At 41.3% G+C, this 63473-nt stretch overlaps 4 protein-coding genes and 1 long non-coding RNA gene across 8 annotated transcripts; 2 read left to right on the top strand and 3 right to left on the bottom strand.

Annotated features, from left to right (window-relative positions):
- Window positions 1-23664: 23664 nt before the first annotated feature.
- Window positions 23665-32015, top strand: LOC117462859 (uncharacterized). Of its 2 annotated transcripts, none has more exons than XM_034105205.2 (3): window positions 23665-25121; window positions 26308-26946; window positions 30881-32015. In XM_034105205.2, the coding sequence occupies exons 1-2, from the start codon at window positions 24108-24110 to the stop codon at window positions 26839-26841; spliced, it is 1548 nt and encodes a 515-aa protein (XP_033961096.1). In that variant the 5' UTR covers window positions 23665-24107; the 3' UTR covers window positions 26842-26946; window positions 30881-32015. The 2 variants fall into 2 exon arrangements, with proteins under 2 accessions (XP_033961096.1, XP_033961095.1); XM_034105204.2 differs by having other exon boundaries at window positions 30878-32015.
- Window positions 32016-37076: 5061 nt separating this feature from the next.
- On the bottom strand, window positions 37077-41988 carry LOC117462514 (protein-lysine 6-oxidase-like). Its single transcript, XM_034104773.1, has 7 exons — window positions 41049-41988; window positions 40303-40411; window positions 39659-39796; window positions 39410-39566; window positions 38428-38523; window positions 38179-38294; window positions 37077-37991 (listed from the first exon to the last, which is right to left on the bottom strand). Exons 1-7 carry the CDS (start codon window positions 41851-41853, stop codon window positions 37985-37987), a joined length of 1428 nt encoding a protein of 475 aa, XP_033960664.1. The 5' UTR covers window positions 41854-41988; the 3' UTR covers window positions 37077-37984.
- A 1574-nt stretch (window positions 41989-43562) lies between these two features.
- Window positions 43563-57583, top strand: LOC117462386 (uncharacterized). Its single transcript, XR_004553816.2, has 6 exons — window positions 43563-43648; window positions 43910-44108; window positions 55958-56074; window positions 56439-56494; window positions 57207-57354; window positions 57495-57583. It is a non-coding gene; the product is annotated as an uncharacterized lncRNA (long non-coding RNA).
- On the bottom strand, window positions 48215-50822 carry LOC117462385 (nicotinamide riboside kinase 2-like). 2 transcript variants are annotated; one of them, XM_034104596.2, is made up of 8 exons: window positions 50646-50822; window positions 50460-50550; window positions 49591-49639; window positions 49223-49388; window positions 49040-49111; window positions 48847-48953; window positions 48609-48694; window positions 48215-48483 (listed from the first exon to the last, which is right to left on the bottom strand). In XM_034104596.2, the coding sequence occupies exons 1-7, from the start codon at window positions 50669-50671 to the stop codon at window positions 48609-48611; spliced, it is 597 nt and encodes a 198-aa protein (XP_033960487.1). In that variant the 5' UTR covers window positions 50672-50822; the 3' UTR covers window positions 48215-48483. The 2 variants fall into 2 exon arrangements, with proteins under 2 accessions (XP_033960487.1, XP_033960489.1); XM_034104598.2 differs by lacking the exons at window positions 49591-49639; window positions 50646-50822.
- Window positions 52654-62439, bottom strand: LOC117462384 (caytaxin-like). 2 transcript variants are annotated; one of them, XM_034104592.2, is made up of 14 exons: window positions 62161-62439; window positions 61650-61874; window positions 59384-59490; window positions 57800-57843; window positions 57482-57709; window positions 57185-57343; window positions 56874-56976; window positions 56418-56549; window positions 56025-56111; window positions 55676-55774; window positions 55232-55267; window positions 55078-55125; window positions 54699-54745; window positions 52654-53379 (listed from the first exon to the last, which is right to left on the bottom strand). In XM_034104592.2, exons 3-13 carry the CDS (start codon window positions 59458-59460, stop codon window positions 54706-54708), a joined length of 1053 nt encoding a protein of 350 aa, XP_033960483.1. In that variant the 5' UTR covers window positions 59461-59490; window positions 61650-61874; window positions 62161-62439; the 3' UTR covers window positions 52654-53379; window positions 54699-54705. The 2 variants fall into 2 exon arrangements, with proteins under 2 accessions (XP_033960483.1, XP_033960484.1); XM_034104593.2 differs by lacking the exon at window positions 62161-62439 and having other exon boundaries at window positions 61650-62086.
- Window positions 62440-63473: the final 1034 nt, after the last annotated feature.

The following is a 63473-nucleotide window of genomic DNA, read 5'->3' as shown; positions in this document are numbered from 1 at the left end:
ATTCTTTCAACAAATCCCATGTTCAGAATCACATCAACGAGTATTGTCTGTGTAGCCGGATCCCCATGTAGCGTACTTTATTCCTCTGAGCCAAAGAGATTGTTGACAAAGAACTATTAAAAACACATCAAGGAGCCCCACGATGATTACACTGAGTGACATGTTCATTCATTATCATAAGCACTGTGGTTTATTTTAAACCACATCCACAAACACCATCATACTGCCCCGAAATACTAACTGGAAAACCAAATGTGTATTATCTCGCAGCAGAAAGCAGTCTCCAAAAAATGCTCTTTTACTCTTTTTTGAGTGTCTTTTTCTAGATAGATCCACTGTGCTCAGCTGGTTTAGGACACGTTTGTTTGTAATATATTAAACTATATATTTAAGACCAATTGTTAAAGGCTTATCTCTTTATTAGATAGTTGTTTTTTTAGTAAGTACCACTACTGATTATTGATTACTAGGATACATGTTTTAGTGACTTTAAAAAATGCCCAAATGATGTCCAAAGTATATAATTCCTTGTTTCTTGTCTTTGCAAGATCATACATTGCTGCTGCTAGATGAATAAGATAAAGAAAACTAGAGAATGCAATTCCTGAAGAAATTGCTAGTGGGAATGCTATATGCTGAAAAGCTGACGTTAAACTGCTGTGCTGAAATGTAACGTGTAAGAAGAAAGTGAAGAATTTAGATTGAAATGATACATGAACACTGGGGGCTTGAATGTGTGATGAGAGAAGAAAAGAAAGTGAAAAGGCTTGGAAAAGCAGCAGAATATTTGAACTGCAAACTTTAGAACTAACTTGATGGTGAATGATCTGTCGCCATGCCAACGGCATTTGATGACATCCCATAATACGATTCGATGCGTTGATGGCTGCATCGTTACCAAACCTGTGAAGTTTTGGGCCGTTTGGAGCATTTTCACTGAAGTTATGAGAAAACCGTGTTTCATGGTGAGCATTGTGTTGCCATGGCAACGGCAATTGAAGAAATCTGTCCCATAGATGTCTTTACGGCTGGACTGTTAGCACATATGTGAAGTTTGAGCACTTTTTGAACATTTTCATAGGAGTTATAGCGACATCGTCTTTTATGGCGAGGGATAGTAATAGTTCTTTGTCATATGCCGTTTCCATGGACATCTGTCCTCCCACACACTCTAAAATCTGAAGAAAACCTCTATAACAAGGTCTGAACAATGTTTAATATCTCTAAAAGTACGAATCAGGTTTAAAAGTTGTGTTACACGAATAATGTCAGAAAGATGTGTAACATTTTAAAGTTGGAATGAGGTTTCTGAGTGAACGTATGAAGGAGCAGTTGGCAGTTGAAGTTGCATGAAGATTGTTCAAGTCTGAAGAGTTTCTCCATTTTAATTATAATAAATGATTAATTGACTTCCATGCTGTGTCAGCATTCCCACTAAATAAGTTAAGTTAGTTATCAAAATGTACTTAAAACCCCACTTTTTGTCTCCCGTTTTTGTGTAAACACTATCCAGTTGTAACAAAGCAGAGGAAATGGAAAACGTTCACCCTCCATCACACGAGGGCCCTCAAGTCAGTCACCATGTCCGTCTTGCCCTCTCTCCATCAGGGCGATTGTTGTGATTTGATGGCAGCAACCCGATACACAGCGCGTCCCTACATGATGGGTCCATGTCACCGTCCCTCTGCAGAGAGGCAGCGGGGCCGAACAACACAGGGAGGCTGTCTCCAGTTGTTTTCCTCCCTTTGCCTTTTAAGAGCACTCTGCAGCGTGCTCCTCTGGCCCCTAATGCACCCGGTCCATTTAGCAAGCCAGAGCTGTGAAACCCAAGATCACAAGCACGGTCAAAAACAATTTCACCCTCTGATTGAGCCAATGTCCACTTTACATTCGGAGGAGAAACAGGAATCTGATATGTGTTACCACACGCGTACAATATACTGCTTTCTGTAATCTGCTCATTTCAGAGTATTCCCAACACTTGTAACCACAATCTGTTTATCTGTGAAACCTCAGAAATGTTTATTATTGTGCCAGATACCATATATCCTCTCTTAGACCTTTACTTGACCTTTTCAACTTCAGCTACTGAACACACAAACATATTAGTATGAGAGTGAAATCACACATTTCTCAGGAACTGTTTCTCAGAGAACATTGTTTTGCAGTGAGAGTCGCCCCGAGCTGAAAGAGATGAGGCGGCTTCTGTTTGAAACCAGATCCAGCCGGTACTGACGGCAGAGCGTGGCAGGGAGTCCTGGACGCATTAGCCGCGGCTAATGGGCTAACTGGCTCCGAGAGGCCTGGCTGTCCATTACGTGTGGCTACGGCTGGAAGAGTTTGCAGGTTAACTTCTTATGAGCGCTCTGATTGTCCAACAAGCCTTTTAACTCTCATAGTGGTATCTGATACTGATGTTTGATACATGAAATTAGATCATGACATTTTTTCTTCTTCTGCTGGACGTAAACAACTTGTTTATTGGCATTCTGTTGCAGGGAAATTATTATATTACATAAACAATCAACCCTTATTTTTGAATTCCTGTAATGCTGTTGGTGATGAACATGACAGTAAATCCATCACTTTGCTTTGGATTCAAATGAACGGTGATGAAGACGATAATAGATTTTTCATTCAAAATGTCCTCAGAGGGCTTTTAATAATAATAATAATTCATTTATTTTATATAGGCGCCTTTCAAGGCTCTCAAGGTCGCTGTACAAACACATAAAAAACAAGATACACAATACATAACACCAGCATAAGAGACATAAACAAGACAATGCAGTATATAACAAATCAAATAAATAAAACAGATCGCCAAGGTTCATATTTGTTGTTTTAAGTAAAATGTCTTGACAACTATTGTTGTAAATGTGCTACACACATTCATATCCCTCATGGGGAATATTAACTATTTTTTAAAACTTTAATTAATCTAATTAACTTAGTCGTAAACCGAGGACACACGTTCCTACCTCCTCAGAGTTGTGTTAATATAATTATTTTTTAAACATTATCTGATCTAATCCTTAAAAGTCAATAAAAGAAAATGCTTTATTAAACTACTGCTGATTTTCCATGCATTACTATATGTTTGCACTTTAAGCAGTTTATGATAGCAGACACATGTACAGTAGGACATTTGCCTGAAAATATTACATGTGTCGGTCAAATAATCTCAGAGTAAACATTAAAAAAAATATGACAATACGACATCTCTCTCCTCTTCAACTTCATCTACCGCGACCATCAGGTCAAATGTAATTGTCCATGACTCCGACTAATGACTAAACATTTGCACAACTAACAACATTCCCATCAGCTTCATCTTTTTTTTTTGATATTAGCAAATGTTAGCATGCCCACATTATCTCAGAACTGCTAGCAGGGCTGTTGACCTGTAATCATGTAAGGTCTTCAAACTCACATTTTCTTCAACCTTCAGCCATCTATGCATCTGAAATTCGGCAACAGCTAGTTTAGAATAATATGCAGAAAGAAAAGTAAAAAGGACCAGGAAAGTACTACTTTAGTCATATTAATGTGATTTGGCAGGAACAAAAGGGGCTCAGTCAAGGCTTGTGACAGGGAAATTACCCACTCTTTATTTAAATAGGTGGCTTAGTAGTGTTTGATTGAAGGTGGATAATGAGGGACGTTTAATTTCCCTATCCTTGCAGAGAGGTTCAGGACATTTGGCATCAGCTCTAGAGGAAGAGTGTAAGAGTGAATACGACGGCATAGATGGGAAGAGGCCACATGATGAAGAGCTCTTTGTGACGAGAAGTGGATTGATCTGCCTGCTCTCCTGCATGCAAAGCCAACAGGCATATTCGAGGTGGAATAAGTAATTTAATAAAAAGAGAGCGAGAGAGAGAGCACTCAGGCTGTAGGTAATACTGCAGGACTTTAGGAGATGTGCCATAGAGGGTGCTGTTGCATTAATCATATCTTAAGGCAATAAAAGCGTCAATAAGAGTTTGAGCAGCCAAGATAATGAAGGACAGAGATGGGAAGTGTGTTTACTGCAGAAAAGGTTGTTTTATACAGGAGGATTATTCAGAATAACATCTATAAAATATCTGTGCGATATGATTTATATCAAAGATATGTTTAATTTAGGATGCAACAAATATCTTTGCATCATTTAAATGAAAGAATAAAGAAAATGTGCATGTGTAAGTGACTCACTGTTTGCAGAAATAATGATTTTCTGTGAAAACATGACCTTGCAAAACTGTTAAGGATCATGAGTGCCACCTATGGATCAAGAGGAGGATTTTTATATATTTCAGAGACGGCAAAGATCCATTCAATCAATTTCATGCCTGCTTGGTTAAAAAGAAAAAACAGGAATGAGAGGAATTTGAAAATGTTGTACATGCAGGATAATGCAGCATGTGAGCAGCTGCAGAATGTGTAAAACATCCACCCTGAACTCCTGGAGGCTCAGTGGGGTCAGAGGATATCCAGTTGCTAACAGAGAAGGAAAACAGCATCTGTGAAAAAGGCCTGGCGACCTTTGACCCCTGGCTGTGGTTAGTAGAGTCTGGAGCATACCGAGCTGTCTCTGTGGTTCCAGCGGCTTCACATAGGAAAAGCAGACAGCTAATTATATTGAGTTAGAAGTGTTTTAGTTTAAAAGTGTATAAATAATCATCCAGGACTGATCTACTCAGAGGAGCGTATACACTTCGTTTTTTGTACCACTCCTGACTGAAAGTACATTTCCTGTCACACAAATACCCTTATAACGTTGTTTCATAGATTCTATAACGATGATAAGCATAATCACTTATGCTGTCAATCATTCTCTCAATACATCTTTTTATGCCGTGAGCAAAAGTTTGTTTATATGCAAAATGTGGAAACAGGGTAAACTGTGGAAAATGGGAATGCCAATATCTTAGACCAACATTGTATTTTTTTGACTGTCCAACATTCTAAGAATATATCCAGTTTTCTATAATGTTTAGCCGAAGATAGGCCCAACATTTTCCTATTGAAGAAGATGGAACTAATGCTGCTTAAAAACGACTCAAACTATAAAATAATAATCAAATAATTGGCTGTCGATAGATTAATCTGGTAAGTGCCAAAGCTACTAATTTACAACTACACGCTTAATAAATATACATTACATGATTTATACATTTCATTGTAGTATACTGTTCTTGCAGTTAGCATATGATTAGCAACATTTTACCGTTCTTGACGCACAGGTAGTGATGCATTACATTACATGTCACTTGTTAGACGCTTTTATCCAAAGCGACTTACATACTCAATACTGTGGACAATCCCCACAGGAGCAATTTGGGGTGAAATGTCTCAGGGACACAACGACATGCTGTGCTCCCCTGATCCGAACACCAAGGCTCTATCCACTGCGCCACACGCCTCCCCACGCACCATCTAACGGCAATGTCTCTACCCATTTAACTTCACAAAAAAGGTAAAGGGTTTTCCATGTATTTCATTTGTTAGTGTATTTTTGTTTTGTTTTCCTAGATCTGAATCTGTTCTTTCTGACATTTTCTATTTGTTTGAATGTTTTGCAGTTTTGAGTTTTACATCCACTCCTGACCTCCATTTCTCCCATGATTGGTAAAATAGTGCAGCAATAGCAACATTTCTAGTAAGCATCAAAAAGTATACTTAATTGTGTCACAAGACACACAAAATATTCAACAACGAGCAGCTGAATTTCCATCAAGAATGAATCTCATGTTCATCCATCGAAATCTGTTTTATGGAAAGCGTTGTTGTCTCTGACGACAGCAGCCGGTGGACAGAAAGAGACGATTTTATTTATTTCCAGGCAACCTGTTGTGGTGTTGATCGCAGCGATATCAAGCTCTCAGAGGGAACATAGACATGTTGTCAAACCCTGTATACTTCTCTATTTCTATTCTTGGTCTTATATATGCAAGTACTTCTGAACATTTCTTGAAAACAACTTCATTTTTACTTTTGTGTTTTACCAGATAGCAATCTAAATTATACTTCCCAGCACTCCAGACCTTTTCTTTTTTTGAATCCACAGACCTTTTAGGAACTGTTTTCTTTCAACTGAAATAAACTCGTTAACCGTGTCACCGCGCAGAAGAAAGTTTGCAAGGACCATGGCAAGGACTCATTGACAAGAGGCTTGTGCGCATCATTTTGTGGAAATAAAATGATCTAAACTGATACATAGCCATGCAGGTAAGAGGAATGGTTACCTTTGATAAGTAAGTGTCCGTCTAGACTTGATTTGAACATGAGTTTGAGAGTCACCTCATATGGTCTCCACTTCAACAATGATTTACAGAAGAGAAAAAGTCTCCGCTCTCACAGACAATGCTGTATGAGAGCTGCAGCACTAAATAAGACACTGCCACTTTGGAAAATAAGAGAGGTCGCAAAGCTGCAGCCAAGATTGAGCGTTGCGTCAGCAGAGTGTTAAACCACAGTCCCAGGCTCGGCTGTTCCTGGAGCTATTCGCAGGACTGCCCATCTTTCTGTAATGGGTGTTTACGAAGCATAAAAACACCTCCACAGACCACGAGTAGCCCTTCCCACGCTAAGGGTAACATCAGGACATCTTTGCAAATGTTCCCTAAGTAAAGTCACAAGGCCCTTTTAATGATCATTGATCTATGGTGGCACGCTTCTCTCCAGATTAAATGTGAGCCAAGTAATGTTCTCACCAGCAAGAGACAATGGCTAAGAGTCTTCCAGAAGTGGAGGATACTAAAGTATAAAAGTTATCGGTTATAAGTAAAAAAATCCTACTCTCAATATCGTACTGAAGTAAAAGTACAAAAGTATTGGCATTAAAACATAGTTAATGTACCAAAAGTAAAAATACTTGTTAAGTGTTTTGACTCATTTCATATTCATTTATGTTAAATGACTGGATTTATGGGTCCATCGTAGCTGGTTGAGGTGGAGCTAATGTTGTGTACAACACATTTTACGTGATAGGCTAAGGGGCGGGACATCTCTAAGCGGTTGACCAATCACAACAGAGCTGGCCAGCTAACCAATCAGAACAGACTGGGCTCTGGTTTCAGACAGAGGGTGAGAAGAGAAGAGGTGCTGCAGCACAGGCAGTATGAGAAAAATAAATACCTTTTTGAACATTAAAGCATGGAGATATGTCACAGAAGAGGAAAAATATACAAATATGAAACATGAAAGTGAGCATAATATGATATTTTTAAGTGCAAACAGAGTAGATGTACTTGTTACATTACATCACTGGCTTCTCACAGTACATCAAAGTTTTAAATCTGATTTACACTTCCATATCTAAAGAAAGGGAGATATTCTAGAAAGATCCACAAAAGAGCAGCACATATATTTATTCAGAGCAAGTCTCTGGGGGAAGCAGGGAACCATCCAAGCTGTGTACAGTAAGGATGGGACGTTGTTGACCTCAACTGATGGAGTGTTAGGGCGTTGGAAGGAACACTTTGAGGAACTCCTGAACCCGACAACTCCGCCCTCTATGTTATGAGCTGGAGTATGACGGGGGATCAACACCAATCTCCCGGGGGGAGGTCACTGAGGTCGTTAAACAACTCCACAGTGGCAAAGCCCCGGGGGTGGATGAGATCCGCCCGGAAATGCTGAAGGCTCTGGGTGTTGAGGGACTGTCATGGTTGACACGTCTCATCAGCGTTGCGTGGAAGTCGGAAACAGTACCGAAGGAGTGGCAGACCGGGGTGGTGGTTCCCCTTTTTAAACAGGGGGATCAGAGGGTGTGTGCCAAATACAGAGGCATCCCCGGGAAAGTTTACTCGAAGGTACTCGAAAGGAGGGTCAGGCCGATTGTCGAACCTCAGATTGAGGAGGAACAATGCGGATTCCGTCCTGGTCGTGGAACGACGGATCAGCTTTTTACTCTCGCAAGGATCCTGGAGGGGGCTTGGGAGTACGCTTATCCGGTCTACATGTGTTTTGTAGACTTGGAGAAGGCGTATGACCGAGTTCCCAGGGAGTTGCTGTGGGAGGTGCTGCGGGAGTATGGGGTGAGGGGGTCTCTACTCAGGGCCATCCAATCTCTGTACTCCCAAAGCGAGAGCTGCGTCCGGGTCCTCGGCAGTAAGTCGGACCCTTTTCCGGTGAGGGTTGGCCTCCGCCAGGGCTGCGCTTTGTCACCAATCCTGTTTGTAATATACATGGATCGGATTTCGAGGCGCCGTCATGGGGGGGGGGGGGGGGTCTGCAGTTCGGTGGACTAAGGATTGCACCACTGCTTTTTGCAGATGATGTGGTTCTAATGGCTTCATCGGTCTGCGACCTTCAGCACTCACTGGATCGGTTCGCAACTGAGTGTGAAGCAGCTGGGATGAGGATCAGCACCTCCAAATCTGAGGCCATGGTTCTCAGCAGGAAACCGATGGACTGTCCACTCCAAGTAGGGAATGAGTTCTTACCTTAATGGTGTCTCCCTTAGGGATAAGGTGAGAAGTTCGGTCATCCGGGAGGGACTCGGAGTTGAGCCGCTCCTCCTTCGCGTCGAAAGGAGCCAGTTGAGGTGGTTCGGGCACCTAGTTAGGATGCCACCTGGGCGCCTCCCTAGGGAGGTGTTCCAGGCACGTCCAGCTGGGAAGAGACCAAGGGGTAGACCTAGGACCAGGTGGAGGGATTATATCTCTTCGCTGGCCTGGGAGCGCCCTGGGATCCCCCAGTCAGAGCTGGTTGATGTGGCCAGGGAAAAGAAAGTTTGGGGCTCTCTGCTGGAACTGCTACCCCCGCGACCCGACCACGGATAAGCGGGAGAAGATGGATGGATGGAAGTCTCTGTTTGAGGCAGAGACAGAGTTAGGCCCCGTCCACACAGAGACGATATCAGTTGAATCCGCTAACGTTCTCTATCGCATAGACGGTTCGTCCGCAGGAGGCCGAAACGGAGCCGCGGATTCGGAGCCCGAATCCGATACACTTTGATAACGGCTCCCAAAGTGGGTAGGTCTGAGGACGAAACCCTTGCGGCTCCATGTGTACGCCCTATACGATCATTTCCTGAAAACGATGACGCCATAGTCACGCCTCTCCCCATCTCTGCTGCTCACCCCCGCGTCATTGCTGATGCATTTCGCCAACAACAACAACAACAATGGCGGATCACAGGGTTGCGTTCGTGCTCCAGACGCTACTGACCATGATACAGATTTTAGTGCAAAATGTACAGCTCCTCTACCACCACCATCAGCAACAATAATAATATAATATAATAATAATAATCGCCATCGGTCTTATTCGCTGCCTTTGGCGTATTATGTGGCGGAAGTACAGCGCCACTTACAGGCCCGGCATATGTACTACAGGGTGTCCAGCGTTTTCGAGCGTTTTCGTGTGGACGGAAGACTTTTTTGAAAACGACTTCGGTTCGTTTTCGTCTCCGTTTCGTCTCCGTGTGGACGGGGCCTCAAAGTCAGTGTTTGAATCAGATCTGAAGCAGGGGGAAGAAATTGATGATTTGGCGTTAATTGGATAACTTGGAGGGTTTTGCACATAATCATAATGGATGTGAATTTAAACATAATGCTGATGAGCGGCTGTCAGCTTGAGCACGGCTTTGATTCCTCCCTCGGTGCACCGATTTAAGTGCAGCGCTTTTTATCTCAAATGGTGTGATTTGCAGCCTGAAGGCTTCACTGTGTTAACAGGAAGTGAATGATCTAGCTGTTGTTTGTGGGTAAACATGAGAGATTGCTCTGACAAATGGACGGCCGTGAACTAAAAGGTCAAGATAAAATACAAAAGAAGAGAGTGTTTGTATCGTCGCCTGCTCGGCAAGAATTGAAAGGTAGTTTTCTACTTATTATGTATAACAGCAAAGATGTTCGCAGCAAATATATCTTGCCTGCGTCTGAGAATGAGTTCGCCGCTTATTCCCTAAATGATCAGTTTTAAATATCTGAATAGCTTATTATGTTAACATGTTGCCGTCTCACTCCAGTGGTTTCCAACCTTTTACGGCTAAAAACAATAAATATATCTACTTGAAAAACACTATCAGGGGTTAAGGAGCTAAGATGTAAAACAATCAAGCTGTCAGAAACAATACATATAAGTGTGTGTAGCATCAATGTTTTCCAACCAGAATTAAATAGATTTTCAGGCAAATGTTGTAAAAAAAACCAACATTTATGGTTACCAGATAATGAACCCTAATTTCTATTTAGGATTTCTACCCCCGTTTCAGAATCGTTACCTCTTTCTTTATTTTTCCCTTTCTCTAAATAAAATGTTTTTGTAAGCTGATAAGTGTTCTGCGGGTTGCACAGTTCTCTGTCTTCATTGTGCCTTCACAGCTATACTTCTACTTGATATTAATGATGAAAATATCCATTATTTCCCTCCAACTGCCTTTGAAAATGCTTTCAAGTGGGCTTTTTTGTACAACAGTGGAGTCCTTGAACAGTTCTCAGTATGCCCACTCTCCTCTGGTTTATTATTATTATATTTTTTATTTAAAAAATGCATTCATGAAGAACAAAACATTTTTCTCTAAAGGGATGAGCTTTATGCATTTTTCACTCTACATTACTCAAGATACCACTTTTATTTTTCCAATTAAAAAGACAAATATTTGTATTAACCTTTAAAATATGATGCACGGTTATAGATAGACCTTCCAAAACAGTGAACTACAAGCTACAGCAGTTAAACGCTTCTTACACATCAATGCACCAATACATCACAATATAATATATATTAATATTGCACTTACAGGAAAGTAAAGGATATGAATACTTCTTTCTGATACAGTCACTGGACTTGAAGTAATGTAGGATCTCCTGCCCTGCATTAATGACTACAGGCGTTGGCATGGAGCTGCTTAATGACCAACGTGATGGTTGTATCTGGGTCAGAGCATATTTCTGCTGCAGGTCAGATCTGAATGAAAAGAAGTCCGACTGTCTGGTCCTTTTGAAGAGGCAGCGTCCTGGACTCTGAGACGACCCCAGGCCAAGCTTTTTAAGTCCCTGACGGATGTCTTTGTGAAGCCACACTCTTTAGTTCCCAGAAAAAAAACAAAGTTGAGAGCCACACATTTTAAAATGATGTCATTTCGTAGCTCTGGTGGGGTTTTAGTCTTTAAATCAGGACCGGTCGGAAATATCTTTCACTTCATTCGGGTCAGCATTACATTTTTTTTTCACACATACTTTTTATATCCCGCCCATGTTAAATTGTAATAACTTTACTAGGATTTTACAAATATTGCCATCTTCAGGTCATAATTGTAATCCTCCCATATTTTTGGTTTATATCCAAACTTCCCACAAAACAAATGACATTACCTTCAGCTGAACTGTATTTTCTTTCATTGCTAATCGTGCTAACACAATACACATAGCTGATAAACATGGCAAACACTAGAGTTAAGCTGCAACAACTATCAGACTGATTATATGAAACTTTTTTTAATAACGTACCATTCTAAGTATTTTCTGATTTAGGAACTCCTCAACGGCCCCACACATTATTGGTAAAAAAATAAATGAATACTAATACAGATTTATTAAAAAACATAGGAACTGAAAAACACTAACGATTATAACAATAAACTATGGAATGACATGAAGTACGCATTACAGGTGCATTAAACTGCATATTCTGCATGACTACGTTGTTCAATTAACCTGTTCTTTAAAAATCTCATGTGCCCCCATTTTAGAATCACTGATCCATCTAATCAACAGAATTCTTTTTGACTCAACCAAGATTTCAGTATTTTTGTTGGTTTTATTTCATATTTAACATTTGGAAAGAGACTATTCACGCTTCACTCTGCAATGTCTCTCCTCATGGTCACCTCTTCTGCAGCACGTTTGGATCTATTAGAACGCCCGGGTATTTATCTAAAGCTGTCTTAATTACAAAAATCGCCCTTGCATTTTCCGTAAAGTCCTTTTGTGTTGTCAGTGGGGACTCGAGTCTGCGACTCGGACTCGAGTCGCACTTAAGTCGCACACACAGAGACTTGAGACTTGACTTGGACTCTTGACCAAAAGACTTCAGACTCGACTTGGACTCGTGTGTTGGGACTCGTGAACAATCATTGTGTTTTCTATTTTTGGCGTATTAAAGGTGGGGTAGGTACATTTGAGAGAAACCGGCTCGAGATCGCTAGAATTTGAAAATACACAACCGGAGATAATCTGCTAGAGGCTGCTACTTCCTTATAGAGCCCGCCTCCAACACACACGAACGCGCACATGACCAATGAGGGCACGAGATAAGTTTGTGCCCAGGTGGAAGGCTGACAGGCAGGTAGGCCATCCAGTTACTTTAGCCGGGCTCATTACGCAGACGTGCGCGCCTCTGTTACTACCTCATATGCCCCTTTCACACCAGCGCCTTTTCAGCTCCGGCTCGGAGCTAGAGCCTGAAAAGCGCCGGGTTTTCCAGTTCACACCGGAGCTGCGCCGGCTCTTAGCTCCGGAATCCGCTTCATTTCCAGCTCCAAAAAATGGTCGGTCCAGAGGCAAGAGCTTTGGAGCTAAGAGGTGACGTCGCTTACGTCTCTCTTACGTCGAGGCGTGCAGGAAACTAAACCCACCTCCCCTGAACATGGGTCGACTGTTATGCCTGCCTACAAGCAGTAGTGCCTATAAACACACTTTATAAAGTCAGGCAACACTAACCAGGCTTCGTGTGATTCTGTTTATTTGTGCCTTACTTTGACCATCCGTTCGCTGTTATCGATCATTGTGGAGAGAGGCAGACGTGTTGTTTTGTATTATTGCAGCTATCGGATGCAAGTAGTCAGTTTAGCTTCGGTTGATATGCTAACATCACCCGTTTTATACCAGAGAAACTTTCTTAACAGCGTTGTGATACCAAACAGTGTCAATTCAGACTGACACACATTCACTTAGGCTAAGGGAACTGGGGATATGCATCAGCTGCTTGTGTGAGTCGGACAGTGAATACTTTAGAGCGGCCGCTGCAGTGTGAGCTAACCGGGAGCTAACGGGAGAATAAGCTCCCCTGGAAGAGCAGCCAGCACGGCAGCGATCGGTAAATGCTGCAGAAACACATTAATAAACAATGAACCACGACACTCTGGAGCAAAGTATAAGGTTGGAGAAGTCGTTATTCAATTTATTCTGGCTTCGTGTGATTAAAAGCAACACGATCATCGACCCGACGCAGTTGTTGTTGTTGTTGTGAGCTGCCGTAATGGCTGCCGTTGGGGGGCAAATCAGCGATGTAAACGGTGACGTCATGACGCAGCAAGGGCAGCTCTGGGGCGCCAGTGGGCGGTGTGCACAGAGCGGGAGCTGAAAAGGGAAACCGGAGCTGAACCAGAAAAGCTCCTGCTCGGAGCTAGAAACTGAAAAGCGCTGGTGTGAAAGCCGCAAGAGTAACACAATAGCGACCGGCGGCACACCTGCGGCTGTACCGCTTGTAATTAGGTTCAACTACAAAAACTTCGAACAAAACGCCGGCGGCACCAACAAAAGGAGCGCACACTGCAAAGTCTGCAATATCAAAATCAAGGATGCTGGCGCAACAACGTCGGATTTCATCAGGCACTTGAAAACTCACCCGGAGAGGTCAGTCACATTAACGCATATGGACGGTTAGCAAACATGTTTAGCTCAGCATCAGCTACGTAATGTTAACTTAGCTTGCTGCTAGCTTTGTAACTGAATATTTGAAAAGATGAGTGAATGTTTGCTTGTCACACTTGTTTGCGTTGAGTGGCGTTGACATCCAACTCTTGACATGACATAAAAAAGGTCGGTAACGTTAATCATTACGTTCCGCTGCCACCATCTACTGGCTAACGTTAAACGTAGAAAAATACATAGTTACATACATAAATACATCTGTGGGTTTATAGGCAGGTTACAGGTTTATTGTTGACCACGTAGCGTTAATGTTACAGGTTTATCAGGTTACCATGACACTGGCTTTGAGTGAGAGGATCGAGGAATATGTTTATTAATAGTTAAGTAAGTAGACTTAAAAGATGTCATTAGAGACCCAGTGTAATTAAACAATACGGTTGATACAAAGACGTATTTGACGTATTTCTGATTCTGAAGTGTTTTGCTTATAAGTTGTTTGCATTTAGCTAAAGTGTGATGTTTTTCCTCATATTGCATTGCAATAGCCTGTTTAAAGTGATCATATAACAAACAACTAATCAGTACTGATACTGTATGCTAATAGATATAGGAGTGATAATAACACAGTAAATGCTTTGAATTTCTTAGATATAGCCGTGCAGTATTCTTAACAGACTGGATAGCAGCAGACAATAGAAGGCTTATTACAACCAGAAGAGACATGAGACTTTTATTTTTTAGAGACTTGAGACTTGACTTGGACTCGTGACCAAAGACTTGAGACTTGATCAAGTCTCACAACACAAAGACTTGAGACTTGACTTGGACTCGTGACCAAAGACTTGAGACTGGATCAAGTCTCACAACACAAAGACTTGAGACTTGACTTGGACTCGTGACAAAGACTTGAGACTTGATCAAGTCTCACCCCACAAAGACTTGAGACTTGACTTGGACTCGTGACCAAAGACTTGAGACTGGATCAAGTCTCACAACACAAAGACTTGAGACTTGACTTGGACTTGCAAAAAAAGACTTGTGAACATCTCTGGTACAGAGCTGATAAAACGTTCCCTTACCACATGTTCTGTATCTCTGCTTCTTCCCCGTTTCCCCCGTCATACTAACTATGTGCAATATATATATCTATATATATGCCGTTAAAAACTGCAATATATACCTCAGAACGATGACAGGGTGTGTATTTTTGTCAAATGTGTACCTTTTTTTATCTTTACTACTTTTTGTATGCATGTTTCCTAGGTAACATTAAGCTGTCGTTGGCTCTTTTCTGCTGTAACAATGTACATTTCCCCTCTGTGGGACTAATAAAGGTATTCCGATTCATTTAAGGGACACACCAGGTGAACCTAGGCACTTTCTCTTTTGTCCCCATGGCAAGTGCAAACCCATGCCATCAGAATTAAATGAATCATTTGTTCCCATCGACATGGCAACAGCTTTCTGCCAGCCATCTCTGCAGAACTTCTCAAGGCAGCTCTCCCTCTCCCTGTCATTATGCCGTCCATTAGTGCTTTCTGTCATTGTCATTTGGATTTCGGACTTTTTTAACCACCGACTCCTTCGTGGGGGGGCCTTCTTTATTTAGAACAATTAGCTACAGCACCCTGTGTTCTTAAGAACTGTGTGTGCAGATTTTAACAGACCATGTTTGGAATTATCTATATATTCAAGAAAAACACATTATATCTTATGACTCATTTCCCAACCTCGATCAAAGAATGAATAAAAGCAATGACTACCTCTACAGTTTACTTCAGTGTCCTTTAAAGCAAGAACACACTTTGTGTAGGCTTCCCACGTCACTTTAAAACCATTTTGTTCTTTCACTAAACTGAAAGAGCACCTTATCTCATGAATTGCATGACGCAGCAGGTTTTTTTGTGGCACTGATGCAATTGGGTTTCCTGGCTCGGAAATAGGAATTGTTTCATAATCCTCTTTGAAACAACATAACCATTGTGTTCCCTTAAAGCAGGACGTGCACCGACACACTAACTTAAGATATGACCTCACTGGGTGTTAGATCTACATGTTACATGGTCGTCTGTAAAATAGTCTCGACACCGTCACTATTCACTATCTCAAAATGGAGATATCCTTTCTGACTGCAGTTGTTTAGCCATTTCCTCCTGTCTCAGTGAGTCCAGTCTTGCCTCAAAGGTTTTAGACGTTTACACTTGCTGCTGAGGGGACAATTGGCTTCATTTGTGTGATTTCTGAAACTCTAAATACACCGGTGCTCTTCTCTCACCATAATAAAACCTAATATGATTTCAAGGCTAGATTGGAAATGTCGCTTGCTGATCCACGGAGAGGAGGGCACCTCAGGAAATGCATTAATTACCAACACAAGGAGAGTGAAATTGAATTGACCTCATGCAGGAAACTAATGCTTATTAAAGTGTGCACTGAATGAGCAAACTGTTATACTTACTTGTTCTTTTATACATGACCAAAAAACTGGTAAAAGCCATTTCTTACTTCTCCTTTTGTGAAAAGCGAAGCAGTTTCTCAGCAGAAGATGCAGCAGCGAGTTCTGCAGTGTCACAAAGACGCTCCTCATATTTAATGCATTCAGTGTACAACAAAGCATTGATCTGAGCAGCTGCGTGCCTGAAGTGTGTCTCTGGACTCTGCTTTGGGATCCACTGTGGTCTGCAGCTCTTTTTAGCTTCATTATTAGTCAATGTTATAATTATAATGTACATGATTGGGAGTTTAAAATACTCATGTTGCAGGAGCATGTGGTGATCAGTGCTTTGTTATAATAGTGCTGAAGGAACACAATGTTCACAGCAACACAGCGTTATATTTTTATCACAGAGACTCTTTAAACTCACTGTATCTGTGTGCTTGTGAAAGAGGAACAGTCATATCTACATATCACAAAATGACTCACCAGCACATCACTGTCAACATCTCACAACTCCAGTTTGTGGTTATCCCCACCGAACTGAGAAGACGGTTTAAAATAAAACAAAAGTGTGTAAGAAGTCTGTACACTATAAAGCACTGCATAGCTTTTTGTTGAATACTTTGCTGTTGAATCTCGATCTTTTAAAATACTAAATGCACAGTAGAGTATTAAAAGGTGCCACCGTGTTTAAAAGTACAGCTTTTAATGTCACCTAGTCTTATTTATTATGTTTTTATCAGAGATTTCTAGAGTTTCCCAGTTTAGACTATTTTACTGAGGCAGAACTCAAAACCTTCAGCTTTTTACAACTTTATCAACATTTATGTGGAAAAATCTAATAAATCTATGCTTGTGATATTTAAAATAAATATATTTTCGGAGTTATAAAAGTATAAAAAACTTGACCAACACACGGTCTTAGTGACAAAATTGGCCTTTATATGTATAGGGATATACTGTAGGCTCAGTCGGTAACTCACTGGTTCTAAAAACACTGTCAGGGGGGTCAAACTCAATTTAATCGCGGGCCACATCAGCATTAGGGCTGCACTCAAAGGGCCGGTTGTAACTTTAAGACTATATAAAAATACATATATATTATAAATATATATACAGTGGGGCAAAAAAGTATTTAGTCAGCCACCAATTGTGCAAGTTCTCCCACTTAAAAAAATAAGAGAGGCCACGTAATTTTCATCCTAGGTATACCTCAACTATGAGAGACAAAATGAGAAAAAAAAAAAATCCAGAAAATCACATTGTCTGATTTTTAAAGAATGTATTTGCAAATTATGGTGGAAAATAAGAATTTGGTCAATAACAAAAGTTCATCTCAATACTTTGTTATATACCCTTTGTTGGCAATGACAGAGGTCAAACGTTTTCTGTAAGTCTTCACAAGGTGTTCACACACTGTTGCTGGTATTTTGGCCCATTCCTCCATGCAGATCTCCTCTAGAGCAGTGATGTTTTGGGGCTGTCGCTGGGCAACACGGACTTTCAACTCCCTCCAAAGATTTTTTATGGGCTTGAGATCTGGAGACTGGCTAGGCTACTCCAGGACCTTGAAATGCTTCTTACGAAGCCACTCCTTCGTTGCCCGGGCGGTGTGTTTGGGATCATTGTCATGCTGAAAGACCCAGCCACGTTTCATCTTCAATGCCCTTGCTGATGGAAGGAGGTTGTCACTCAAAATCTCACGATACATGGCCCCATTCATTCTTTCCTTTACAAGGATCAGTCGTCCTGGTCCCTTTGCAGAAAAACAGCCCCAAAGCATGATGTTTCCACCCCCATGTTTCACAGTAGGTATGGTGTTCTTTGGATGCAACTCAGCATTCTTTCTCCTCCAAACACGTCTAGTTTAGTTTTTACCAAAAAGTTCTATTTTGGTTTCATCTGACCATATGACATTCTCCCAATCCTCTTCTGGATCATCTAAATGCTCTCTAGAAAACTTCAGACGGGCCTGGACATGTACTGGCTTAAGCAGGGGGACACGTCTGGCACTGCAGGATTTGAGTCCCTGGCGGCGTAGTGTGTTACTGATGGTAGCCTTTGTTACTTTGGTCCCAGCTCTCTGCAGGTCATTGACTCGGTCCGCCCGCCCGTGTGGTTCTGGGATTTTTGCTCACCGTTCTTGTGATCATTTTGACCCCACGGGGTGAGATCTTGCGTGGAGCCCCAGATCGAGGGAGATTATCAGTGGTCTTGTATGTCTTCCATTTTCTAATAATTGCTCCCACAGTTGATTTCTTCACACCAAGCTGCTTACCTATTGCAGATTCAGTCTTCCCAGCCTGGTGCAGGTCTACAATTTTGTTTCTGGTGTCCTTTGACAGCTCTTTGGTATTGGCCATAGTGGAGTTTGTAGGTGACCAAATACTTATTTTCCACCATAATTTGCAAATAAATTCTTTAAAAATCAGACAATGTGATTTTCTGGATTTTTTTTCTTCTCATTTTGTCTCTCATAGTTGAGGTGTACCTAGGATTACAGGCCTCGCTCATCTTTTTAAGTGGGAGAACTTGCACAATTGGTGGCTGAATAAATACTTTGTTGCCCCACTGCATATAAAATAATGTATTATATTTAGGGCTGTCAAACGATTACAATTTTTAATCAGATTAATCACAGTTTAAAAATTAATTAATCATGATTAATCACCATTCGAACTATGTCCAAAATATGCCATTTATTTATGTATATTGTTGTGGGAATGGAAAGATAAATGAAAGCAGGCGGATATATCCATTTAACATACAGTATCTATGTTTATTATAACATTTTTCTGCATGTCAAAATGAAAGACAACCCACACACCTATCAATCATCAAACCGTGGGGTCTTAATTCATTACGTGTTGATTTCTATCGACGGGGAGTACTTCAGGAAAGTCGACAGAGGGGGGCCCCCCCCCCCCCCCCCCCCCCTAGTGGAGTACTTCGTGACCATAGAGTGTGAACGTTGTGATCAGCTGTTTTAGCGCAGTTCTCCAGTGATGGGGGGAGTCTCCCTCCGCAGCCGGTTGGCGTAGTTTTGGCACAGTTCCGTTGTACAGACCGACGTTAACAGCAGCCCTGTCTGTGCACACGGAGACCGACTCTGTCGTCCGGTGATCTAACCGCCTTCTGGAAAAGCTTCACAAGTACGTCGGTACGCAAATGCGCTTTGTGACACAAGTGACGGTACGCATTTCAGATTACGCACATAACCTGCGTACCAGTTATGTGCACCCCTGTACCAGAGCCATATTATTACTATTATATGGCTCTGCCCTGTACTACAGCAAGAGTATTCTCCGTCGGGACTTCCTGCAACAACACCACGCCGTTATCAAAGATATTCTATTGAGAAGACGATCACTACGTGACAAAAGTTTTCAAAACCGTGGCTACTGAAATCAATCTTACTAACTGCTGTCTGTGCAATTTACTCCGCGCGAGTTGGCAGACTTTATTTTGCTTACTTTAACATCATTTTTCATGGTGGGGCTAAGCCATTTCTTGGTATGGGTGTAGCCTACCCAGCCATACCCTGGCGCTGCCACTGGTGGCACGTATGGGGCAGGCCATTCTGCACATGCGTTAAATGCGTTAAATATTTTAACGCAATTAATTCAAAAAATTAATTACCGCCGTTAACGCGATAATTTTGACAGCACTAATTATATTACATTATTGCCTCTGCATTATTATCGGATAGGGTAATAACTTCATAATTAACTACGTCTGAAAGCAGAAGTCTGGGGCAAATAATTCCAAGTCTCTTCAGTGAGAATGTCACAAAATGATTTTTTTTTTTTTAAAAGAGTCAAATTCTGAGAAAAAAAGTCTAATTTGAGATGCATTGTGGGACATGTAGTTTATGGGCAACGTGCTTCTGTAAATCCTCTAATTAAAATTCAAAAATCAATATGAAACACTGCGAGCAGGCTAAAAATAGAATGTAGAGTATGGTTCTTTCACACAAGAAAACTTAATCATCACATACTGTACATGTACATGAACACCGGCAAACTCGTGCATTATAGAAGTATTCGCATGATGTGGGCCTGCATGAGTACATATCTAGGTCTGTGCATCTGCAGGAGAGTAAACAGTCCATCTGGTAACATATTGAGCTCTAGTTATAGACTCCATTAGAAGTATCCATGTACTAATTAGGTCATCTTGACCCTGGTGAGCCAACCTTTCCCTGCTTCGTGGTTGCCCTGCAGCCATGCAGGAGATGGGCCAACACAAAAGAGGGTGATGTAAGAGCCGAATAAGCGGTGCCCTTTCAGAGGCAAAACACACACACACACACACACACACACACACACACACACACACACACACACACACACACACACACACACACACACACACACACACACACACACACACCACACACACACACACACACACACACACACACACACACACACACACACACACACACACACACACACACACACACACACACACACACACACACACACACACACACACACACACACACACACACTGCACTCACTGCACTCACCTATAGGTAAGGGTAAAAAGATTGTGACAATAGCAACTTTTGATATTTCTTTTGTAGCTCGTAGACGAGGATCTGACTAAGAAACACTGAGATTAAGATGACAGGTTGAGGTGTTGCTTCGCTTCTTGTCATAGATTCTGTCTGAATTGTGTAAATGCATTTATATAAGACAGACAGAATGAGAGTGAAGTGCTTATATTCAGGGGTTTAAAATACACCAACATTTCGTCCTCAGGTGGATATATTGCTAAAGCTTTTTACCAAGTCAAGGAAAATAAAAAAAGATGATATTCTTTCAAAGTAGAGCTATGATATAACAAAACGTTTTTGAAAGGACAACGTTGACTAAGACTAAATTAATCAATAATGTAGAGCCAGATTGCTCTACTTTCCCAGTTGACTGACTGCTCACTGCAGGTGGCTAGTTTCTCATTCTGTTCTCATTTAGAAACAACAAAATGCTCTAAGACTGTTTGCATGACATAATTGTATATTAAAAAGGAGAGAGGTGTCACAAAACTGTGGTCAACCGTCAAAGATATTGCCGAAACGCTGCATCTGTGCCTTTAATTTTCTTTGTATATTATAATGTGGGTACTTTTCTGATGTGGTAATGCATGAAGGACTTTGTTCGGATTTTATTGGATTTTTGCATCAATGTGATCGATGACGTTTTTATTTCTCTTTGGGCATTTAATTCACTCATTAACCAAAATAATAAATATTACTGTCTGAATATTAAAAGTTATGTTTATTTTATTAATGAAGCACATCGCAAATTTATAAAAGGGTCGCTCATAGTGAGTAACCCTCAGATAATTATCCCCTGATCCTGCAGTTCCCTTTGCTGAGTGATTTAGCTGTTTTTGGTTTTACTCTTGCTGCTATCATATCATCAAAACATCAACTCTTCACCAGCTGCTCAGCACCAAACAAAGAAAACAGACACCGTAAGTGATAGCTGGTAAACAATGAGAAGCGCTTAGCAGAAAAAGAGCCAAATATTTCCGGCAGGAGTGGGCTGACACCAAAAAAGAGCCAATAGAGTGGATGTTGTGCTTCCATCCCCCCAGTTGACAGAAACATGATCCAAAATTAATAGTAGTATTTCTCTATGTGTGAATTAGTTGATAATATATCAATGTTGAGTCCACAGCTTGTTTCTGCTGCCCCCAGGCGGCTTAAAAAAACAACCGCTATTTTAAAATTAAGCCAGCAAAAGTTTCTTCATCGTATATCCAGAAAAAAATATATATTTTCCTCAATATATATAATGATATACCTACAGAGCAGGGGTGTCAAACTCAATTTCATTGCGGGCCATGTTCGCATTATAGTTGCACTCAAAACGCCGGTTGTAACTTTAGGACTATTTAAAAATGCATAATAAATATGTAATATATATCAAATAATGTATTCTATTACATTATTGCCTCTGCATTGGATTATTATCGGATAGGGTAATAACTTCGTAATTAACTACGTCTGAAAGCAGAAGTCTAGGGCAAATAACTGCAAGTCTCTTCAGTGAGAATGTCACAAAATGGTTTAAAAAGAAAAGCCAAATTATGGAAAAAAAAAAGTTACATTTAAAAAGAGAAAAGTCAAATTCTGAGAAAAAAAGGCATATTTGAGATGCATTGTGCTCCATGTATGGGCATCGAACTTCTGGAAAGCGGCATGTAACTGTATAGCAAACATATCATATTTTTTGCAGGCTCTTGTGGGGCCACAGAAAATGAAGTCGCAGGCCGGATTTGGCCGCCGGGCCTTGAGTTTGACACCCCTGCTACTGTATAGAGGATCTCATCACTCTCGCCCACCACTAAAGAGATATTCAAATACAGAGTAATTGTATTTATATTTACCCTTTCTTAATTTCAGTGTTAAGTGTCTACAGATATGTTTATCCGGATCCTTCCTTGAGACTACACCTGAATGTGTGCTATATGTATCCATAAGTGTGTATATTGTTTATGTTAAGGTAAAGTCACTCCAGCTGTGTTTTCTATACAACAACAGTCCCAGCAGCAGGGTCCGGACTGCTCATCCTCTCGCTGCGATGTATGTATCCACTCCTTCCTCCTCTCCTCTTATTCTCGGTAGTTTTTTTATTTTTACAACCCATTGTTATCAAAGCTCCAGTTATTATCTTTGAAAATAAACGCAGAGTTGTCATCAGTCACATGGGATTAGGAGCCACGCCACAGGCTTGTTATGCTATTTTGGAAAGAGAGAGAGATCTCTATTGTCCATGCTGCTTTTCAAATGTCGTATGAAGGACTTTCTTGCATTTATCCGGAGATTGTGATTATCGTTGATAAAGAATAAAACATTTAACATGGCTTGAACACATGGTTTGATGGCATGTAAACACCATTGTATGGACTTCAGAGGAAGAAGTGGTTTGATACAGTGAAGCCTAAATGTCTGTGCTCGCCTCAGCAGAGTAACGTCTTTCTTAATAGCCTAGGTGAAAGCACTTTAAACGAGACAATGATGGAGTGGTAATGACAGAAGTGGCAAAGGGCAAAGAGGAGAAGGACTTAGTATGGAGAGAGGTAGAAAATAATAGACAGGATAGTGTAAAAATGTTCCCTTGTACAAAGTCAGTGGTTCTGTCTCCTTGAGAGCTGTCTACTCCCTCGTCAGTGAGAAACCCCACCTCCCCCTGAGCTTCTCCCCTCCCCTCACCTCCTCCTTCAGTCTCTGGCCGAGGAATCCCAGGCAGCGTTTAATTGCAGAGTGCAAAAAGCTTTGGTTTGGCTAATGAGCTCAGCAGCACCGGAGCTGGGACTCTTTTAACGCACATCTCTGAGAGACAGAAACACATATGGAGTCCTTTTTCCTGGCGGCTGGATTCTAGGTGGAAGAGAAAGGAAGAAGTCCTAAATTCAGGTACAGACGACTGTGAGAGAATATACCAGAGGCAGGATACGGAGTAAGGAGAGGTGGAGTGAGAGAGAGGAGAGCGGGAGAGGGGAGGGGAGGAAACGGGAAAAACACAGTCAGAGAGAGAGAGAGAGAGAGAGAGAGCGGGAGAGGGAGAGAGAGAGAGGGAGAAAGAGAGAGAGAGAGAGGAGAAGAGAGAGAGAGAGAGAGAGAGAGAGAGAGAGAGAGAGAGAGAGAGAGAGAGAGAGAGAGAGAGAGAGACCAGAAGCCTGCAGCAGCAAATGAGACAGCACAACGAGGCGGGAGAGGTAGAGAGACGGGAGGGAGGTGGAGAGGGGCCCCGTGCAGGAGAGAGGGCTACAGGGTGAGGAAGAAGGAGTTGAGAAAAAGTTAGAAGTAAGAGAGAGAGGGTCCAGGAAAAGAGTGGTGCAAAGATTAACAACTGCAGGAGAGAAGAAGAAGGGAAACAACAGACAGGAAGGAAGGGGAGGTGCTGGGTAGAGAGGAGGTAAAAAAAAAAAAAAGAGCTGAAGAAAAGTTTTCCTTGTGGGAAGACGCAGATGAGGAAAACAGAGCGAGTGAATGAGAGAGCCGAGAGGGGAGGAAACCAATTGTTTTCTAAAGCGTTTTCCACTCAAGCCCCTGGACTTCTTTGGACATGTACACAGAAGGCGCACAAACAACGGGACACCACCGGTTTCACCAGCAGCAGCACATCAACAACACAAGCCCCTGCTCCTGCCAGCACTGCGTCCTCTATGATCCGCCAGCGTTCAGCCATCACGGTGGGCCGGGATACCCACCAGCATCAGAGAGACACACGGACCACCCATCTCTGGACTGCAGGAGAGACATCCAGGCTCCTCGGGTTAAAGATGTAGGAGGGAGAGCTTTGGTGGTGGACAGAGCAGAGAGGAGCGGTCATCGCAGCCCACAGAGGAGGCCTGTGTTCGGGGGGCCGGACCCTCACAGCCAGTCACACGACTTCAGCCAAGTTTGCCCCTGGGAGCTGAACCCTGCCCAGTGGAGCTACCCTCCGGAGCCCGGGGTGAGACACTACCCGTCTGTCAGGGAACAGTGTGGCTGTGTGGGGCGCGGCGACACCAAGGCACACCCCTTTAAAGCCGGGATACCTCATCCTCTCCCACATCTTCAGGTCAAAGGTCAAGGGTACCGACACAGGAGGACGGTCCGGTACGTCTGCGTGGACGAGGAGGAGGAAAGCTATGGTTGTAAATCTGAGAACTATCATTCGGAGCCCCATAAGCTTCACATAGGTCACATCAAGCCGAATGGCCACTGTGGACCGAGGGCGGTGTTCTTCGAGGGAGGGGAGGAAAGAGATAGAGATCAGGACCGGAGCAGACTGAAGGGTGGATCAGAGGAGGGCTGTAATGGACGCAGTAGCTCTCACAAAGGGTTTTTCCCCACAGAAGTCCCCCAAAAACAGTTGAACCAAAGCAGACAGAAGGGGTCCTGCGTCCCACCCTCTGGCATCACCAACCCCAGTCCTGAGCCCTCAAAACCCACGACTCACAGCGACCACCGGAGCCAGGAGGTGGTGAAGCAGAAGAGGAGGCAGGACTCAGTGAGAGATCAAATCAGACAAGTGGTGACACATCTGGAGGATGTGTTGGGGGGTCTGAAGCAGGTTCACGTGGAGATGAAAGAGGTAGGAGGGTCTATTATTATGGATGTTTATTCTTTACAGATCTCGTCCGGATATAGTGACATTTAAAACGATCATCACAAAGATGTGGAGATTCAGTCTGACACACGTCTGTGTTCCTGCGAGCATGCTGACTGCATTGTTTGTGACGGTCATCACCTCGTACCGAAGTGATGATTGAGACCGATTTGCTCTGACCTTTAGCAGGCTATAATTGTCAGTGAGCCGACCAACACTTTAAAAAGCTTGGCTTGAGACCGTTACTAAGTTGTGCCTTGCTCTTACAGTCTCCATTTTATATCCAGCTGTAACATCGCATTGATTCACAGCTACATGTGTGCAAGGGCTAACATATAGTCAGGCAGCAACATTACAAACAGCTGCATGAAGGTGAATTAGGACAGTTGGCAACACAAGGGTTAGAGGAGATGTGGATTAATGCTTCAACTTTAGCACAGTCAGTGACAAACATGTGGTTATAAATACACTCAGTGGTGGAAGACGTACTGAGATGTTTTACTGTGCAGCAATTCAACAATGCAACTCCATTACCAGTTAAAGCCCTGCATTTAGATATGGCCCACAGGAGTTAGGAGCACCGAAGAATTATCACCAAAAACAGAATAACGAAAGTACTAATTCGTGATTCTAGCTGTTAGTTTGTATTCACTGTAAAGCCCCCTGAGACACATGTGTGATATTGGGCTATATAAATAAACTTTGATTGAAGGTTTGAACTATTTAAACAGCTAGATAGTTTAGTCCAGAGTTCTCCAACCACGGGGTCGTGCCCCTCCAAAGGGTCAGGAGATAAATCCAAGGGGTTATGAGATGGTTAAGGGGAGGGGAGAGGACACAAGTAAATCCATCTTTGAACATTTGTACCTTTTGTGAAATATTGGAAAGTTGTACTTCTTTTTTAAATGACAATGAAACTTCTCTCTTTAGAGGTGAAACGTATCTTTGGTAGAACTGAAAACAACAACAATTGGTTATTTAAAAAGGGGCCTTAAATTAATACTTTTTATTTTGTGTCGGGTCACAGGCCCCCAAATGTTTGGAAACACTGCTTTAAAGATTAAGAATCCTTTGTTTTGTTAAAGATTATTATGTGGAATCGTAATATGAAAAGTACATGATGACCATAAGTAAGTCTGGACACGTATTGACTCTCATTATTATCATTCAGGTGGTCGAGCAGATTGATCGTCTCACAGCGAGTATCGACCTCAGCGATGAGGCACCCTGCATCACTCAGGGGACGTCCAGTTACTTATCCTCTCATCCTGGCGACCTCCGGCTGGCCCTGTTGCCCAATCACAAGCCTGCTCCGGTCCCGATGTCGCAACACGTGGAAGAAGATCGCATCATCTTAAGAACAAACTCTCCTTCTCCTGTTCACATGGCGTCCGTCGTTAAAACCAGCCGCTTCACTCCACCCATCCACAATAAAGACATCAACCATGAGAGGCCGGGGTTAAATGGCCACTTGCCTCACCTGTGTCCCCCCAGAGACCCCCACCATGTCGGCCAAACTCACCCTGAGCAACTCCCACACAGCCTGGACCCTAAAGTCATTATCGGGAACAGCACCTCTAATTCTAGGACTCAGAAGCCTCCTGTTTACCCCCAAAATGGGCGCTATGGGAAGGGCCCTCATCCGAAGCCTGTGAGACCCCCTGTGTACCCCGAGAGAGGCAGGGAGAGCACCAGCATGGTGTGAGGAAGGGGGAAGTGGTCTGCCCCGGTGCCAAAGGGGGCCTGAAACATGAGACCCTGCTGCAGCGAGTGGAGGTCAGAGTGGGACCAGGCAGGGGAACAACTCATGGTGAGTTCACACACAAGAGCACTTTTCTCCCCCTCTGTTTACACTGTTGATGTTTCCATCTCAGCTGATGACGTCGGCCTCGTTTACTGGCAGCGTAGTTTTCAAAGTCATAAATGAATTGCAGTGTTTCTCCTTTCTCTTGCAGTGTGTGTGTGTGTGTGTGTGTGTGTGTGTGTGTGTGTGTGTGTGTGTGTGTGTGTGTGTGTGTGTGTGTGTGTGTGTGTGTGTGTGTGTGATGTCTGTGTGTGGGCGGCAGCGGAGGGGGCGTAACGTGTCTGCTGTTGTTGATGTCACATGATCCTTCACCACACTGCAAAATGTGTCAGTCTGGGCTCGGGAAATGAGAAATGTGTATTTGTTTTTCAGTTTAGTGACAATCAGCCTGGAGGGTGATCAAACTCCATATGTTGAAGCAAAGTTGAACTTTTACGAGTAGATTTAAGTTATATCTGCAAAACAACATTACTACCAATCTTAAAACCTTCATCTCAAAATTGTATTTAAGTAGAAAAGATGTTGACAACTGTTTTCATCACATCAACCTGAAAGCAAAAAGGAGGATTAAATCTCAATGGAGACTTTTTCTCGCAGTGTTGCTTAGTCATTACTTCGAAGGAACTGAAAGTTGGCGGGAGCTCAGAGGTTTTTGGCAAAGGAAGACCCCACAGCCGCTTGACTGAAATCATGTGACACAAACGAGGCGTCATTATATTTACAGGAAGAGCCTTACTTCAGAAGTGGCTTAGTTTACTGTCAGAGGTGGGTGAGGAGGAGCTTTCTTCTCGTGCCACAGAGTTAATAACAAGATGACGAGAAAGCCCCTGCAGCTGATGTGGGGAATTAAACAAACAGTTCCTTCTGAAAGTCCACCTTTGCAGAAGCTGCATGTTTCTGCACTTCCCTCTTGTGCAGAGTATGCGTAACTGCAATCTATTTTTCTAGCCTGTCTGAGTTGGGCAAGCACAATCTGGTTTTAATCATAAAACCTCCTGGCCACGTGCCAGAAAAGAGCGAGGCAACCTCTCGGTGTATTTGTGACGTCGTCCATATAAACATCAGCACAGTGAAGCAGCTCCTCGCTTTGTGCTGCAGCCAGAGACGCGCTGAAGCTTCAGGTCGAGGCTGGCAGCCAGAGAATCGGGGAGAAACAGTGCAAATGCTTGAGTTTTCAATTATAGAGAGACAAGAGTTTAATTAGTTGAAAGTGTAATGTAGCTGTTCAACACGGCACTCTCTTTTCACTTTCAAAGTCTTTCAGAGCAGCTGACATTTTAAAGGCCTGAATTATCCGAATTAATCACCCAGAGCAGATTTGGGGTGAAAAATGCTAGCACAACATATTTTACACTACGCAACCCAGTGACACACACACACACACACACACACACACACACACACACACACACACACACACACACACACACACACACACACACACACACACACACACACACACACACACACACACACACACACACACACACACGCACGCACACGCACGCACGCACACACACACACTTATTAATACTTCTACTTTATAGTTTATCTTTAACCTTTATAAATGTTCCCTTTCACTATCCTCTGTCTTGTGTTCAAAGGAAACTATTACGTTCTTCTAATGAGGTTGTTAGTGGTGTTGGGTTCATGTTTAGACACAAATTACATGGGGCAATTAACTGGATCAACATCAACAACAATAATTGCATAAAACAATTGTTTAGAAAATAGGTAATAGGAAATACATCAGTACTTGATTACCCATAGAGAAATGTAAGTGTTTTCTTAGAAAAAACAAAAGCATATTATATTTGAAGGAACGTCTATTTGTTCTGAAAGTAATAATAAACTTCCTAGCCCTGTAGTTGTAAGGGATCAACAATTGCTCATGTGTTGTTCATGGATAGATAAAGGAGAAATAGAAAAACAAATTAGCTTAAAACAAGGCTGGGTTAGGATACTGTTGAACCCCGAAGATGAAAAAGAAAGTGATGCAAATTCGGATAATTACATTCAAACTAAGGCTGATACAAACTCGGTAATTGCCCCACAGATCCCTGAGGCCTTACAAGCCCCAGCTGTGTCCATCGTAATAATAATGGGTCCTGTGTCTTCAATTTTAAAGAGGACATAGTATACTACTTTAAGTAAGTAAGAACTCCCTCTGGGGGGAACTTTGGGATTGTCGCCCTTGCAGACCATTGACATGCACACAAACCTTTAAAACACACTACAGGAAAGGGAATACTAAAAAAGTCTAAGAGAGCCTCTTTTAAAACGTCAGTATTGCAGTTTATTTAGTGCTTTCACGGGGCACATTCCTGATTAGGTTTCTGCTTAATAAGATTGCCACATACACATTGGTGCACTGCAGTTTGAGGCCAGGTCGTTTTCCTGCGTAGGAGTCCTGGATTCTGCAGCTCTGGGCTGAACGTGTCACTCATGTTTATTCTGTTTTCAGGTCTGTTCTTGTTGGAAGAGCAACAGGTTTCACACATGGAATCAAATCAATTGGTCTATTCTTTTGATTTGAATGAAATCCTGATGAAACACAATCTGAGCAAATAAGTGACACATAGATAGTAAAGACATTTAGTTCGGATCAACATCATAAGATCATAACGACTCATGATTTTATACTTTCAGTCTAGTATTTTTACTTATTTTTCTACTTTGTATTCACATTATGTGATAGTATGCTTTGTGCTTCTGTTGCTGCACCATTGATTGCCTTTTGATTGCATAAAGTGAGAGTCAATAGGGGAGCGCAGCTCATGCCGCAGGGCATTCTGACCCAGCCCAGTCTCCTAAAAATAACATCCCATACAATGAAAAACAATAACGTTTTGAGGGAAACATATTTTATCCTAAATTATGGTCCCAGTTTTTACACACGCGGTTAAGTTTTGGCAGCAAAAATACTTAGTTAAGTTTATTTAAAGAGTATGGTTTGGGTTCAAATTAAGACGTTTTTTACACAACTTAAAGAGGCTCTGTTATACTCCTTTCCAGTATTTTGTGATACTAAAACATACTAAAGTACTACTGTGAAATGTCTCCATGCTTTAATGTTCAAAAGGGTCTTTATCTTTCTCATACTGCCTGTGCTGCAGCACCCTCTTTTTAGCTGTCCGGCTCCGTTGTGTTCAACCGCTTAGAGATGTCCCGCCCCTTAGCCAATCACGTACAATGTGTTGCAGCGCTAGCCAATAGAAGAGTGAGTGTTACATCGTGATGTCCCTATGTTACAGAAGGCAACAAAGGAGTCCAATGTTACCTTTCGTTTGAAAGTTTAAACAAGTCAAATGTGACATTAAATTCCCATCGAAATGTAATGGACAATACATTTTTTGTGTCCTAACGTGACTTTTTTGAGACGATTATGTTTAAAAAAACATTTTAATTTCAGAAACAAGGACCTGCGTACATGTCCTCACTCTCAAGGTCTAAAGCTAGCACTTTAGAAAGACAAAAGCACATAAGCAAGCACATGTGGCTCTTGATAAAATCTGGTTTACAGAGCTCCTCCACAAGTGAGGCAACATGACTCACACCGACACCCACACCGACACACACACCGACACACACCCACACCGACACACACACACCGACACACACACCGACACACACACCGACACACACACACACACACACACACACACACACACACACACACACACACACACACACACACACACACACACACACACACACACACACACACGCACGCACACACACACACACACACACACACACACACACACACACACACACACACACACACACACACACACACACACACACACACACACACACACACACACACACACACACACACACACACACACACACACACACACACACACACACCTGGGATAACTGAGGTACAGAATCTAAATGTCTCTCTTTTTTGTTGTTGTTATGATGTTTCCAGCAGGAGCTGATGCCACTGAGAGGAGCTGTCAGCGGGAAACAGAGCACGGCCAGAAGGTGGGGATATTTCCAAAGGGAAAACTCCCCCCAAGAGTCGACCTGCGACCGTACGTCACGCAGGCACAGGAGCATGGAGGAGTGGCAGTCACACCTCTGAGAATTTAAGCTGTACTGCTTCTATTGAGGTGCAAATATTGAGCAGGGTAAACTGTGAAGATAAGGAATCTTTTCATAGCAATGTTTATTTATTTTATAATGTTTTTGTATTGCAAATAAATCTATTTTCAGGCAGCTTACACTAGTCTGGATACTTAATGTATGCTATATCAAGATTTGTATCATCCAAGCTATAGTAAAGATATGTTACCAATAAAGTTTTTCTCAAGGTTGAATGGTTGTTAAAGTATGTAATAAAACAATCAGCAAAGATGCAGGGATATTAAAAAGGTAGAGATTAAATTGCAATACAACAGACTCTGCTATGTTCACACAAATCAATCTGACTTCTCAATTGAGAGGTTGCATTGACAGCTGAATGTCCCACATTTCAATAAGAAATAAAATAATTGACGCACGCATTTCATTGCCCCCGACTCTGGTAAATTATGTATGCATTCACTTAGTCTGACATAGTAATTCCAAATGGTTGTGGATGTTGTGAAAATACTTCTCTGGCTGATCTGGAGATGGCGGTGTGAGGTCTCGCATGGCCTTATTCTGTCAGGGCGTCACAGGCCAGCCCGGCCACAGTCTGTGTTTCTGTTTGTTTAAATCTTGTCTGAGATTTTCACCACTCTGCTCTCACAAGCTGCTTCTGCTGCTATCAGAGCACACCGCTTCCCCTCTGCTACTCAAATTATCCATCCACATCGCAAAACATTCCTCACTTCCTGTCTCTTTTTATCACTGCTGGAGAGCTACAGTATTGGGTCTGATGAAAGATGACAAACTGTTAACTGTTCTGACCACTTTGTCACGCATCTTATAGAGTCATACTGTTATGGTGGCGAATGACAGAGTAGTTTGCAAAGAGTCAATAAAGCGCTGAAGGTCGGACAGATAGTTGAGGTTAAGTGTTAAAGAGCAATATCAATTGTCAAAAGCAAGATTTTAAATAAATAATGATTTTTTTCTTGGCACCCCGAGCATCCTTTTATATCATGATTCAATAATGGTATATACTAGGGCATTTTATTATTGAATAATCGTCGCATTACTTCCCATTTGAGTAATCTTTAAGAGTTTAATATGTCAGGAAATTGTGATACATTTCCTCAGTGAAACCGAAAATCAGGGCCGTCTAGGAAAACTGCTATAGTTGTCCAGCTTTGGTCATAAAGAGATGCAATCAACTCAGTGAACAACAGATACCAAGGAGGATGCTGGCTGATGAAGAAGACGAAGTAAGCTAGGTAGCCAATATAAGGCTTGGTCATCTTGCCAAATAGTGAGCCTGTGTTGATGTATGAAAACTATGTTAGAACTGGTTTATAAAAGGTTCTTAATGATTAATAAAGTGTTTACAACCTAATTAATAATGTAATTATAAACTCTTTATGAATCCTTTATAAGGGTAGTCTTATTGTAAAGTGGTACCGAATACTCAAATAGCTCTTATTTAAATCACAATGTCCTAAATGTGTTTTTAATTCCTTAAAAGCTAAATCCAGAGATATCTGTCGTGCTCTTTTTGGCTTTATATGCCAGTAAGCAACAGTTATAGGATTGAAAATGGCTGTATGACTGATAATGCTGTATCCAGTTCTCTTTATACATCTAAGGTTACGGCGAGCTCACTAAATATGCTCATGTTCAAATGAATCTAACGTTCCATCTAACAACTACACAGATATGCATTAAACTATTCACTTTAAATGTTATTTAACAACAAAAAAAGGTCTACATCCTCACATTTAAGAAACTGGAACCTGATAATGTTTGCTTAATAAATGCCTCAAGTGATTGACTGGACTATTAAATCATGGGCAGCATTGTATCTCTTAAAATCTGTGTTTTATTGCAAGATCAAATATTAAATATTTGTATAGCTTAGTCATGAACTGTGTCAGAACATGTTCCATATTCCAGATTCAACATCCCTCTGCGTGCTATTCATAGGAGAGGCCTGTTTTGGCAGCCAGATAAAAGTATTGTCTGAAAAAGACCTTTCCCCAAACTCTTCTATTTCTAACTCCAACTTTCAAAACAAATGTCTTGTTCAGAACGCTTTGTGAATGCCAAGTTGGAATCGGAAAAACAATCATCAATCCTCAATCCTCAGAGCGATCACTTTAAGGTCTGCAGGCCTGGATCTCAGTAATGTCTGCCGCACCTAAAGCCTCTTGGACTTTGAGAAAGGCCATGTCTCGGCCGGCTGTCCAAGTCTGAGCCTTTCTGCATACCCAGTCTGTGAATCTTGTCAGACAGAAGGCACACCGTTTGAGCCCTTGGCCGTGCCGCCTTAGCAAATACAGGAATGACTGGAATTTCAGACAGAGATTCAGACCAAGAACAGCACTCGCTCGTTTGTCTTATCTACCCAAAAATAATACATAAGTAGGATGCTGGTAATACCACAAGTGTCAGATTGCTGTCTAGAAGAGTATTGTTTCCTGGTGTGTTTGGATTCTGGATGGAAAACCACAACATGCTGAACAACTTCAGTCTGAGAGGCTACAACCTGATACTGACACGCTGATCAGTGCTAATAAACCCAACAAACCTCAGAATACTTTGGAAACAGGCAGGAAGACAGAAAAAAACTCAAAGGAATAATGTGTAGTTCTAATTGATGGAAAGTGAATTCACTGGAAAAACAAAGAGATCAGATTTAAAATAAGCTATGTCCTCTGAGATACAAAAGTCAGCAAAGAAATCTGAAAGGTCAGTACAGACTGTCAGTACAGAAAGTTTGTATTGTTTAGCGTGGTGACATTTGTGAATGGATCTCAAACCAGGGAATGAACTTTCCTTCTCTATCGACCAAAAAAAAACCTGAAAATCGTTGTACATTTCACAATCAGGAATGTTGTGTCAGCCACTACCAGTTACAAGCTAGCAGGCTAACAAGCCACCAAGCTAATAAGCTAACAATCTAAGAACCAACATAAGCAAATAGAAGATGCTAACTTACCCTTCTGATACGTCTGCTGGACGTCGATTTTGTTGCACAGCAAACTCCTCATCTGAGACCAACATGTCTGAATCTTGTTAGCCTTATTGTACAGCTCCTTCCACGAGTCAACATAGGAGCACAACAGTAGTGGGCAGGGTGCTAGTTATATTAGCATATTTTAATATTTATATAGACAGAATTAAGAATGTAATTACATCACAGTATTTTTTATTTAAAACAGATAAGAGGGAAGAGAATCAGCTACGAAATGGTTGGATAATCAACACTGAAGACCTGTGAGAGAATGAGGCCTGCTTATATACTGCAAGGCTGATTAGTGAAACGGGAAGGAGGTGAGTAAGTGAGCAGGGAAGGTCACGTGATAGAAAAGGCGGGAAAAAGGGTATTGCAGGGCAGGATGGAGCAGGAACAGCAGAGCAGACAACAGGATAAACACACGGCTTTAGATATATTATATATCATCTTGGAAATCAAACTTACAAAGTGTTTTATAACAGGACAGAAAACAACCTTAGTAGATACTCCAAGTTGTGTTTTTTTTATATTTTTTTTAAGAAAAACTGATTACTGTGGGGTACCGTATGAACAAGATAACTTTGTACACATGATTGTCTATGAATTCAAATACGTTTTCTAAAGTCATATAATAAATACTTGTAGAAGAACTGACAACTAAAATAATTTATATTTGTTTGGACTAAATTTCCATCCAAACAGAAAAGTGCAATCCACTGTTTAAGATCAATTTGGGATTCTCTGTTTTCTTTCTGTAGACATGAAACACAATTGTAAGTAGACAATCAAACAAGGAATTCACTATTATATTAAAAAAAGGGTCTTACAGTGTTATTTGCCATAAAATAAGAAACTCGCTTTATTTTTGGGTTGTCACTTTAGGAGTGAACAAAACAGAACAGATTGCTTTACAGAATAATGAACACATGTGTTTGAAGTGAGTGCTGAATAGTTTACAGAGAGTAGTGGATCAACAATAAAAAGAAAAGAAAATTCTTTGAGCCAACTCTCCAAATACCACCCAAGACACAATACCACCCAGCTTGAGAGAGGAACACAATTCATCATGACTCCAAGATGACTGCCCTGTGTTTTGTTTCAGCGCGTTATATATTTTTCACACATTTACGAGGCTGTGTCTGCAGGTTGTGTAAGTGACCCCTGGGGTGAGGAAGTAGCCCAGTAAATCTGCCCTACACGCCCTCGCTGGTCTGTGGCTGACCCCAGCGCTGTTCTTAATCTCAACGGGATGACAGAAATGCTGAGGAATGTCTCTGCTCTGTGCCTAAACCAACCTGTCAAGACGCTCTTCTTAGGCTTTGCACGTTCCTCTGTTACGTCCCCGTCGGCTCTCATGTTGCCCCGTTTTGTTGAAATATGACCTGCAAATACCAAACCCTGGCCTTAGTAACCTCTCCAAACACAGCCCACATACGTGCAGATGCATCCGGAAAATGTCTCTACTTGCTAGTTGCTACAGTATGTTCAGTGTTGGCTGCAGGCAGATGACAAAATCCCAGCCCCTCCACACCTTACCTACCTGTATGCTGGGTTGTGTGTGTTGAAGCAAAATGAGAGGTGCCAGCCTAGCGCTTTTTTTCTGGTCTTTGCCAAAGCTGTTCTGTGCTTGACTAACGAGAGCCTCCGTCCAGATGCTAGTGCGAAGCTACACAGCTGAGCAAACAGTCACTGTCTTCTCTATAGCATGACATGTTTAAAATGACATGCCCGTCCAAAAAGGAGGAGACCAGCTGAGTTCTGAGGAACAAAATGAGCCTGACATTCATCACCTGATCGGCTTGTTAGAACAGCTTAAAGTTCAACATCCCTTGCATTTGTATTGGCTATTGGGCTGACAATGTTAGTCTGACTTTGAAGTGAATAAAGAACTTTGTTAAGAGAGTGAAAAGTGAATTTTTCATTCAGCTTCAGTTGTACTTTGTGACTTTGTGTGTATAGAATGTTTAGATCTTTAAATGTAAGCTTTTCCTACCTACCTTTTGCCAAAATAGTTACTGTCTGTAAATTGGGAAAATTCCCAGACAGGCAAGAATGGAGTTGACTGAATGGGAGATGGGGGGATTTTCCAGACACTTTCAATAACACAGACAATCTACTCTGGCAGGGAAGCACCTCTGTGACTTAATGTAAACCATTTCAATTGGGCTTAATCTTCCCGGTTCGCTGAAACTCAGTGTTCTGTTTCGCTGTAAATACCCAACATCTGTGAATTAAACAAAGTATGCATTCTCTTTAGCCTGTATGTTTTCCAGTACATCATCCAAGACCTTCAATATATATAAAAAGAGTGATTTGTTGGAGATAAACACATCTTTGAGTCAAGTACTGCAAACTCCAGAGTCAATCCAATCTACGCAGGGTTGATTTTCTACCCGTCTTTCTTTTGCTGTTTGAAACAGTCTAGTGCTTGCTGCAAAAACACATTTGTCCTTGGTAAAAACATCTTGGAATGGAGATATTGTTTGGCGGGTTGTGTCAATCCTCCCACTTAGACAAAAAATATTCAGTTCTCTTGTAAACGACTGTCTTCTTAGGCAATCCCCAAAGACGTGAATTAAGCTTAATGCAATGCTCTATGGGTTAGAAAGGAGTTTTTTTACAGCAGTCGGGAGAGACACTTCTCTCTACTGTACATGCGCAAAGGAAGAGATAGGGAGAAAAGGCTTCCATTCATGGTGCTCTGGCTGAGTTGTAGTAGATATGGCACGGCAGTATAAGATCCTGCGGCCTGTGTCTTCACAGCGGACTGTCAGCAAACATGCCGCCAGCGTCTGCTGCCGCCCTGTTTGTCTCTGAGGCCACGATCTGCACGCATCTCTCAGAGTGAAGCGCTTCTTCTCCTCAACAGGACAAGGATCAAATACTGATCCTGCACAGCACTCTTATACCTTATTTCCACTGAGGATTCTTGATTTAAAAATGTTTGAAATGACTTAAATGTGCCTTAGATATTTGGGCATTTTCAAAAGAAGAAGCCTGTGGTTATCATTCAAAAATATATTTGTTTTCTATAATAACAACTCCCTCTCTCCTTTTCCTCTTTATTGCAATAACTCCAGCATGCCAACATATTACAACCAACAAGGCTTTAGCAATATTAACAGTTTGACATAACCATTTTCAAATGTTTCATTCACTCAACAACAACAGCACACATTTATAAAACATACTTCACTATGCTACCCTTACTATTCAATATAACATTTGAAATTTGCCATTTTCTAATCTGACCACGAATAAGTGATATTCTGTATTTGTCCTATTGTCAACTAATCAAAACAGTCAGTGAATTGATCCTACAGCACTAACACACACTGTCCTGCTACTATACATACTCACTAGCTGTTGAATAAAGTCCCTTAATAATTTAGAAAATTGCTCCTATTTTAGTAATATTTGCTAAATACTCTCAAGCCGATATGTTTAGAAATAACATGTGACTTCAGTGGTAACCAATGGAGTTAGGGCTAAGAGCCACAGACTCGTAGAGAAGTTACACATTGAGGGTTGACAATAACAAAAAACAGTGTATCTTATGCTTTAAATTAACTGTGAAAAATACTGATGTACACTAACAGTACGAAGCAAGAACACAAACAAGACAAAGTGGCAACAAAACACAATTCAAGCAACAAACCAGCAATCCAGAAATACATGTATATGAACACAGTACTTTAGGCCAGAGAATACAAATATTTTGGTCATGATTTAAGGCACATTTGTAGCAAAGTTAATCTGATCTGACTAGTTTAATGTACAAAATATGTGTAAACGTTGCATTCATTTCCATTCAATGCAACACAAGACTATAGCCGTTACAATAATACTCGAGCACCAATTGCACTTTTTGTTAGTCATAGAGTTAAATATGCTGTACAGTACAGGGAGAGATGTTTGCTGTTAAAACCCTGCAGATAGTACTTGAAAAGGAGGATTTCAACTCCTGAAAAAGAAAAGAAAAAGAAACATTTAAATACACAAATCCAAATTGTAAACACACAAGGCTTCATTCAGCATCTCTCAATTGTTGATCGAATGTTTTGCCATTTTATATTTTTATTCTAAGTTTATCTGGATAGAGAGAACATCACATGCAGCGTTCATATGAAACAGAAACAGTGGTACGGTACCTTGATACTCGGCAGTTGCGTGTCTGAACATAGATTCCTGTGTATGTGATATCACATCTCACTATGTTATTGGTGAAGTCTGACTCCTGGACGCTGGAATTGGGGTTCACAGTAACCTGAACATAATCAGAAACAGTTTGAGCAGCTCTGCAGGTTTCTTAGTAAGAAACATTTCGTGGTTTTTAGAAAAATCCATAAATAACATTGTTTTTTTTGCAGATGATATGATGTTAATGTGCCATGTGTTACCTTTAAGATGTAGTTCCCTGGAGGCACATCAGTGATGTCGATCCACTGGCAGTCGATGTTGGCAGCGTAGACGTCATGGCATCCCGGGCTTAAGCCCTGAGAACACAACCGAAACACACTCATTGGCAACTCGTGGCTCTTGAGACGAATTTGACAAGATTTTTCCTACAAGTGCTGCAAATGAGGCACATTTGAGCTTAAGTTATACAAACAGTTCTTTGGAAGAGAAGCTGTTGCAAGAAACCAGCGCTGAGCCAGAATCACAGAGGCCAGACAACAGATGAAATAAGTATTCCCAGGTTCTCGGGATGTTTTCATTCTATTTTAATGACGTTCACTGAAGTTCTACTTTAAAACATTTCTCAGCAGTGGACCTGCAGTATTTGCCAACAACTCCTAGACAGGACAGTGTGCAACTCTGAGCCTTAGTCAGACACTAGGTTGTGTTGGACTTAGTAAATCAAATTCAAATGACACAGTGGAAACAGTTGTAAAACACCTGCTGTGTCTCTGGGGAAAGTGGGAATAGCCAGAAAAAACTGGCAAGTGGTTTCATTTGAAGAGAGTGGATTTTCAGGATGAAACTTTTTTTTTCAAGACTTCAGGATTGGCTAACTCAAGCTTACCCTATAAGTTGGTACAAACAAACTATATTCAGATCAAGAGATAACTACTCATTACTACCCGTTTATTTTACATTTCCCATACGGTGAATCTGTGTTATTAACATTCTCCCTGTAAGGTTTGTTATAGGCTGGCAAGTGACTTAAATGTCCAGTTTTTATGAGATCTAGTATTGAGGACAGGCTACTTTACTTGGGGGAACTGCCTTCCCGTACTTTGAACCACATAACCATGCATTTTAAACCTTAAACTTTGCATATATCTAGAGATGGCAGTGAGGGTTTCTAATTCCTTATCATTGAAGATAATACAACATTTACATCACACACTGACACTGTACTGAATAATTGTATGTTACCTGCGTGTGAGATGTACAGGCGTAGCGCCGCCTGAATCCAGGTTCACAGCCCGTGTCCTCCAGACAAAAGCTGGCTTTGTGTCCCTCGGCCACGTTACGTTCAGTGACGATGTCCAGCAGGTCGTAGTTACTGAAGGCGTCCATGCTGTGGTAGTGTCTGAAGGGGTAGAATAAAACACATTAGGCCGATCTGAGGGTGTAGTTTTTTTACCATGCAGGTTCAATCACTCTCATTCTAGGTAAACTCACTGGTGACAGCTGTGCCAGTCCCACTGATATCTGGGCTTGACAGGAAGGAAGTCCGTGGTGCCTTGGTTGATCACTTTCTGGGGGAACCGCAGCAGGACTCTGAAGTCGATGTCTCTTACGCCGGGTCCATAAGCCGACCTTGGATGGATCACAGGAGAAACAGGCATAAGTGCTAATGGCTTGCTGTCAGAGTGCAGACGTTTTATTTTGCCATTGTGCCTAATGCTTTTGGGAAAACCAGTCCAGAACATTAATATATTGACAGGACATCATGTTGGACAATCACTGCTCCATAATAACCCTATCAACAATACAGTTGTCATGCAACATTGAAAAGTGATACAGACGTAATAGAAAGTTATCCTTAAACAACCAAAGATATTGCTCAAACAAGTCAAATTAAGGTTCAATGGGCAGCCAAAACAAAGGAAATACCAGTGTGTTGAGTGTATGTGTGTGTGTGTGTGTGTGTGTGTGTGTGTGTGTGTGTGTGTGTGTGTGTGTGTGTGTGTGTGTGTGTGTGTGTGTGTGTGTGTGTGTGTGTGTGTGTGTGTGTGTGTGTGTGTGTGTGTGTGTGTGTGTGTGTGTGTCTGCTTCAGTGTCTACATTCTGGTGAAGTGAATCATTTTGGCACAATAGCTCACCTGGCTAGACAATTCTCCTCGGCTGCACAGCGGAGTGCAAACATCTGCATGCGCTGGATATAAGCACCGGCCTGGATGGCATACGGGTCTGGCACGAGGTCTGGCAGTCCTGAGGAGACGGTTAAAGGGACAAAGCGTTTTGTAATTCTGAGATCTGTATGAGTCATAGTCACTTTATTCACCAAATGTACTCAGGACTTGCCTTGAGCCATAAGAAAGAAAGATAAGAGGTTAGAAAAATGTAAATACAATCAATTAATGTTTATTTATATATGCAATATATTTAATGATTATATACAGTTCAGGATGATAATGCTATGCTACATTCAGGCTATTGTTTGGCAATGTATGCAAATGATTATAATGCACATTAAAAGACTGATGGCTATGCTGCCTAATGCTGTGTTTGCACCTTTTGGACAGTTTACACAGTATGCAGGCTTACTATCTCCCATGTGGTGTGTGTTTCTTGCTCAGAATAATTAATTGAAATAGAGTCCAGGCTGAAAGTATACGAGCAGCTGTTTGTTAATTATAAGTGTTTAATATCGCTGAGCTGCCAGACCAGGATTGAAAGCCCTAATAAGATGTTATCCCTTCTGGTAATTTAGTTGTTTCCTTTACTTGAGTGAGAAATTGATTTAAAATAACACCTGATGATTCAAACGTAAGATTTGGCCATGATCATTTGAATCCATGCAAATAAGAAGGCTTTACATGTTCCATGATTATGATACTTAACTTACCATTTTGGAAATATCCTGTACCATAACCTGTGACAGGCGGACGGCGGTTGCGGGCCGATGACCTCCCTCTGGTGGGATATGAGTTGTAGAAAACCGAATTTCTGTGGTTCTTTAATGGGTTTCGAGGGTCGTCGTTAGCCATGTTCTCTTCGTTAGCCATGTTCTCTCCGTTAGCATTTGCCTCGTTAGAACCAGCCTGACTGAGTGCAGTGGAAAGAGCAGGGGCTTCAGGTACCCTCTCCAGACTGGTTGGATGTGCTGAGATGGATTGATCGGTATGCGCGTGTTGCATGGATACAGCCATCGCCTCTGGCACCGCGCGTAAAGGCTGGTATTGCGCACCGGGCCCCGGATCTCCTCCTCTGGTGTACAGAGCATCCATACGACTTCTCCTCACGGGTAGGTCTCTAACTCTTCCCGGTGCAGAGGCGTTGACGGTATTGGGGTGTACAGGGATTGAGCGCCGCGTGGCCACATAACCTGCAGCTCCGGGAGGGCGCTGATCAGTCCTCACCTGTCTGGACTCAGCCTGTCCGGGTCTTATCGGAGTGGCTCTTCTATGGGCTCCCGGCATTTGGCTCCAGGTGCCATCCCTTCTGCCACTCACATAAACCCTCGACTGGCTTCTGGACCGAACCGGAGCATGGTACTCTGAGCCGGTGCTCATTAAACTATAAATCTGCCCGTTGTTCTCCCACTGGATCCGGTTTCGCCAGGGGCCAACTGTGCGCTGCTGCTGCTGCCCAAACATGAGGGGAAGTTGTCCATGGAAAAAGTATAACAATAAGAGTGACCATTGTGCCATTGCAATTAAACTAGAAAAAACAAGTCACTCCTGTAAGTTAGTGATAAATAAGACTGTGGTGTGAATTGCACGCGCAGATGTTGCTTTGTGGAAAGTGGATGAAAAGCAGGAGTGCAGCTCTGACACAGAACACCATATCAGTCCTCAGGGGGAGAGCAGAGGAGGGCTGGAGGCTTTCTCCTGCTCACTTATCGAATCCCAGTTTCTTACGCAAAGTCAAACTTTCTAGCAAGAAGATTTAACCCATGCCTCTCCGTGGCTTCGTTCTGTTACACAATACTTACACAAGGACGTTTGCTCAGTAAACTTTACGCACAGGTGTTAACTGAAGTCATCTCAATGTTAACGTTCAACCTGGATATTGGCAGGAACCAGTCCGCCCAGTAGAGGAAAATGTAAGCTTATGATCATTTGATTTCACTTAAACATCCCTTCTACTCTCCACTTCACTACGAACGAGAAAAACGTATTTGATATGACTTTAAAAATCCATTAGAGTACTTAAACAATTTAATTAAGTGCCACAAGTTCTCAGTTTATCCACACACGTACGTCGTCATGAGATGGTAGGTATTTTTTTTATTTGTATAAATGTTACTTGTGTGACAACCTTAGAGAGGCTGTACTGGCTTCATGGCCTCGTGGCCTCGTGCAGGACTGCTCCTCCACCACGAGGCGGCAGCCTATGTGTGTATCCATCCTGCTGAGGAGCAATCTATCATCCAGCATCATCCTGAGAGTCATGGTGCAGAAAACCAAACGCTTTTTATTGTTGAGCTCATCCTTCCTGGATTCATGTTAAGTGTTAAGTGTCTAGAATATCTGTAGTTTGGTTTCCAGCTATATTAATTTGTTTTGGCAGAAATCCATATTCATCCAAGCAACTTTACTAAAAGTTCAACAAAATGCACAACTATTTTTTCCAAAAGGAAAGTACATACATTTTGTTATTCATTTTTAATACAAAATAGTATTATTATTAGTGCCTGAGCTCGACAGAGTCGGTGCAAGGACTATTTGGATATTTGACTTTAGTTAAAGTATTAATACCAACGTTTACAAATGTACAAACACTCTACAAGTAAAGGTCTTGAATTTAAAAGCATAAAGCTAAATAGGTATTAGCGTCAACATATACTTAGTGAAGGTTCTAATATACAAATATATAAATATAGGGAGATGTTTATGTCATGTATATATTGCTTGGTATCTTACACTGTAATTATTAAAACAATTGATAATTATATTTAATTAGTTGATGTGTAAGTCTGTAAATAGTAAAACAGTTAATTAAAACAGCTGAATAGAGTACAAATGACAATTCTTAATGTGGCAGAGTATAAAGTACAGTAGCATGAAATACAAATATCCCAGTGAAGTCAAAGTAACTGGATGTGTTAAAAGGGGCAGCATATGTACTGGGCCATTGAGTGCAAAAACAACCTATTAAACTCAATGTTTTCCCACGTGGCTTAAAAATTGAGATGTCACTATGATTCTGCTTTCAGGTAATAAACTCAGATAGTTTGATATGGGTCACGGATGGGACACACACACAGAGTCAGGCAGAGCTCAGTGTGTGTCACCTCTCTCCTGCTGTGCCGTGGTGTGTGTTTCCTCATCCAAATAGGGCATCAGGACGTTGAGCCTGCATGCTTTTCTATTCTTAGTCAAGGACACCTCCCCCTGCCTGCTCCAAAGTGCAGCACTCCAGATTTATAAGAGCCACAGATCCTCGGCACTGGTTTGGCACAAGACTTCCCGAGCAGGACATGTAACCCACAAAGTTTAGCCAGTAAGTATTAATGTTAAATTTAGTCTTTCTTGTGTGTCTGACCTGAAAGTAAACAAATCACAACAAATGTTGCCACAAAAAACTAATCTTTACTGTGAACTATAGGGTTGCTTGTACATAAAATAAAGTTGTTGGTTGTTTGCATGGTACACAGCAGCAGCAGCAGCAGCAGCAGCAGCAGCAGCAGCAGCAGCAGATCTTTCCCAGAGCGAGCCACTAATTCTTTTTACGCTTTGAATATATCTTATCCCATGAATCTAGGTATCCAGGGCTCACAGCTTTGCTTCTTGTGAGATTAAACGAAGATGATGGTCTTAAAATGGTTTTACCACGAGAAAACATCCACACAAGGAATACACCTGTTTACTTCCACTGAAGGCCTCACACTGCCAGTCTGAGGAGTTTGCAACTAAATGATAAAGCCCGAGGGTTTACTACAGATCATGGGGAGACAATGCAGGTGAGATGCTGAACAAATGTGTGAAAAAACATGAACATTATTATACTGTTGTCCCTTTATGGTAGCTACTCCTGAAAGTGAGTTTTTAAATAAAACGGATTTAGTGTTTTCTTTCTTTGTTTCTTTCTAACCCGAGTTAAAATAGAAGTGTCTAATAAATGATGAATCATCTGTTATTGGACGACTGTCGATCATCAGGTTTCTTGTCACACGCATGTTGCTTAAAGTTAATTAACATTCACCTAAATCAGCGCGGTCAGCTCTCCTCACGTTTCAGCTCTGCCTCACGCTGCTCTATCTGTCTTCACGTTTTGGTTGATCTACACGTGACAAACTGATGTTTTATATGTGAGCTATAAAAAGCCGTCCCGCCATTAGACCCTTTACCCAGATTGACATGTTAATACCTGCTGATGTTAAGAGGTCATCTTGCCCCTTAAGCTTTACTGTGCGTGACTGCAGGATACTTCTGTTTCAGCACTTTTTACAAATGTGTAACCAAATATCTGTGCAGACACAGAGTCAATGTTTGTATGTATTTTTATTTTAGATGTGGACAGGATAAACTATATGTTTAGTTTGTATTACTTGGTCCAATCCAGTCAATATAAAAAAAATATATATATATACATGTTGTATGTATATATATATATATATATATTTTATATTAGGTCAGACTTATCCTAAATACTTTTTTCAATTGGCAGAAACCCAATAAAACTATTTGTAGTTCCTAAAGACTAATATTTGTGAAATGTAGTTCAAATAATTCTGAGGATTTGTTGCAACGTTCACTAAGCGAGTTATTATTGGCAAATAATGAGCAAAATGTTTGGACTCCACATAAAAGTGGAAATACACTGAACAAAAATATAAACGCAACACTTTTGTTTTTGCTCCCATTTTTCATGAGATGAACTCAAAGATCTAAAACATTTTCTATATACACAAAATAACCATTTCTCTCAAATATTGTTCACAAATCTGAAAAAATCTGTGATAGTGAGCACTTCTCCTTTGCCGAGATAATCCATCCCACCTCACAGGTGTGGCATATCAAGATGCTGATTAGACAGCATGATTATTGCACAGGTGTGCCTTAGGCTGGCCACAATAAAAGGCCACTCTGAAACGTGCAGTTTTGCTTTATTGGGGGGGTCTGGGGGGGTCCGAAAACCAGGCAGTATCTGGTGTGACGGGTAGGATTAGGGTTAGGGTTAGGGTAATGTTGTGAATCGAGTGGCCCATGGCCCTCACACCAGATACTGACTGGTTTTCGGACCCCCCCAATAAAGCAAAACTGCACGTTTCAGAGTGGCCTTTTATTGTAGCCAGCCTAAGGCACACCTGTGCAATAATCATGCTGTCTAATCAGCATCTTGATATGCCACACCTGTGAGGTGGGATGGATTATCTCGGCAAAGGAGAAGTGCTCACTATCACAGATTTTTTCAGATTTGTGAACAATATTTGAGAGAAATGGTTATTTTGTGTATATAGAAAATGTTTTAGATCTTTGAGTTCATCTCATGAAAAATGGGAGCAAAAACAAAAGTGTTGCGTTTATATTTTTGTTCAGTGTATATCTCTCAGCTAAACTTCACATTTTCAAGGTGAGTTGACTACTTCAGATTTGATTATCGGGGCGTTTTTCTTCTTCCAGTGCAAAAGAAAATGTTTTTCTAGGCTGTAGTTGAGCTTTTGCTTGTTGTGTCCTCCCTCCTCTGCTGGAAGCATGCATGTCATTCATTTCTCTGGTGTGGGTTTTAGGTCAGTGCAGACCGATCAGGACCGAGAGCCAGTTACATAATCACAACTTTGTGACCTTTTGAAAAAGGACTCAATAAGGAACATGGGGCCCACCTGTCACTGTATCTCTACTGTACCTAACATGAGCAGTATATAAACTTAGATGGGTCATAACATACTTTAATGTGGTAGCAAGCGGCTATAAGTGTTTATTTGTCAACAAATCTTCCTATGGGCAGCCATAAAGTATATATATAGTGTGTATGGTGAGAAATGTAGGTGAAAAGCATAGGGGGAGAAGAGTAGGCTTAATAAAAAACATTTTGACAATCAAATAAATAAATAAATAATGCATAATATTACATCTTCCTTGAATGAAAAATTAAGATTATGGATGTATATAACCAGAACATGACTACACACCTGCTAACAGCTACATTAGAGTGTGTAAAACATTTAAGTAATGTTTATACAGGGCTTATATGTGCTAAATAGGGGGATTTCAGTTGTTCACATATGTTTAGTCACAGCGAGGTACTGTAGACATAAATATTCCTGTCATTCCTTCAGTGGCATTACCCCAACTGTTCACATGCCTTGGGGTCCTCACTTACTCACACAGGGTCTCTGCACAGCATGTGACAGCCGCTCATCTCCTGTGTCTGCGGCCTCGCCGCCTAAATATGGACGCCACGGCTGTACTTTCGAGGTTGCCATGGCGTCAGGTGACGTGGGAGCATGAGGTTCTCATGTTACCGGGGCCCGGCCACTGAGTCAGAGCAGGCGGTGAAATGTGGGGTGAGTGTGTGGCAAACTGCAATTGGCTGTACACTCATTAAAAATATTCCCCTGACACCACAGACGCTAAGCCTAAATATAAACTGACAGAGCAGATCTGCTCCAGGCCCACTGCTGGCATGTAAAGACTCCCAAAAACGTATCACAAGACCCCAAACACACCCTCTGAGGCTCTGCCAGAGCACTGTGCAGTGTTCTCGCTCACAAGAAAGACAGATTCTGGAAAAGCCTAAATTACACTAAAGATTTATACACGCTCGGACTTTAAATCCCTTGTTGTCTTGGTCGTCACTGCCAGTCATTGTCTTATGACTCAAGCCGCAGATATGACAAACAACCCTCAAGGTGACCCTATCATTAACTGGCTTTTGATATTAAAGTATCAATAAAAGGGAGAGTTTATGGCCGTGTCTCCCCTAATTTCTGTGCAGACAGTGTTGGCTGAGGGTAAGAGCGATGTGTGTGACTTTAAACATTTGATCTTTCAGAGATGTTTGGACCTTTCCGGTAAAAGCAAAAGCACTTTCACCCCATGTGTTGATTAAGTTGAGGCCAGTAATACAGTTACTTATTTACAAAAAATAACATTAACTGAGCAGACAAAACCGAAATATTTCTTTCTATTATGAGACGCGACAGGCTAGAAAAGAGAAAGGTTAATGGATGGGTTGTTAACACAGAAGGGAAGCTTTATCAAAGCACTCTGTGGCTCTGACCTTTCTGTGATGTGAAAAGAGAATTCCCCTAACAAGGTTTACAGAAATATAATCAGATATTTTTCATTTAGTGCTATGGAGGTGATCAGTTTACATGCTCTTTAACCTTTTACATTACACCATGATTCAATGATAGTTTTGAGTCTAGAAATTGTGGGAGAAATGTAAACGTTAGCCACAAAACTCCCCCAGTAACGCTCAAATATGTCACTTTCCAATTCAACATTGGTAAAACAATGATATTATCAAAGTAATTGATGCCACTTAAAAGAGAAGAAAATGCCCTCATACATGAGAAGGGTGTGTCATTATACATCCATCTCAAGGCAATTGAGTGGATAACTAAAATGTAGCACCTTTGATAAATATAGGCGAATAAAACACTAATTTGTGTTGCTTGTGTCAGCGGTTTTGACTACTCGAAAAGCTCCTGGTTGTTTAGTTTTTGTTTCAGTCATAGATGCTCAAATGGCCTTTTCACATATATATATATTTATCTGTCTAAAAAGAAGATTAAATAAGTTAACCAATATTTGTAAATTGTTCCTCCTTCCTGTGCACTGCAACAGCTCAGCCATTGTGTGTTTCAGGAATACAATCTGTGTGATTCGGTTAGCAGGACACTTTGAATGCAACTCTAATCTAATCTGGGTGATAAGAGGTGTCCTTTATGAGCCACAGGATGTTTTCAATCATTATCACACACATGTTTGTGATGTGAGGTCTGTGACTCTGTGTGTGTGTGTGTGTGTGTGTGTGTGTGTGTGTGTGTGTGTGTGTGTGTGTGTGTGTGTGTGTGTGTGTGTTTGTTTGTGCATTTCAAATGAAGACAGGAAACACAAATCGGATTCATTCGTTTCATTCAGTTACGAGACACAAATCCTTCCTCCCAGTGGGTATTTTATAGGTTCACATACAGATCAGTGTTGTGATCCGTCCCTGGTGTTAAACACTGGGACGTCCAGATGTGTCTTATCTTTAGAAAAAACAGGACCATAACAATATGGTGCTTAATTACAGGATTAACTATTTACAAATCAGGCTAGAACTACACATGTGCTCAAAGTTATATTTACAAGTCTATACACAGCTCCACTGTTATCCTCATCCTGCTGTAGAGAGAGAGAGAGAGAGAGAGAGAGAGAGAGAGAGAGAGAGAGAGAGAAAGGAGAGGGTTAATAACACTGTCACTGTCACACTGTTGGTGAAAATATTAAAGATTATATTTTAAATGTACCTATAAGTTGTTCAGCAGGCCGTTCTGAAAACTTTCATATACTTTGTTGTAGATATCGTCCTTTGATGTCATTCCATCGAGATACGCTGTACAGAAAAATATACATTAGAAATGAATTTGTTGTCAAAAGGTAGCAGATAAAGCTATTTTGTCATTAGGGACGTCAATATGGAGTACAAGCAAAGTAGGAACATTAAAGGGCGTTGATTTGTTATTTCAGATTTCAGTTTCGGCATACCTATTCTTTCGCAGTTGTCCTCCATTTCTTTCCTGTGTCTCAAGTACATGGGCCAGACGTGGCCGTCGAACAGGCCGGGGGGGTCGGGGAGGGTGTATGTCCTTGTACTGCAGATAGATAACCAATCAAGTCATTTTATAGCCTGTCCAATACTCAAGTAGAATCTGTCAACGTTGCGGTGTTGACGTGTTACCTTCTCCTCTTTTTGCACTCCTCATAAGGAATGGAAATGTAGAAACATTTGTCGTAGACGTCAATTAGAGGCCTGAGGGGGAAGCGAGGCTCAGGTTAGTGAACAGCTAATCAAGGTCAAGACGCCTGTAGGTTACATTTGAGAACTTGAGTGGAAAACTGATTAAGATGGCTTGCAACTCACTTGTAGTTGTAGATGAGGAACCCCTCCACAATGAGGATATGGATCCCCTCCTCTGTGGTGGATTCAGGTGACATGCTGACGCCGTGGGAGAGGGCAAACTTGACAGGGTTTTCCTGCCAGCCTTTCACGGTGCTAACCATAGCCTCCATGTCGATGGCGTTGATCACTGAACAAAGAGAGGAGAGAAAAGAACAGGCTTCACCACACAAGGAAACTACGCTCTTCACCAATGTGCTGTTACACACATCGGTCAAAGATAGTGAATGTTTGAGGCATTCACAAAGTTTACGGTTACCAAATTGTAAGAAATGTGCAGGAAAGAAAAAGTACATTACTGCATGGTTTTCCTACGCAAAATCCGTTCTTACCATCCCACTGTCTAAAGCCGTCGTCGCCGACTTCTATTTGATCGGGTTTCTGAAATAACAGTCACCAATAAAACATTGCTGCAACCTAGTAAGCAGTCGGAGCTGATCACACCTGGACAGGACAGGGCAAGGACTCGTCTCCACCAAAAGTAGCACTAAGGGACCATTTTTGGTGCGGTTGAAAATAGTTTTCAGTGTTGCGTTTGCAATATGTTGGTTTCAATAACTTAGGACACAGCGTTCTTAAAATCTTTTAAAACTTTGCAGAAGGGTCGAAACGCTTGCTGTGACCTTACATTTACAATAACATTAGCTAGCTACTTAAGCAAAGTGTTGCAGGCTATTTTACTTATAAGAATAAATCTGAAGGCGTTTTTGGATTTAAAATGTGCGATTTTTATGTATTGCTATAGAAGAAATACGTGATATAAGCGGGAGCATGCCATTAATTATCTTTTAAAATATTATATGAAATTGGTGATTGATGGTCAATCAGCCTTTAGGGGTCCTGCATGTAGCACGGAAATATATATGGGGTTAATTTAAAAATATTGAGTTGAATAATTATGCAAAAAGCTGGTTGCAGAACTTGATTGGACAAAGTCTGACTTTAAGTGGGGACGCTCAGCCCTTTCATTGGCTGTCCAGGAGACAATCAGCCAGATGTAACACCAGGCTATTGTGATGACAGGACTACTGTAAGTCACATTGGAGTTTTTTGTTTTTTTCTGAGCATAAAATAAACTCAGGGTAAAATGACAAATTCAATCTATCACAAGTAATTATTGCATTAACTCAACAATATTACAATAGTTGCTTTAGCTTTACACTAAACACAAAATGACTTAAAGGAGTTTAATTCGGCTTACCTTGAAAAAGTCATCCTGGTGCACCACACAACAGTTGGGTAATGTCTTTAGTAGTCTATTTGTTAAAGTGGTCTTGCCACCGTTGGTCACTCTGAAAATGTAAAATAATTGGATTAAACACAGATGTGAATTATCTTCTAAGTTTCAACAATAGACAAGCAGGTAAATAAATGAATGAAGACTTACCCTCCAATGCCGATGATGAACTTCATTTTGGCTTTGTTTGTTTATTGGTCACCTCTGGAATTCAGTAAATAAAAGAAGGGAACCCACCCAAAGCAAACAGACTATGAAAAGCTTCTTGTGAAAACCTTTTCCTTCTCGGTCACAGACGTTCCCCCCTTTTACTACTTCATTGATAGACAATCTCACTGCCGGACATATAAAGGATTCAGCTGCAGCGTCACAGCCTCCCTGACCAATAGACCTCCTTTTCCTGCAGCCTATAAGCAGCCATGCAGCACCAGGGGGGGGGGGGGGGGGGGGGGTTACAGTGGGACCCTCACAGTTGCATGAAAGTAGATCCCAAATATTCCACCTGCTGCAGGGGTCGGAGAACATATAGATACACAGTAAAGACACAAACAAATATTTCTGTCTTTTTGGAAAGAGCCACATGTGGAGTCTCAGACCAAAAGCTACTGGTGCAGTTTAGAGCTTGTCAAATATTAATTTATTTGAGATACATTTGACTTTTAAACTAAACTAATCACTCGATATCAATTCAAAGACTTTAAATATAAAGTAATGCAAAAAATCTCCGTTGAAAATAGAATAAAGTTTGCTTAAAGTTGTCACCATTAATTTAGGGCGACACCAGAACTATAGTCTCACTACTTAATTTGTCACTGTTTCAAAATATATTGAGGGCAGTATTTGAATAATAAAGCCTGTGTTCATGTGATGGATATTATTCATATCAAACAAAAAATGTCAAGTAAATACATGACTGACTGTTTCTAGGATACAACAAGTGTAAAAGTAGAAGCATCCCCTCAAGTGATTTGTACTGTTTGTAAGCAAACAAGTTCACAAGGAAGCAAATTCTACATCCAATACAATTCACTGTTATATGTCAGAGTATAAAAGTAAAATCCTCTCACTGAGACATCTGTATGACAGCTAAGAGAGAAACCTTGTTATTTGTGTTTTTTAGAGGAAGGTTTTCCATGTGTAGACAGCACCGGTTGGGTGAAAACCACCAGAGCTATATTTAGTCGGCTATTGTGTGTCTGCCTGCAGCGTCACGCATACTTATGATGCAACCGGCTGGAGTGCATGGCCGACCGCCATGTGACCGCAGTGTCTCGAGTTAGTGTCTCGAGTTAATGTCCTCAAATTAATGTCTCGAGTCAAGTCTGATAAAACCGATCCGTTTTATAATCCCTTTGCACACCTCCAGCTGTGTGCAATCTCGTGCCACTATTGTGTCTGTGCAATAATGTTTTTAAACTCTTATCTCAGTAATAAGTGTGTGAGAGGTGAACTTTGAGTCCCAGGTAACAGAGCACATGGTTTCATGTTCAGAGTTGACGTTTCACCGCCATGACACTCACAGGGAGGGTCTGTTGACACCATGTGACCATAATATTTCTCTCATATCAAAGTGGTTTGCAGCCTTGATGTGGTTTTGTTGGGTCATGTTAGTGAACTGAACATTTTTAATTCTTGGAAAATGATTTCTGAGAATTTGGAATTATAAAAGTGTCCCGTTCAGACATTCTGTAGGGCACGAACCAGACCCGTGAAGCATGTGCTGCATACTTTCCCTTTATGACCCGGAAGACACACAATATTCCATATTCAGTTTAAAATAACTTTCTAAGAGTATGCCCACAGGGATGCTGTCAAATTATTGACATTGCTAATTTAGCAAACAAACAAATGTTCTGTAAAGAATTGTTCATTGTTTTAATATCTGAATTTGTTTTATCGTATTGTTTATAAGGGATTATGTATTGTTATAATACCTTACTCGTAACGAAGGGTCCCTCAGATTGCCCAAATGACCCCTAAGCAGAGCAACAAAGGACTTTCAGGTCACACAAAGAACATCGAGACCCTCATGACTGCCTGGATCAACCTGAAATATATTTAGAGGCAATAAAAAGATGTAAATATAAGCGATAATGTACATGTCCTGTATCAGAAGTCAAGGTTACGTTTAAGAGGTATAGCATGAATAAAAAAGCTTTTTTTAGTTCATTTATTTTTTTACAAACAGTAAATGGCACATTTTCATAAATAACACTTTTTTAATTAAACTATCTCTCTTTTAAATATATCTTTTTAATCTGTAACAATGTATATTTTCCATTTGGTAAAAGTATCTTTGAAACATAATGAGTGACTTTAAAACTGACAGAAACAAATGAGACAGAAGGAAATAAACAAGCATGCCACCTGCATATCAAACTGGGAAACGTGAAGACTGGAACACATGTTTGCATCAGGAACATCTGTAACATCTGGAGGTCTGAGAGGGACAACAGCATTGCACATTATTTTCCAATTAACGGCCATTGAACCAAACAATACCCATTCCACTCATATCAATAAACAAAACATGTGTGCACATCTGTGCAAGCACCTTTCTCAAAAATATATACAGAAGTATTTACACTTATATTTCATGCCTTGTCGGAAGATGCTTGAGTAATTTTTCATTTATAAGGTTGAATTCATGCTTTGAATTAAGCTCCACTTGACATGCAGGGAGCAGATGCCTTTTTTGATTTAGCTTGTTCTGCTTTGGAGTAAATTCGTTTTTAGTTAGAAGCAAGCATGTCATGGAAAATAATAGTTTGAGAAATGATCGTCTTGTATCTAATGAATCCAGTCAGGAGATTTAAAAACGTTGGTATGGGCGTGCTCCCATGTTATGAGTGAATGTCCCCCATTGGTTCTTCCTTTTAAAGCTCTGTAACACAAATAAACACAATTTCATTATTTGTGCTTCTTCCATAACCCGACAGTCTCAAAGATATCTGTTGACATGTATGTATCTCTTAATAAAACATTTCCTATATAATCCTTGTTGTGGCAGTGTGTCAGTAAGCATGCACTACATCTAAACTAAATCAGTCTTGACATGTTGCCTATATATTTTTCCTCTGCTTCCTCCCCTGGTATTTAGTTTGGAGATGGTGTCCATTCCTGAGATATCAGCCAGTCCCATGTCTGATAGCTGCTTTGATATATGGAAAGGCTGTGTAGACAGTCAGCAGGACAGCACAGCAGGGGGGGGGGGGGGTTCTAAAATAACCCCCAACACCCAGCCTAACCCACCCAGAACCTGCTGCGACGGGTATTTCCCCCAATTTCAGGACTGGCAGTGCGCTGAAGATCAATTTGCCGGACCTGTTGCACAGGCCATTAAAAATAGGATTGATTGGTTGTGTGCATGCTTAAAGAGATCAGCAGCTGTGCTTTATGTAACACGGGTACGAAGGGGAATATGATGTTAGAGGATCACCTAACACTTCTTGGATTCACTAGAAGTCTCAGTTTATAGAACTAAAGATGACTTGGCAGAAGAATTATCTGCACTTGATGATCGACATTAATTAAACAGCATTATTATTCTGGTCTAGTGCTCTCGGAGAAGGACATTGTTGACAAGGTTGTTTATTTTATTATTACAAATGATTATTTATGTGCAAGCAATACCGTTTAGCATTTTCAAAACATGAAGGGGATCCTTGTGCAAGAAACATGTGCATGCTTCAGCTTCCTCCTGGAGCTAGCCATCTATGTTCTGTTTGCGCACACAACACTGCAAACAATCCAGATAACTCAAAGAAACAGTAAAAAATGACCAACATGACCAACAGTGCAAAATCACAAATAATGTAATTGACAATACTGTTCGACAAAAAAAAACATAAATCTTGTTTTATACGTGACTGAAAAATTAAATAAGATGTTCATCTTTTGAAGAGAGGGTTTTAGTAATCTAATACTTTCTGCTGGTGGGCTCTCTTGACTCGGTACGATACTGTACGTTCCTGGTTTCCCTGATCCGACGGCTGAACCTGAAGACCTTTATTCAGCGAACCAAAACTCCACACAGGCTATCTTCCAGCTTTTCTGTGATTTACTATATCATGTCTCTTATAGGCTCATAAGCATGCGTGTGTGCGAGAACATTTCCCAGAGATTAGTTACAGCGGGCTGACATTACAAACCAGCCTGGCTGGAGCAGGTTGGAAAGGCAGTTATGTCAACGAGAGCGCTTACCTTAATGTCAGATGTCACGGCCAACCTCGGCTATCATTGACTTTGGCCTGGAAATAACAGATTAAAGTACATTTATATATATTTAGGTGATCCAGCCCATATTAGGTTGCTTTTCTGTTGCCAATCTGTGTTTCGAGGAAGTGGCTTTCACTTGATATATAGAGAATAAACACAGTTTGATTTTGTAGCCTTATACATCGTATGTTCGCATGATGGTAGCTGTCTCATTCTAGGATCTTATCTTACTCAAATAAAGTTGCAATTTATGTAGGTGACATGATACATAAAATAATAAATGAACACAGAAGTAAAACATGTTCACTTTATCAGTTTCCATATGGCACTGCACTGCACAGTATGCACTGCAAAATGAGGTCACCTTTCTTTAGCTAGTGTTGGTTTTGTCGGCTGCTGCTCTTGCTCAAGTCTGTAAGTAAGACAGGCAATTATTAATGATACTACTTATATACAGGAAAAATAAGAAATGCATCAAAACTCTTTTTAACAGAATCACGTGACAATGTAATGCTCACCTTTCACTTTGTGATCGTAACTTCTCCTCATCATACCTTTGAGAAATCAGAATAGAAATGTCAACATGCTAAGAAGCTAAAATTCCACAGCAGTGTGCTTTTGAAAATCACAAGTTTACTTTGTTTAACTTTGCACTGTATTGCAAAGCCTCCGATTAAACTAAAGTTAACCCACCTATAGTTTGTTAAAAAACAGCAGTTTTTACTCAAATCCTGTCGACACTAAATCAGCATTTACTCTGCAGGCAATATCTTATCTACCAATTTACTGTCTAAGAGCAATAACATAAATGCATTACACAAACTAAATATTAGTGAATTCAATACAGCTTTGCTCAGATGTAGGTCCATCACTGTTCTGTGAGCAGGAGGTATTATTACTGAAACCCGTGGCAGCCATGTTTAGTGTGTCAGCAGTGACCCTTGCTGGCTCAGAGTACTCACTGCAGCACACACTCAGGGATCTGCACGTGCTCCATGGGGATGATCTGACTGAGCTCCTCCAGGGTGTGAACGTAGCGGATTTTATTCATGAACTTCACGCTGCAGAAATAAAATCAACAACATGCAATAACTGTCACAATGATCCAATTTCAATATTTACTTGTATCAATGCCATCCAAGGCGAGTAAGCATAGCTCTTACTCTTTTAGTTCTCTAATTGTTTGAATTTAAAAACAAATGGATTATGTCATGACTCTAATTTATCTTCTTTCTTTTGTTTAGAAAAGAGCCGATATATAACTCAGAGGAAAGATGGATGGACTACCAAACACAGAGACTGTGTCCTCACCTGATGAAAGGTCTGGAGATGGCCAGGACGGTCCGGATGAACCACGTTGGGTGAGCGATGACGAGACATTTCAGATTCTTTCTCAGTCTGAAAGAGAAATTCACATTTTTATGAAGCTTTCCCAAAATGATCCCTTGTATGTCAATCTCTTAATCAACCTTACATTTGTGAAGAACATTTATAAAACAATGCCTTCACGGTGAATAAATAATCCAAACATTTAGAAATGTTTATAAATTGAAGTATATGGGAGCGGCGTTTAACAACAGCAAACTATATTCAAAAGTCAGTTTTCAATAACTAATAGTTCTCATGTATCCAGTCGTATGCTTTATGTGGAAGTGCTTTAAAAAGCAAGGATTCAGTTTTTTAAATATAGTTTTGTTCTCTTACTTCCTATCAATCATCTGGTAGCATCTCTTCAGCCAGCTGATGCCCGGCATCTTCCTGCGAGGAGTCGCTCCGTTCAGGTAAATGATCATGTAATCTTCTGCCACCAGCAGCTCCAGGCTGCTCACAACGTACCTGAGGGCGGAGCAAACCACTCAGATCCGACTCAAACTGTGCATTAACGTCTGGAATTGAAAAAACTTTACCTGAAATAATTCCAATGTTCACAGAGTAGCGTTTTTTTTAAGCCAAAACAAGTCTTCATCTTTCATTTCTAGCTTCTGATCTTTATAACGATCTTAAATATTTGCATATTCCCTAGAAACATTTTCTCCAGTCCTATCCTTTGATCAACTATACAGTAACAAAGAGAATAAAGTAAAAGAACGATGCTTTCAAAAGGCTCAGAACACAGTATGCTAATGAGGAAGTCCTCTACGAGACCAGAATGGATCTTACAGGAAGAGATTCTCCATGATGTACGCGTAGTCCTCACAGCCGCTGTCAGGAAGGTTGCAGGCTGCAAACACGATGATGGCATTCAGACCCTCTCCATAATATCCTGAGAGGATAGATAGACGTTCATTATCATGGCTGTTGTATTGGCAGAGTATGACATTATCATGGAGGTCTTTAAACAATACCAAAACAAGGGTAAAACATGCCAAATATATCCTTTTAGTATTGTTCTTTCAAAACCAATAGCGCACACATTCAAACAAACACTCAGATATTATTAAAATAATACAAGCACTCCGTATTTAACTCACCTCCATGTGTGACCACCCTCAGGTACGGTCTGATGACCTGCATGTCAATCCGCTGCTCCTGATCACCGATGATCACTGTTCGCCACAGGCGGCCAGATGAGTCTCTCTCCTCGTCACTTTCCCCTGGAAGACGCTTTGCAGTGGCCACAGGAGTGTCATCTGGACACAAGGTGAAGACAACGGTTTGATTGTTTAACCTTACTTCGCCAGCATGCATCCCTTAACCTTAACAAATACGTTTTACTTCCTCAATGGTGATCATGTTAAGTTGTCAATTTTCAATAATTCCTGTCCGACCTTCCCACTCCAGCTCGTTGCCGTTGTTGATGAACTCGAGCGAGTCCGTCTCATCAGGAGTCTCCATGTCGTCTACGTTGATGTCCAGGTCGTCGGGTGTTTCCAGAAACTCATCAGAGAGCACGGAGCCCTCGCTCTGATCCAGGGACAGGTTCATGTCGGGAGCGACCAGCGTGCGGCGCTTACGCTGAGCCATGGTCTCGCCCACATTTAGAGTGGTGGGATGATCTGGACAGACGGGCCATAAAAGTTTAGGCACAGTACATCTTTAAAAATAAAATATATGTTTAGTGAATGATGTGTATTTACTCCACTTACTGGTTCTGTTGTCAGTGAGGCCATCTCCATCCTCTGGTAGTGGCCTGCAGAGAAAGGTATGAACAATCAACAAAAATACAATGACATGGAAACTCTATAAATACAAATAAAATGACATATTTATGAAATATATTTGAGCTTTGGCCTTTTGTTTTTCTCTTATGTAGTTAACAACTGTCCTGATGTTTGTTTTAAATTGCTAGTTATAAGCATCAACATTTAACATTTACATTAAATTATTTGCTACATGTTTAATAAAAACCTGAAATGATTTATAAAGCATGAGAAATCGTTCCTAGCAATTCCTCCCTCTTCTCTTTTTTTGGAGTGGCGCTATTGTTCATTAACAATGGTGTGTACGGGAATCAATATGTGTTGCGTGAGAAAGCAACATCTGTAATTACCAACTCCCCCTTCGACATTATAATAAGACAGCTGGGGCACAAGAGGGCTAGATTACAGTAGGTAGCCTCGTACACACACCAACACACACCAACACACACCAACACACACAGACACACAGAGAGAGAAAGACACAGACATTAACAGACATGCATGCAACGCCCTAAAACAGCGAGTACAGGCGAGTTGATGGAGCTTTTGGCATAATTGCTGTTATTAAGTTGTCGCTGTGTGTTGTAGCTTTGTAGAGGTACGTTTACAGCATCAACAGACATTCAAGAGTGGATAAGACAGTGGGAAGTAGAACATTTTGCATTGAAAAAGCCCTTTAAGATCGTTGTAAAATGTTGCTCTTACGTTTAAACTGCAACACATGTATTGTTATACACACTCATTATTCCTCTTCTCATTTCCAATGACATCATTAGTATCGTATAAGCTTTCACAAGCTGAGCTACCAGGATACCATTGTTATATTATTCTATTTTTGTAATACTAAGACAACTTCTTACAGAAACCTATCAAATAAAGACCAAATCATCTGATACACTATGTACAAATGTGTTTGTGAATACACTGGATGTCCTTTCCCCTACTTCTATTTCATAACCACATTTCCTCAGCTGTAGAAATGGGGCTTGCCAGTTAATCAGTGCTTGCTTGGCTTTTTTTCCATTGCTGGACACAGTGACGTGTTTAATCTGTCCTTTTTTCCCCTCTGTGCTAGTTTCTAGTTTGTTCACCATTGTTTGATGCATCATAATCTCATAACAGATAACGGCTACATCAAGGAAAGAACACACCTGGTGCCTTTCACCATTAAACACACGCCAGTAACTCTGCATCATAGCTGGGCCTGTTTGTCAAAGCCTGTGCACAAATCAGACAAACTGCTCCCACACACACACACACACACACACACACACACACACACACACACACACACACACACACACACACACACACACACACACACACACACACACACACACACACACACACACACACACACACACACACACACACACACACACACACACACACACACACACACACACACACACACACACACACACACACACACACACACACACACACACACACACACACACACACACACACACACACACACACACACACACACACACAGGCTCTCTCTCTCAGGCAAACCCACACACACACCTGGGGAAGTCTTCATCCTGCCACTCGTCCTTGACCTCCATGCTGTCCATGCGTAGAGTGGCTTCTGCTGTACCCATCCTCTGCAGAGGAGGACGGGCTTCAGCTCACTGTGGTTGAAAAACAAATGAAACAGACTTATTCAGTAGGAGACGAAGAGTTAAAGAGTGTTGCTGTGTTAAATGGGAACTCCACCCATTTTACGCAACCCTGATGATTAAAGCAGGATTATGAATTTTGGTTTGAGAATTATAATTGAGACAAGCTTGCGACAGACAGAGTTACAAACTGAAGGTGTGGAGATGGAAATACCTGCATGTTGACCATGCAGGGAGGGTTGAATGAAAGAAACTATCCAATTTCATTGTGGGCATAATTGAGGTTTATTTTGGTTCAAAGCAATACACTACAATACAAAAAAGTACACTAGGCCAATCCTATTCACAATACCAGTGTACTGTAGCTTTTAGGAGCTATCATCAAGTAGTATGGACTGCAGCTAGAAAACATAACATAGGTGTACAAAATCCAACCTTACAAAACCACAAACGTTATCCTTTCCTAACAAGCATGATACATAGCAATTGCGAGATCCAAAAAGCAAGAGACTTCAAACACTGATGCTATCTCTCATGGGCAAATATTGTACGATAATGCCATTGTAATACAACATTGGCTAAAATAAGTCCCAGTGGGTTTCCTTTCCCTACATCACGGGGGAATGGAGACCAAAATAAAACACCACATTGCTCATACAGCACCTCAGGGAGATACAAGCGAATCATACAAGTTGAAAGCTTTACTGTTTGTTTCTGATTTTGCAGGATGTCATACAAGGATCAGTCATGATGAGTAAACAGTATGTGTCAGAATGTGCCAATGGGGGAGGAGTGTTCTTCCTACATACGGTCAGAGTTCATGCTGCAGCAGACGTTAACACAGTCCATTTGTCCATTGGGATGGCACTGATGTGCTATAGTGAGACACATCAGAGCCTATACTGGAAAGAGTGGACTAAAAGGCTCAGGCCCTCAGGCTACATGCTGCTGGAGCTGCTGTGTTGTCACTGGCTTCTCTGAACAACAGACTTGTTTACACTGACTGTACTATCCCATACAAAGTTGCAGTGTTTGATATGAGCTTGATAGGGAAATCCTGAAAGCCCCTTTTATTAAGATCCTTCTGGTTAAATCTCACTTTAAACTGACTTCCTCTGTTCTCACACAACAACAAAAAGCAGTCTGAGATGATTAGTTTCCCGGCTAAATAAAGACTGAAAGAGGGTGTGAGCTGAGAAGTGCACATTTCACACGGAAACAGCAGGTCAGTGCGTGTGGTGTGTTGTCCACGCAGATGTCTCTCGTAAAGGCTCAGCTGCTCATACAGTGAACTGCTGATTGATGGACACACAGTAATGGTGCAGTCGCATGTGTTTGTTAGGGATTTGAGTCCAGATGGCAGGGCAGCCTAAACAATAACTTGTTCAGCTTTTCACTGCGTTGTGCCTATCCAAACAAACTCACACACTCAAGATAAAGAAGCTGTATTTTTCTATCTTACTTTGACATACAGTAAGAACAATGTCAGTGAAGCAGTAGAGCTTTCACTTGAATAGAACATATCGTTATTACTTCCTCTTCTGCATTATGATAACATTTACGTGGCCTACTGTTTGGAGATAGGCATCAGTAGAGCCACTGATAAAAGGAACTTTCAGTTCTTTCCCAACTTGTTTTACTACAAATTACAGACAAGAGAACCCTGAATATTTAGCTTAAAATGAAATCAAATAAAAATGTCTTTAATACACTTAAAATGTAGGACCCAATAAGCCGAAATAAGAGCTAAAACATATTTAGATATCATTTAACAAGAATTTGAACTCCTGACAATAGAGTTAATCTTCTTCATCAGGACCGAACGGCATTGCAGATTAAATCCTGATTGGTACACAAAAAGTACGAGGCCACCTTTTTCCAAATGAATGGTGTCACAGACAAACATATATTATGTAAATATAACAACTGTTGTGAAATAAAAGAAATCTGTTAAGATTAGGCAGGCATCAAGATAAAGAAGCTGATTGAGAATTTACTTTTATTGGGCCATCAAGTTCTTGTGGGAGGAGAAAAGCTTTTCTGTCACGACTGTGATCCATTCTACATCTGAAACACCATCTCAGTCATTTGACTCACAAACAGTAGCAGAAAAAATACATTAAATGTCACTGACTGAAAATCAATCAATAGGTTAAAGTCAGGGTACTCACATTATGTGATAGGGATAACTTCCTCTTTGCCGTTAGGAGCGGCTGATCTGCTTTCAGAATCTCCTCTTTATTTCCTTCCTCCTCCTTAAATCTGCCTGAGCAGAATGAGGGTCATCCTTGTTTACATCTGCATGTGGGACACTCGTGCTCAGGATCTGGGCTGCAGGACGTGTCTTGCTGTTCACTGATGCCTTTGATGGAGGCTGAGAGAGAAGTCGTATCCTCCTGTAGGGAGAACGGTTAACAGAATGGGATCATCACACCGTGTTTTCATCTCTTTTCAGTCAGAATCCATGCTGCTTTCTGGACAAAAGATAATCCTCGTCCTTCGCTTTCAGCCCTTCTCACGATGATCACTCTCTATTCCTCTTCCTCACATTCATTTCTGATAGCCTCTGCTGAATCCCCCTCCTCCCTCTACCAACACTAATGCCCCCTCCCCAGGCTCTAATCCTGATGTGATGCTGTCACCCGTATGTGTTGTGGTGGTTATGTAATCACACCTGCCTACCTTCTCTCGGATTCTCCCGGGGCTGCTGGGAGTCCGGATCAGCTGTTTTCCTTCTCCTCACGTTCAGTACATTTTGCACCCATGATGTAACATGTTTCTATCCTCCTGCGAGCTGGTAAAGATGGACGTTTCTACTTCACTGCTGTTCCCTGGCAACAGCATCTTCCTCCTTCACACACACGCAGTTTCTCTCTCTTGCTTTTTCTCCCCATCACTTTTAAGCTCTCTCACTCTTGATAAACCCCTCCTCCACATACATTCCCCTCCTTCTCTGTTGCTCCCTGCTGTAACGCTTACATCCCTCCCTCCCTCTCCCTTCTCTCTTCACAGCTGCACCCAGCTCTGGGCCATGTCAGTTACACAGAGGGCTCGCTCTCTGGCATTGCACTCATCACCCTCTGGGGGCAGACACAGTTTCCTATTCTTCTCCCGCCATTGGCTGCTTAGCAGAAATAAAATGCATTTTGGGTTTGTTGCAGTTTTCTATTAATAACGCTACTTGCACACTGAAATACCGCAACATGACCAGACTTGTGAATAAACACGTGTATTTCTCTACAGAGCCAGTACTGTTGGGAGATGCTGAAAATACAGCAGCATTGGGTGGTTAAAACCAAAACCACATTGATTAAAGAACTCAATGGCTGTACCATAAAGTAATATTGAATATGTATTTATATTCAGTGCCCATGTGAAACTGGGTCACTAATAATTATATTTGTCCTGCGTGTTGACAGTGCTGCCACCAGATGGTGGTAGAGTGTTCCCCTTGAAAGACACCTCAAGAAAGGAATAGTGAGCTGGACTACTCATTTGTGTAAGATAAATAAGTTGGACTGACCTCTTGATGAAGTCCCAAAGGCAGGGGTAAGAGACTGGAGTAGAACAAGTGTAAACCTGAAGGAATTCTTATGTTTGACCATGAAATAGGTGAGGGGAAAGGTGCGGAGGATGTGGATTCGGAGATGGTTTTAACAGGATGAAGCCAAAAACCACAGAGGAGCCCAATTGACCCAATTGAAAACAAAACTGTAAAATAGTTACAGTATGAATACAGAAAAAAAGGACATTGTAGATCTTACCTTTCTGAAACAAGCATCAACTAGATCTCAGGGGAAATGAAGGAATATGTATATAAAAATAAAAATCACTGAGTAGATATTTTAACATCAAGTTGTAACAATACGTTTGTGTAATTTACATAGAAAAGTTTCATTGGAAGAATATAATACACACAGTATTAGATCTAGATAAAGAACTACAGTCTGCAAGGCCTCTGCATCACCACTAGAGGACACTGAGGAGGTAATGGA

Source organism: Pseudochaenichthys georgianus, chromosome 17 (assembly GCF_902827115.2).
Source record: "Pseudochaenichthys georgianus chromosome 17, fPseGeo1.2, whole genome shotgun sequence".
In the NCBI taxonomy this organism is placed as follows: domain Eukaryota; kingdom Metazoa; phylum Chordata; class Actinopteri; order Perciformes; family Channichthyidae; genus Pseudochaenichthys; species Pseudochaenichthys georgianus.
Note: the sequence above shows the minus strand (reverse complement) of the source record. Positions and strands in the feature narration are given on the sequence as shown.

What these genes read in the sequence shown, in the direction of transcription:
- LOC117462514 (XM_034104773.1), bottom strand. Translation starts at nt 41,853, where the DNA reads ATGGCACAATGGTCACTCTTATTGTTATACTTTTTCCATGGACAACTT. An exon ending in CCTGTACATCTCACACGCAG is followed by an intron (nt 38,524 to 39,409) that starts GTAACATACAAT and finishes TTGTGTTCTCAG; the next exon opens with GGCTTAAGCCCGGGATGCCA. An exon ending in CAGGGAACTACATCTTAAAG is followed by an intron (nt 38,295 to 38,427) that starts GTAACACATGGC and finishes GATTATGTTCAG; the next exon opens with GTTACTGTGAACCCCAATTC.
- LOC117462859 (XM_034105205.2), top strand. Translation starts at nt 24,108, where the DNA reads ATGTACACAGAAGGCGCACAAACAACGGGACACCACCGGTTTCACCAG. An exon ending in TTCACGTGGAGATGAAAGAG is followed by an intron (nt 25,122 to 26,307) that starts GTAGGAGGGTCT and finishes ATTATCATTCAG; the next exon opens with GTGGTCGAGCAGATTGATCG.
- LOC117462385 (XM_034104596.2), bottom strand. Translation starts at nt 50,671, where the DNA reads ATGAAGTTCATCATCGGCATTGGAGG. An exon ending in GAGTGCAAAAAGAGGAGAAG is followed by an intron (nt 48,954 to 49,039) that starts GTAACACGTCAA and finishes ATCTATCTGCAG; the next exon opens with TACAAGGACATACACCCTCC. An exon ending in GGACAACTGCGAAAGAATAG is followed by an intron (nt 48,695 to 48,846) that starts GTATGCCGAAAC and finishes TTTTCTGTACAG; the next exon opens with CGTATCTCGATGGAATGACA.
- LOC117462384 (XM_034104592.2), bottom strand. Translation starts at nt 59,460, where the DNA reads ATGGGTACAGCAGAAGCCACTCTACGCATGGACAGCATGGAGGTCAAG. An exon ending in GAGGGTGGTCACACATGGAG is followed by an intron (nt 56,977 to 57,184) that starts GTGAGTTAAATA and finishes CTATCCTCTCAG; the next exon opens with GATATTATGGAGAGGGTCTG. An exon ending in ATCTCCAGACCTTTCATCAG is followed by an intron (nt 55,775 to 56,024) that starts GTGAGGACACAG and finishes TTATTTCTGCAG; the next exon opens with CGTGAAGTTCATGAATAAAA.